Source organism: Sphaerodactylus townsendi, linkage group LG03, assembly GCF_021028975.2.
Source record: "Sphaerodactylus townsendi isolate TG3544 linkage group LG03, MPM_Stown_v2.3, whole genome shotgun sequence".
NCBI lineage: Eukaryota > Metazoa > Chordata > Lepidosauria > Squamata > Sphaerodactylidae > Sphaerodactylus > Sphaerodactylus townsendi.
Genome location: NC_059427.1, coordinates 139,651,984 through 139,712,931, shown reverse-complemented (window position 1 = coordinate 139,712,931; position 60,948 = coordinate 139,651,984). Strand labels below are relative to the sequence as shown.

General features: G+C 45.1%; 1 protein-coding gene across 4 annotated transcripts; it reads right to left on the bottom strand.

Annotated features, from left to right (window-relative positions):
* Positions 1 to 4,472: 4,472 nt before the first annotated feature.
* Positions 4,473 to 30,690, bottom strand: ANKRD33 (ankyrin repeat domain 33). Of its 4 annotated transcripts, none has more exons than XM_048487419.1 (5): positions 30,525 to 30,690; positions 18,355 to 18,823; positions 14,745 to 14,874; positions 10,747 to 10,887; positions 4,473 to 6,645 (listed from the first exon to the last, which is right to left on the bottom strand). In XM_048487419.1, the coding sequence occupies exons 2-5, from the start codon at positions 18,706 to 18,708 to the stop codon at positions 5,879 to 5,881; spliced, it is 1,392 nt and encodes a 463-aa protein (XP_048343376.1). In that variant the 5' UTR covers positions 18,709 to 18,823; positions 30,525 to 30,690; the 3' UTR covers positions 4,473 to 5,878. The 4 variants fall into 4 exon arrangements, with proteins under 4 accessions (XP_048343376.1, XP_048343375.1, XP_048343377.1 ...); XM_048487418.1 differs by lacking the exon at positions 30,525 to 30,690 and adding an exon at positions 20,914 to 21,245; XM_048487420.1 differs by lacking the exon at positions 30,525 to 30,690 and adding an exon at positions 20,987 to 21,245.
* Between the last annotated feature and the right edge of the window lie 30,258 nt (positions 30,691 to 60,948).

The following is a 60,948-nucleotide window of genomic DNA, read 5'->3' as shown; positions in this document are numbered from 1 at the left end:
TTACTTTCCCTCCCTTTGTTGCTTCAGGCATTCTTCTTTCTTTCTGGTTTCCTTTTACTATTGAAGCCAGGAAGGGAGAAAATAGGAAGGAAAGATGTGGTACGTGGTCCAATTTAGTGCTCTGTTCTCCTGTGGTTCTTTTAGGTGAAAGATGCCCTCCTTCTTGCTTTATGTGGGAACCATGCAGCCATGTGAAAAGGCTGCCATTAGTAGGTCTTTGTTTGGCCCTGCCTCACTTATTAAGCAAAAGTTTCTAGCATCCTCTCAATCAATAATTCCCATACTCAGCTTCTCCCTTCTTTCCTTCACCAGACACTGAAGGCAAACTAGGACAGTGTGTACAGAGCCGATATTTCCTGCATCCATGTGTTGCACGCCCCCATTCAATATGCAAGCTGTGCTGGGGAAGTTAAGCAAGGAAGAAAACAGCGCAGAAATGGAGTTTCACTAAAAGCAGTCTGACTTCCAACAGTTCCTTTTTACTTCATGGCCCTACAGGTACACTGCAGAGTAATAGTTTCACTTCGGGATGGAGTAGTAGGGTAGAAAGGGAATCTCCCTGACCCATCATGAGGAATTTCTGATGTCCAACTGCTAGCTGCCTCCATCTAGCACAGTGGTAGCAAACTTATGGTACTCCAGATGCTCATGGACTACAATTCCCATCAGCCCCTGCCAGCATGGCCAATTGGTTCGCCACCACGGATCTAGCATAATCACATAGTTTCTGTAGGTAGTTAGTTTTTAGGATTTTTTTTCAGACATAGCCACAGTGTTTTATTCATTCTGGACCACCCCCATCCCCTGAGAAACTTCCTTACACTTCCAAACTCTTTCAAACAGTCCCTCATAAAGAAATCTAGAATTATTGCCACTGAATTATATGTTCGAACTCCAATATTACCCCCAAATTGTGCAAATGGTGTGTGGTTGATTATGTCATAGATGACTTCTTCTGCATTGTCACATTGTAGCCAAATCTGATGGGCTGCATTATCATATTACCTACATGATTCCTTCTTGGCCAGATTTGTCTTAGGAAGAAACACTTTGTTTTGTTTTTAAAATGGTGCCACCTGGTGTTTGGGAAAGTTTGTGGGGCCAGGCGGGTCTCTTGCCCAGCAAGGCTTCTGATTGGCCATTAGAGATTTGAGTGGCTGTACTGATGTTTAAAAACATTGCTTTGGCAGCAGCTGCCGAAATAGCACAAGGACCTGTGTTGTGTGACTGTACAGTAGCAGTTGGCAACTGGTTCTGCCTCCTGTGGTAGCCAATTTAGTGACTCTGTCCACAATTCTGCATTCGAACTCCAAACATGTCTGCACTGCTCTCAGACAGTCAAGGTGATATACAGGGTTCCTCCTCTTCCTGAAGCCTCATAACAACCAGATGAGGAAGGTAGAGTGATGAAAATGATGAAGAGAATGATGAAAATTTGAACCTGGGTTTCACTATTACTAGTTTAATACCCTAATTACTATTCAACACATCTACTAGCCTCTTGTATTGGCAGAATTGCCTCTACAATAAGGAGGAATACAAATTCGATGCCTATATACATGTGACTTTACTTTGTGCTACAAAACAATGGGATGTTGTGGGCCTAGCATTATGTGGGTACACAGCACTAGCATTATAGACTTTGTAGGGATATAAAAAAGGTCTTTGGAGATTCATACAATTGTGTCATTTGTTCCCATTAGAACTATTGTGGGTTTTTCATACCATCATTAACAGTTGCTTGGAGATACTTTAGAAATTCTGGATTTTTTAAAAAAACTGCATCTTGGCATATACAATAACGTTGGGAATTTGTGTTTTATAACATATTGTGTAACTATCATCACAGAAAATTCTTGTTGAGCTGTGTTTTGGAGATGGGAAGGAGGAGACAACAGAACCCGAGAAACAGGAACCAATTAGTACTTGATAAATGTTCCTTGTGAAAGTAATATTGGAATCTAAATCTCTATAGAATTGTTTTTAAATGAATGCTATTTTTATGGTAAAGGCATTCCTGCAAAAAGAAGATCATGGGAGTAATCCTAAGTAGCTCTACTTAGATAGCAAGTTCCATTTTGTTCATTGGGCTTACTCTCGGGAAAGTAGATTGAACTGCTTAAGCCACATGGGTGCCACTTCTCTTTTCTGTGTGGTCACTCTTTTTGCAGAGCAAATGTCTTTACTCTCAGAAGAAAAATAGTTGGATTGTTCTAATGTCTTCTTGGAAACCCTTTGCTAACAGATCTTTTGAAACAAAGACAACAGGCATTTGTCGGCCCCACGATTGTGTTTATTAATACATGCATGTAAATTTTTTGCCAGGCATATAGTTGAAGACAGCGACAGTGAAACAGATCAGCTGGCCTCCCTACCCTTCCCCCTTCCCTCGCCTCTTCCTTCCTTCCCTTGTTCCTTTCTCCCCTTCTACTTGGTTCTTATATTCCACCTGACACTACTTTCTGGGGAACCTGGGAGGGGTTTTTTGGTGTGTTGCTGCTGTTCTCCAATTCCATTATAGACCATCCTCACCATCCAGAATTCCTCTCTTTATTATATGCAGACAGGATGCCATCTTATTAGGTTAAACTGGACATGATGGATTTCAATTTAATGTTTTAATTTGATATTGATATTGAAATCATATTCTAAATTATTGTTGGGGGCTGCCCTGAGCCCAGCCTGGCCAGAGGAGGGTGGAGTATTAATGGAATAAAATAAAATAAAAGAGCAGCCCACTTCCAGTTTTATCTAAACAGTGTTTTCTAAAAACACAATTAAGACTGGGTATTTAGGTGGGATTGGGGATGAAGGCAATCATTTGACCCCTTCCTCCTCTGTTTGCTCTGGTCCTTTTCTCGTCTTGTTACCTCGACCAGGGGCCTTCCCTTGATGTTTCTGCCTTTCCTCTCTGTCTACAGTTTTCTGCTTTTGTGCGCATCACCAGAGATACTGGCCTCTTCCACGTGAGGTTGGGGGTGGGTGAGAAAAGGCATCCCCGGCCACTGAAGCACTCCCCCTTCCCCTATGTTGTGTGGGTACAGAAGTGCTGACATGACAAACATTTGCGGGGGGGGGGGGGTTCCTTCCTTTCCAGCTGAGCCACAGTGTAAACACTGTAGCTGAGCCAAGAAAAAAAAACCCCGTAAAGGGTTAAAAAAAAACCCTGCAGGGAAACCAAGTACACATGGATACTCACAGCTGCTTGGTGCTTTCCCCAATCGGTTGGGTTTAATGAGGTTTTTTTTTAATGTGGGGAATAGAGGAGCTACACAAGTTATATTGAGCTTGGCGTCATGAGGATGCTCCCGAAAACAATAGAGGCTTCCTGCAGTCCAAATGGTAGCAGGATCCCCATGTGGAAGCAGCCCCCGAAACATCCTTTAACTGTGCTATATCTGAAGCCAAATTGGGGGGAAGAAGTGTGTGTTTTTCAACGTCAATATTGCATGTGAATATCTGCCTGTCCTCCAGAAAGCTCCGGGAAACACATATGAAATGATTCCACTTTATTCTCACAATAGTCAGAGAAACAGCAACCGAATCAACACATCCATTGGAATGAAATGGTAGAACGTTGAAGTGGCTGGTTGAACTGTTCCATGTCATGCTTCTAGTGGAGAGTTGCATGATCAAATGTGAAAAAAAATTCTCTGGAAGTTAATTTTAAAAAATCTTACAGCAGGGAGAGGGCTAGGCAGAAACTATTAAGCCTGATCTACTCGGTTTCTAATTGCAGGGAGTGGGATCTTTATAGAGGAGTATATAGTAGCTTCTATCTGTAGTATGATGTGGTACAGTCCATTCCACCTGTATGTGAGTAAGTAAGGAAAAGATGAAGTTTTCCTTGGCTGCATCCATATATCTTGGTGGTGTAGTGGTTAAGAGCAGCTGCACTGTAATCTGGAGAACTGGATCTGATTCCCTGCTCTATCACTTGAGCTGTGGAAGCTTATCTGGTGAACCAGGTTAGCTTGTGCACTCCAACACATGCCAGCTGGGCGCAGTGGCGGAGCTACAAAGGGGATGCGCCATGCACACGCCTGGGGGCAGAAAATCGCCCCCAGGCCCCTCCCCCCTGACCCCCCCTCGCGGCACCCCCCATCCCCTTCCCACACTTACCTTAGTTCCTTTCCTTTTCCTAGAACTTTTTCAGGCTGAAAAAAGGCCTTTTCACAGTACAGGCTAAAAACGGCCTGAGGAACTACAGTTCCCAGGAGACCTTGGGGCTCACAAGGTCTCCTGGGAAGTATAGTTCCCATCAGGCCGTTTTTAAGCCTGAACTGTGAATAGGCCTTTTTTTTCAGCCTGAGAAAGTTCTAGGAAAAGGAAAGGAAGTAAGGTAAGTGTGGGAAGGGGGCGCGCCATGGGGGGGGGGGAATATAGACTGCGCACTGGGCGCAGTTTGGCCCATCTATGCTGGGTGACCTTGGGCTAGTCACAGTTCTTTGGAGCTCTCTCAGTCCCACCCACCTCATAGGGTGTTTGTTGTGCAGGGGGAAGGGAAAGGAGCCCACTTACAGGAGAGAAAGGGGGGGGGATATAAATCCAAACTCTTCTTCTTCATTGTGGAAAGTTATACTTTCCTCTTTTTTACCACCAAGTCACAGCTGACCTATGGTGACCCTTTAGGGTTTTCAAGGCAGGAGACTTTCAGAGGTGATTTGCAATTGCCTACCTCCACATCATGGCCCTGATATTCCTTGAAGTCTCTCATTCCAAATACTAGCCAGGGTCAGGGCTGAGACTGATAGTATGTGACTGGTCCGAGGTCACCCAGCAAACTTCCATGGTGCAAACGGAGATTTGAACGTAGGTTTCCCAGGTCCTACTCCAACACTGGCTCTCTTTCCTTACGCTCTAGGAATCCTTTGTCACTGAACTGGCTGACCCACAAAGAATAATTCAGTGGTGAATGATGACTATAGCATAATGACAACTCACCATCCAGTGCTCTGCACTGAACAATAGTGGTGCACAAACTAAAAGAACATACTGTATGGTGTTTGGGGCCTGGTAATCTTGTTTTGTTGGTTTTAAGAAACATTTGAACACATCCACATACCAAGACCCACAAAGTCGAAGTAGCCTGAGCTGAAATCTGTGCAGAACCATCTGCATGCATAATAGGTGTATATCCAGGCTTGTGTGAGGTGCCTTCACCAAATTGCTCAACTTGTGGCATCACTGTGAGGTTCTCCTGCAACATGTTGTACAGTCTTTTTTGAGGTGAATTTGACTACTTACTTGGGCCTAAAAGCACCAAACCACAAGTAGGGGAAGTTCACATGTAGATGTACCCTTGTAGCCGATAAGGGTGCTTTCTAATAAGAAGTCTTCCCTTTCAGTCAAGAATTGGTTAATAACTTTTCCCTGAGCTAGCAAAACAAACAAACAAAAATGGTACGAGACAGAGAGAATATTATTGTATATGCAGGAGTGGCAAAGGGGTCTTCTTAGAATTCTGTGTGAACTAGATATGCTTTGAGGTGCAATGAAGGAGAGTTGGACCTGCCTAAAAGTGTGAAGATGAACGTGACCTTCAAAGAGGTCATACTGTCTCATGATATGAGGTCAGCATCTTTCCCTGTTTTTGTGATAGGTTTGTAGGCTTGCCAGCCTCCAGGTGAGGCCTGGAGATCTCCGGGACTTACAACTCCACACTACAGAGATCTGGAGAAAATGGCTGGGTAATGGATTTGATAGGATTTTACTCCGCTGAGGTCCCTCTGCTCCACAAACCGACCCTCCCCGGGCTCAACCTCCAAATCTCCAGGCACAGTTGGCATCCCTGCAAGACGAACATTCTGTGACGATGAATACTGGATCATATTTTTGTCCCGTCTCTGTGCTTGCTTGGCGAAGGCAGCCCACACTTTTAAGATTTTCCCTTCCTTCTCTTCTTCTTCTTGCTCTTCTTCTTGGGCTTCCCCGCTGCCTCTTCAGTTTTCTTCTTCTCTTCCCGCACTTCCTGGTATCGCCACCGGGGCAACTTCAGCGTGTTCTGACAGGAGGAGGACTTTGGCAGCTTCTCTGCATTTTGGGCAGGCGACTTGGTAAGTTTGATTTTTGGGATGCCGCCAGGATACACACTGTTGCTATGCAAGCGCAAAGGAAGGGAGAGGAATTTCATGATGGTACTGCGGGGTCTGTACGGCACCAACACCCAGGTTGGCTCTGTGAGTTGGCCATTGCAAGAGGATTCGCCAACCATGGATTTGGCATCAGGGTCTGGCGTGTACTCGTTGAGGATCTCTGGCACTGAGAGTCTATGCTTGCCCACTTCTGGCGGACTGTCGGGACAGACCGTTTGGCAAGCAGTGGCGACAAAGGGACTGGCCAAGCAGGTGGTCGTGCGCACCATGTGATCCAGAACACCATCTGGCTCAGGATCATGTGGAAACGTGAAAGTGAACATGGCACGGATTTTCTCCGACAGGCACTGGGTTCTGGATTTAGCCAGTTCTTGTGCCACCAGCTCAGACAGTGCAGGCCATTCAGGTGAGTACTTGTTACTGAATTGCTCGGCACAGGGGCGCTGCAGGAGGGCTCGGAACCGCAATGTGGTTTCAAAACGCCCAGTCAAGGTTGCCCATTCCTGTGCTGTTTTCTTTTTCAGTGGGTCCACAGCTGTCAGGTCAGCACCTAGGAGTAAACAACAAGTTAGATATCCCGTTTTGTCCCTTTCACTTTGATGGTGCCATGCTTTTAAAATGGCAGCCATGGAACCACACGGGCTGCCCATACCACAAACACTGACATGCTGGCGTCAGAACAAGGAAAGGGACAGAAGGAGTTGCTGACACTGAAGTCTATCAGGTTTATATACACAAGGCATTGCTGTCAGGACACCTTGAAGCGTGAGTCGTTTATGCAAAGCACAGGATTACGGAAGAAGGATCAGGCGGCTCTTCAGAGGACATGTGTTTGATGAGCAATGAGATCATCGAACGGCAGTACATCTAGGATTGTCATTACATTTCCACAGAATCTCCTGCTCAGAATCCATCCCAAGGTAGCTTGTATGGCAGAGTACGTGTGCCAACTAATAGAACCCAATCAGTGCTGAGCCTTTACATGTGCAAGATGCAACGTATTCCCATCCACTTTGTTGCAAGGCAGGCAGTCGAAAACTCCCCATCATGAGAGAGTCTGCATATGAACCATGAACTGTGTAGAAACGCCTGAGCATGGGCTTTTGGACTGCCCTCTCTATGAGACAACTAGACTAAATCTTTTGCAACAGGTTCTGGTAAAGAAAAAAAGTCTATCGGACCAACAAAAAAATTATACCTGTTAAATAATGAGCTTGATAATATAGCCGAGACAACAGCCAACTTCCTGTGTCTCGCTACTGAGATGCGTCCGTCCACAAAAGTAGAGTAAGACTTTTTGTAGGACCCAGAGGTGTAGCTGGGCCAAACTGCGCCCGGTGCGCAGAGTATTTTTTTCCGCCCCCCCCATGCCCCCCTCGCGGCGCCCCTCCCGCGGCACACACGCCCCACCCCCCTTTTCACACTTACCTATGTTCCTTTTCTATTTCTAGTACTTTATGAGGCTGAAAAAAGCAGCCTCTTCACAGTTCAGGAAAAAAATTGCCTGATGAACTATACTTCCCAGGAGACCTTGTGAGCCCCAAGGTCTCCTGGGAACTGTAGTTCCTCAGGCAGTTTTTAGCCTGAACTGTAAATACACCGCTTTTTTCAGCCTCAAAAAGTATTTAAAAAAGAAAAGGAATGTAGGTAAGTGTGGGAAGGGGGATGGGGGGTGGGTGTGTGCCACGGGGGGATGCTGTGGGGGGCGCAGGGAAAAGGGGCCGGGAGTGATTTTCCGCCTCCCAGGCGTGCGCCTGGTGCACGACACACACCCCGCCCCCTTGGCGCTCCACCACTGGTAGGACCACCACTGATTCTCAAGATCTATCATGTCGTGTAAGGGGTCTTTTATGCTGATATGCCAGTATAGCTTGATTGGACTTGAGAATCTCCTGCTCATTCCTCCCCTTGTCCCGTTGTCTACCCTCTCTCTGGCTGTAGCACCAGTCATTGTAACACGTGGAGTGGAAGGGGTGTACAGCTGGACTGGAGGAACAATATGACGGAACAGTGCAGCTGCCTTACCTTCTGTTGCATTAGTGAACTTAAACGAACAACAGATGGGGCCTTTATGCATGCAGCTCTGGGTTGGGAAATCTCCAGAGATTTGGAGGTGGAGCCTGGGGAAGGCGGGACTGGGGAGGGGCCTTAGCAGGGCATTATGTCACACAGTCTGCCCTCCAAAGCAGCTATTTTTTCCCCAAGGGAATGGATCTTTGTCATCTGGAGATCAGCGGTAATTCTGAGAGATGATCTCCAGGCCCCAAAAAGAGATTAACAACTCTAAGCTCACAGGTTGATGTGAGAATAAAATGGAGATGAGAATACTGTGAACCACTTTGGGTCCCCACTGGAGAGAGAAGCCTGGTACAAGTGAAGTCAATAAATAATGACACCCAATTAGGTAGAACGAGGTACTCTTGTTGCTTCATAACTGTCAGCAGGTGGCAGTGGCAACACAAAAGGATGGAGAGATTAATTCAACTGAGTATGGGAGACTGATTTCTCCCATTGGGAGCGGGATACTGGTGTACGGGGCCAGGATTGTCTCTGGATAAAGGGGCTTAATGGAGGTTTGTAAAGCCCATTGGGTTGAACTATACAATGGGCTCTAGAAAACTGTGAGAACATCATAGAACCAACATTCCAGAAGACCCAGTATGGTTGAGGCGGAGATACTTGTGTCAGATTGGAGAATTCCTGCAGATTTGGGGACTGTGCCTGGGGAAGGGAGTTCTGCAGGAATGTGACATCATAGAGGCTGCAGGGAAGCTGATCTCTGAATCCCAGAGATTCTATAAGGTTGCCAACCTCCAGGTAGGGACTGGAAATCTCAACTGTTCTCCAGGCAGCTCCCCTGGAAAAAATGGCAGGGTATACCCTGCTGAGGGCCTCCCCCAAATCCCTAGGGATTTCCTATCCTGCAGGTGCATGTATTTTGGGCGGGGAGTGTGTGGTCCCACCCCTCCCACAGCCGGAACCATCTCCCTCATTTGATTGTCCCTGCAGTTTTGAATGAGGAAATGGCCCTGACTCTCACTCACACCAGGACAGCGCCCTCCACTGTGCTTGCCAACATTGTCATCCTCATCATTGTCACTTCCGCTGGTTTCCTCACAAGTGCTACCTGAAGCAAGCAACACTCTGAGGAGACAGCCTGAGGAGAAGCCATTCTGCAAGGGCTCCACGCTCCCTCATCCTCCTGGGACAGTGGTAAACACAGCGGTACCGCTGCACTGCCCACCTCTTGGCTGTTGCCGCAGGGCCCAGAAACAGGAGGCGGTTGGCACAGTGATGGTTCTGGCATCTTGGCAGGTGGGAGGCCTTGTGGTGAGTGTGGTAGGGTGGGTGATGCAGCAGCCACCAGTGGTGCCACCTTGTCAAGGGACCTGAGTGTCTCAGAGCAAGCAGAGTGCCTTTCCATGTTTCCCCAGTCCTGAGGTTTGGGTGGGGAGATGAGTCTTGTTTCCTCAAAGGGAGCTGCAAAAGAATCTGGGCCAGGGCAAAAATGTCACTCCCTCCCTCCCTCCCTCCGGGCACTAGTGCACAAAAAGCCTGTATATCTGTTTATAGTGGGGCCTATCCTTAAAACAGAAATGAAACAGTTATCCAGATGCTTCTTCCCTTCCTCTAGATCCAGGGATGGCAATGAATTCTCAAGAGCCCTCAGAAAACAGGGTGTCCTTGGGTGTCCCCTGACCCATTGCGGGTCTCTTTCTACCCCCCTCCCCCATACTGCTGGAGTGGGCAAAGCGCCAAGGCTAAAACTAGCAGAAAAAGTCACCATACTTCTCTCTTCACCAGCCATTTCACCAGGAAATGGGAGATTGTTGCTAGAAAGTGGGAGATTTTGCCAAAGTTGTCTTCGTCATTGCAGAATCCTTAAAAGCCCACACTCATTCCCCACTGAGATGGCGGCCAGAAAACAGAACAAGAGGATCCTTGTGTGCCCTTTTAAATCCTGCTGGCTCTTCAAAATTGTTGCAATTTGCTCCCTCTAGGGCTATTTTCTCTGGGAAACAAGGGGTGGTGGTCCTGTGTCAATCTCCCATCTCCTTGAGGGACAAACACACTCTATGTCAGGGGTCTGCAACCTGCGGCATGGCCATGCTGGCAGGGGCTGATGGGACTTGTAGTCTATGAACATCTGGAGAGCTGCAGGTTGCAGACCCCCTGCTCTATGAGATGCTTACAAGAGCATGAGAAAGCCACACTTTCATTGGGAAGGTTGTCTAGAAAGAAGGACCAAGTCTGACTGTCTCAGATTTAGATGTAGAGCCAAATTTCCCCAAACAGTCTTCCTCTAGTGCAAGGAGTTTTTCTCCAACTTAAGGGGCTCTTCTGTCAGAGGGAGGTTCCTTCAGCTGGAGGAAGTCTTCACATTTTGCTCAGTGGAGTGATAGGATGAGTTTCAAATCCATCCCTGTGTTTCTTCCACCGCCACCTGGCATCCCTCCAGTCAAGACGCTGGAGACTGCCCCAGTGACTCTGGTCAGCAATGGATCTCTTAATAGCCCTGGGTCTTGGCAGGTACCAAGTTGTGCTAATCAGTGACCTGGGCCCACTTATACCCATATTAATATCTGTTTCATGGACAGCAGCAGTAGCTCAAATATAAAAATCTCGAACTGGCAGATAAGGAATAACCTACCAGCCAGGAGCAAGGCTGAGACACAGTCATTCTTCCCTTGCATTGCAGCCTTCATGAGCGCCGTCAGACCCCGGTGATCCCGCATTTCAATCTCTAGAGCAGGGTAGTAGTTCAGAAGATAGGTAACAATAGCGGAGAATCCTGCATGGCGTTAGGAAGAAAACAACATCAGGAATTCACATGTTCTCCAGAAATAAAACTCAGCATGTACTAAAGTTCACTGTTAAAGTATCATAAGGAACAAATAACTGTTGTCGAAGGCTTTCACTGCCGGAATCGACTGGCTGCTGTCGGTTTTCCAGGCTATGAGACCATAGTCTGGTAGTTTTTGCTCCTAACGTTTTGCCCACATCTGTGGCTGGCATCTCCAGAGACATGTCACAGCACCATCACATGACTCTGAAGATGCCAGCCATAGATGCAGATGAAAGGTTACGAGCAAAAATTACAAGGCCATGGCCACACAGCCTGGAAAATCCAAAAAGCAAATTAGTCTGTTGTTTTGATCTGAATTTTGTTCTGTGCAGACTTTCTTTCCTTTGCTCACATTGAATTGTATTGCCAGTCTGTCAGAACCACCAGCTTCAAGTGTAGGCATTTAGAGCAATCCTTTTGTCCTGCATGGGGACAGAAAGGCTCAATGGACTGAATATCCACCCCACAACTGTTTGCATTATAAATCTCCAGACCTGTTAAAACAAATACTTTGTTTACAACCGTAGTATCTTGCTCCCTACAATAAGACACCGGAATACTTCCCTGTTTAGAATCCAGCGTTCTCAAGGTTTTTAATTGCACATATTTCCCATATTAGCTCCCCTTCCTTCACAGAATTCTGTGCTAATAAACACACTTCAATTCTTTGAATCTTTGACTGAAAGTTTATTTGTAAGTATATTTGTAATATGGGCTAAAGGGAATTGTATTCCATTATAATTTAAGTCTGAGTGCAGACAGATATCATACGTAAAAGAGCAAATGCTTCAGCTGAGGTATGAACCTGGCTTTCTCTGAGTCCTGCAAGTTGAATAATTGATGTACATACCATCTAATCAAAAGCTGATTCAGCTGTCTGTCTTGCCTCTCTCTCTCCAAGTGTCAGGCAAGTTGTTCACTTTTTATTTTTTAATCTTGGTGAAAAAAAGCTATGTTTGAGCTGAGTACATCAAGTACACTTGTGCACTGTTCCAGTGGTCTAAAAATGTTATCTGCTTTCACTTCTTCATTTCTTCAGTGCAGGTGAATTTATCTGATTTCAGTTCATTTTAGTAGTTATGTACTCTCTAGGGGTTTCAGAGGTTACACTGTGAGGCAGACACATAGATAGCCACTGTGAGGACTTTGAAACTTGGAGTTACCTGCTAAGAACTCAACTGTTAGTTGCATAGGGCCCTGATTCCGATCAGGGCTATAGAGTGTGGGGAGAAGGCAGAGGCGTAGCTCCAAGGGGATGGGGGACGGGGGTGCACGACACACCGGGGGTGCGCCCCTGCGGGGCAGGATGGGGTGGAGGACACACCAGTGCACTGGGCACTTTCCCCCCTTGCTACACCTCTGGGAGAAGGGTCAAATATTCTCCTCATTTCCTGGCCTCAAATTTACCTTAGAGAGCTGCTGTTTGCAAGTTGGCAAAACATCTGTGTAGCCATCAGGACCTGTAACTAAGTTTCCACAACAGTTCCTTGGAGTCGTTCCAGGGCAGGAAAACAGGAAGGGGATGGCGATGTATACTTCTTCTCCCAGTGCATGGACGTCCTGATTTGAATCAGACCTGTTCAATTCCAACCAAGTTCCTTGCTTGGTTAAATTCCAAGTAAGGAACCCCTAGTACAGTGGTGGCGAACCTTTGGCACTCCAGATGTTATGGACTACAATTCCCATTTGGCCAATTCCCAATTGGCCATGCTGGCAGGGGCTGATGGGAATTGTAGTCCATAACATCTGGAGTGCCAAAGGTTCGCCACCACGGCTAGAACATGTCTGTTGAAATTATAAATGGAGGGTGTATTGACTTTGTAACATGTATCAGAGTTGTCCGCTGTCCAAAACAGCCATTTTCTCCAGAGAAACTGATATGTCTTGTCTTGAAATCAGATGCAATACTGGGGGAAGGGGGGATGTGTCTCGAGGTCCTACCTGGAGGTTAGCAACCCTACAGTCTACATAACTTGCTTTTGCACAAATAGGTTCTTTCATAAGATGAATAATTGTAAAACAAAAGAAAAGAGATAAAATACTGACATTTTGGATGCCCAAATTCAGATGTGCATGTTGCATGCTCAAAGTATTAATCACCTAATGTTTTGTTGAGATTATACACCCTCCCACATGGAGTGGCGGCCTTGCCTACTTTACTTTTGTCCTGCCCCTTTTGCTGACCAGAATATGAGATGAAAAAACCCCTGCACAAAACATCTATATTTCTGTGTGAATGAATTTGTTATTGTCTTAACACCAGGGCTGTGAAGCCCTGACATAATGGCTGGAAACAGAGCCTGTAGTGTGTTACTTCTCTCTTCCTGTCACTCACTCCATCACATTCTTTTCTGCACACATTCTTGTGGCTAGAGGATCACAGCTGAAGGAGTAGAAAGGGAAGAAAAGGCTAGAAGTCATAAACCGCCTTGCCCTTCTGCTTTCTTTCCCCTGCATTCAGATAGATTTTATACATTACTCAGAGACTCTGTTTTGGCCCTCAGCAAGCAGCTCCATGAGGCAAACAGCATACTGGGAAATTCATTAAGGGAGGATAGCACGGTGGTATTTTGATCTTCCTCACAAATACTGCTCTTTCAGCTCCTGTCTTGAGAAAGGAGGCACGTGGGGAGCAGAGTCAGGGCTTTCTCAGGGGTCGAACCTTGTCTGTGGAACATAATTTCCCCTGAGGCTCATTGGGTGCCTACCTTACTACCTTTTTGGTGCCAGGCCAATACATTGCTCTACTCAAGCTCTTAGTTAAGAGAACTCATTTTTACAGTATGCTTCTAGCCTAAATATTTTGTGCAACTTGTGTTAATCTGGGGTTTTAATAGTTTATTAATTGTTACAACTACTATAGTATTTTTTTATTCCTATGTTTTACTTTGTAAGCTGACTGGAGCAGTTTCTATGGAGAGGTGGTATACAAATAATGCAAATAAATATTTTAAAAAGCCTATAGGGGCTTCATTGCATATGGTTTTCCTTCCAGCTACAGTCAGTCAGAACTGTCTGACAAATGCAGCTGTACAGTACAAGTGTTAGTAAACATATCTGCTGCATTCACACCGGGTTTTTTAAGGTGTACACTTAAAACATTTTGGGTATACATTTAAAATTGCAATGTATGCGGTTATTCTCCTAAATAATTCAGTATGTCAATATTCTGATACTGTTTAATGAAAGGCATTTCCTTTGCATTTCATAGAAACCAAATCCGAAATCTCAGTTTCTTCTGAAAGATATATACTCGACTTACATGTGTGTGTGCATATGTACACAAAGATGCACACGTTCATACTGGCATGCAAAATGTGCCATCGCACATGGCATAATTCAGTGGTCCTTCTACCTCGGTAATTGCTAATAATGGCTGGATAGCAGCTGGCAGCCAAACCAAAATACCAGCCTACCACATGTTAAAAATGGAATTGTTGCAGGGGCAGATTACTGAAGTTATTTTGAACTTTGACCTTTGCAACATAAACTTAACCCCCCCCCCTTCCTTCTTAACCAATTCAAAACAATGTCAATTCATATATCAAGATTATTATTTTTTTGGCAATAGACAATCTGCACTGGCATACTGCTATGTGTAGCTGATACCTCTCTTATGCAGCCATTTCTGTATATTTAGCTGAATATTGCTCAGGGTAATATTGTACGCTATTGAATCCCACAGGTTACTTGCATGCATCACAAAACTACATCCTTTTCGTTTCTGCCACAACTCCCTCCAATTCTGCCATGTTCCTGTATGCTGCTGTGAGCCCCTGCAGTGAAAGCAGCATTTCTCCTACCTGCCTGAGAAGCTATCATGAGTGCCGTGTTTCCATCGTTATCCTGATGATTGACATTTACGTAGGGGCATTTACTGAGACCGGTGACGATGTCTATGAAGCCTTTGTAACATGCCACCATTAGGCCATTCTGTGGAGAAAAGGGGAACCAGCATTAAAATTCAGCTAGTTGAAAATCTGATCCTCCAGAAATAGACTTTCTCATTCCATCCACCCTCCTTTGGATTTTCTTATCCTATCGTCTTAGGAATGTTGGTGAGGTGTATACTGGAGCTAACACCGCTAGACTGTGGACACAGTTCTATGCTTCCTTGGCAGCTAAGTCTAAAACAATGCGATGAATGCTAGAAACAAGACTAAAGCAGCAACATCAACTGACATTCCCATTATAGCATCTCCGCTTCCAACTATCAACCACAATATTGTACGCTGATGCTGGTCCCTATCAGCCTTGAATAGGAAGCATCAATCAATGCACAACAATAGTAGGAAAACCATGATGTCACAGAACCCAATTCACATACCCTTCTACACACAATGGGCTCCACTTCCCTGCCCACAACCCCCTTAGAAGGAAATTTGCAGGTAAGACTCATAGTACACAGGCTGACCAAAAGAAGGATCTATATTCTAGTGAGCTGCTAGTGCTTCTATGCAGCTAGTGTTCATAACATAGCACAGCACTTCTCTGTTCAAGAGAAACAAGCATTTTAACCGGGAGACACAAGGGAGTACAGAAGCTGAAACTGCAAGACTCCTGGCTCATTGGGAAAGAGCAGTGTACTGGGAGAAAGGAGATGGGGAATAAATCTGCCCCGGTGAGATAAAACATGGCCTAAAAAACTTGCCTTTTGGCTGTCCTGCTGGTAAAAATAATTATGGGAGGGCACAAGGAGGGATCCAGAATTTCTGCTATATCAAAGGTATCCAACTCTGGCGTTTCAGATGTTCATGGGCAACAATTCCCATTAGCCCCTGCTGGCATGGCCGAGCAGGGTCTGATGGTGATTGTAGTCCATGAACACCTGAAATGCAGGAGTTGGACACCCATGCACTATACAGATCAACACAGACACCAGAGCAAAAAGTGAGCCACGACAGGGCCTTGGTAGTATCTCAGTAACATATTTCTTTCCCTCCTTTTGTTGCCTTGTGTGGAGCCCAGGAGCAACACTCCTGTAGCCCAGTATCACAGGGCATTTATGTGGAAATTTAGCACAAGCACAGTGTACAGAAGACATCAAGTTGAGTGCTTGGCTTTGAGCTTGTGGAAAAAACAGATGTGTCGGAACCACATACACACTTTAGGTTAACCAGAGCAAGATTGGATAGAGAATGGACCAATAGCCTGAACTTTCTGCTGATCTGACTCATTCCTTTCCTAGAACGCTTTAATTTTGTGCAGCCTCTTCATGCCATCAACCCATGCCTTTTTCCCTGCAATTCTGACTCCTTGGAAATTTCTGCTAGCTATTTGACCTCCCCTTCTCCCTTCTACTGTGCACATATCTCTCCTTGGTTAATCTTAAGAGCAGAAAACAGGTGGCGTGGGGAGTTACATGAACATTTGAACACATGAATACTGAGTCAGACATTGGTTTGTAATGGTCCATATCACTGATTCTGATAGGCAGTGGATGTTCAGCATCTCAGATAGAGGTCTTTCACATCACCTGTTACCTGGTCCTTTTTAGCTGGAGATGCAGGGCATTGAAGCTGGGTCTATCTCAGGGATGGTATGGTGTACTGAAGCTATAAGAACAAACCTTGGAGGGTTTTCTATCCTTCCTTCAAGAGCGCTGTGAGGTGGTAATCCAAACAATTGAAAAAGGGCAGTGTTTTTTCAACAAGGCAAAAATAAAGAGTAAAACCAGTGCTTCAACTCAGCTTTAGGCTCAGCACCAAGTACTGCTCGCCACTTCCCTGCTTTGAATGATTCCTCCCTCTTCTTTGTACAGATTGGGTGGCAAATCATGCTTTAAGACTGAGATCTGCAGCCAGTGCTGCAAATTCTACCTAAATGTTAGGAAGCACTTCCTGTGGCTAAGGCTCCTTCCGCACACGCAGAATAATGCACTTTCAATCCACTTTCAAAATTGTTTGCAAATGTTTTTTGCTATTCCACACAGTAAAATCCAGCTGCAAAGTACACTGAGGGTGGGTTGAAAGTGCATTATTCTGCATGTGTGGAGGGGGCCTAAGCCAGTGGTTGCGAACCTATGGCACTCCAGATGTTCATGGAGAACTCCCTCACCCAATTGGCCATGCTGACAGGGGCTGATGGGAATTGTAGTCCATGAACATCTGGAGTGCCATAGGTTCGCCACCACAGGCCTAAGCAGTGGTGGGATTCAAAAAATTTAACAACTGGTTTTAAAGCACCAGTTTAACAACTGGTTCTACCGAAGTGGTGCGAACCTGCTGAATCCCACCACTGGGCCTAAGGGCTGTTTGACAGTGGAATTCACTGCCTAGGAGGGTGGTAGAATCTCCTGTGTTGGAGATTTTAAACAGAGGTTGGTTGGCCATCTGTCAGGAGTGCTTTGATTGTGTATGGCAGGGGGTTGGACTTGATGGCCCTTGTGGTCTCTTCCAGCTCTATGATTCCGCTTGGCCCCTTATACGATTTTGCATTTTCTTAGGAGGGTCTGATATAATCCTTTTTAGAAAAACTGCAAACTGTCTCTGGATATATTATCAAGGGCTTTCATGGCTGGAATCAACTGGCTGTTGTGAATTTTCCAGGCTACATGGCACGGTCTGGTAGTTTCTGCTCCTAACATTTTGCCCACATCTGTGGCAGGCATCTTCAGAGGTATATCACAGCAAGATGTATTTATAATGTGACATACCTCTGAAGTTGCCAGCATAGATGTGGGCGAAACATTTGGAGCAAAAACTACCAGACCATGGCCACGTAGTTCAGAAAACCCACAACAACTAGCTGTCTCTGGACTTTACAGTATATTCAGTGTGCGTAGAAGCTGGCCATGATGTGCCAAAGTATCTCTCCATCATGCAGTCAGATCAATATTTAGCACCTGATGAGATGCTAAATATTTCAACAACCTTAACAGGTGGAGGAAAATTTATTTAGCTACATAATAAGGCACCTGGAGCACCATTACACAGTGTACCTATGTGTGTGTAAAGTACTGTCAAGTACTTTAATGGCAACCATTGCAAGGGACTTTCAGAAACAACTGAGAAGCAGAGGTGGTTTGCCACTGCATTCCTCTGCAGAGCCTTCCTTGGTGGACTTCCTTCCAAATGACAACCTTGCTTACTTCCGAGATCTGATGAGACTGGGCTATGCGTGCCATTTTCCCTCCTGCATACGGTACTTACTGAAGGCAAACTGAGCTCACTGTCTGGCTGGGATGATTTATGGTCATGAATATCACCCATGACTCTCCATTAGGGACTGCAATGTAAGGGATAGTCTCTTGAACCATGTACTATTGATCTGTAGCTCTGTCTCCCTAAGTGGGGTTGCATCCTATTTAGGGACATCTCTCTTTTCTAGTTTGTATACGTCCTGCTTGAGCCATGCCTTCTGTTTCAACCGTTAGCTGTAAGGTGGTGTGCTGAAGATTGAGTGTCCAATTACCCGTCCATTGATGTCCAGTTCCATGACTTCTTCCCGAGTTACCCTGCTGTCCAGTTTCTCCTGAAGAAGCTTGGCATCGTTCTTGACACAGCAGGAGTAGAGTGTGAGCTCTGAGTCTGCACCCAGGTCAGTTGGAGCTGGCTCATACAAAGGGTAGACAGAGTCTTCAGACATGATGCTCCTAAGATCTTCATCCTCACTCTGACTTTCGCTCTCGCTTTTACTCTCACTCTCACTCCCAGTTTCTTCATCTTGTTCTTCCTCTTCTTCCTCATAATATAATTCAGGATCTGACTCGTCTAGGGTGGGTGATGTGTTCGTGCTTCGTTCTCCTCCACTGCTGGCATCGGTCATCCAGCCCACTCACAGCAAAAGCAGCCTGTTGTCTTCACTGCCCGTGGGGCTCATTTCAAACGCAATGACCTTTCCCCTATGCTCTGCAGCCCTCTTCAGTTACACGCTGGGGGATCTGCAATGCAAAGAAGATTATTGGCCAATGCCACCCGCAGTTAATCATTGTCAATGCCAACACCCCCCGCCCCAACCTTCCCTCCACAATATGATTTTCTTCTGAACATTTAATGGGTGTGTAGGAAATTACTTAAACCCTTCATTGTTCTGAGCCCAAGTGATTTGTTGGGCGTGGTTTTCTAAGGTATCCATCTGCAGCCTGTGGAATGATATCTTCAGGTGCGTCATGAGCCATCATTTTGTTTTGTTTTGTTTTGATGGAAGACCTGCTGCTAAAATATGAAGAGAGCAAAGATGTTACATCTGCTGCTTTTCTTTGCAAACATGCTGAAAGGAACAGCAGGATAGTGAGCTATGATCATCCAGTGAAGGGGAAGATTTAGCGTAGGCAGGGATTCTCTTTGTCCTGTTGTATGATTCTGATGTAACATGATTCTGATTCCACGTTACTCCTTATCACATGCTTGCAACTTTCATGGTCTGGAAAAGCTGCTTAGAACAATGGTTTTTTAAATAGAATTCTGTGGGAACTCGGGGGTCTTTAATGAGAAGATGGATAATGGCTGATAATTTGTTCTGAAGTTTATTTTAAAACTTTTAAATCCTGTCTCATCTCCTTAAAAGGTGCTTAGGAAGAACATTTTTCTTCTGCTACCAATATTGCCTTCTCAGGCACTGCCAAGGGAAATCCAAGAAATATTTTAAGGATTGCATTTTCAGTTCACACAGTGAAGGTCTACAGTTTGTGTGGATAGAGTGAGCACTGTAGAAGAGGTACACACTGAAGAGTTTTGTGGCAGACATGTAGAGGTTCTTCAGCAAACAAGTTGACACAGGGAAAGTCTCTTCCCTGAGTTTCTCAGTTGACCACATCTTAGGCTTAATTGTAATATCAGTCTGCATTGGTAGTCACCTGACACCTTTTAACCACATCAGAGGGGAGAAAATACAATTGGAAGGGTCATGTTTGGAGCTGCATATGGCTAAACTCTGCTACACAATACAGATAAGTTGTCATACAAATAGCTTACTATGTGAAGCAGAACCTATTTTGTTCAGTTTTAAATACCCATCCATGCAGGTGGCAAAGCATATCAGGCGATCTCCTAGTCCGGGGACCCCAACCTTCTTGAGCCTGCAGGCACACTTGCAATTTTGATATGGCAGCCAAAACATGGCTGCAGCAGGAGGCAGAGCTAGACACATATTGATTTGCCAAGGCTTAAATTTCAGTAACTCAGCGCACATCCTTTTGCTGTGGTGGCAGCTGCCGCCGAATCAACATCTTTCAAAAAATCTGCCCAATCCATTATATCTCCAATTGTCAATCAGAAGCCTTGCTGGGTCTCTCTTTCCCCTCTCCCTTTTCTCCGCTTTGTATTATTTAAATTAAGGAGATGGGACTGTACCAGCCAGATACGCGATATGGATAGTTTTAGAAGTTTTTTAAAATTCTAGATCATTAGATTTTAAAGGTTTTATTATTATTGAGACTATGCCGCTGTATGGACTGTTAGATGCTCTGAGCTCGCTTGGCGGGATATAAATTGAATAAATAAATGAATAAATAAAATAAATATTTGGGTGGGAGATTTCTGAGGAATACCAGGGTCTTGACACAGAGGAAGGCAATGGCAAACCACCTCCAACTTGCCTTGGAAACCCTACAGGGTCACCATAAGTAAGATGTGACTTGACACCCCAAGAAAAAGTCACTATTGGGGAGAAAAGGGGTATATAATATTTAAATAAATGTATGAATAAATAACTAAATCTAAACTTTGAGTGACTTTTCCCCTAACCCCAAATTTGGCCTAAAAATATTAAACGCTTGTCCATAATTTTGATTACAACTTTATAAACAAATGATACTCCTATTACATTCTAAAACTGCCTTATTTCACGATTTATTTAAAACACAATTTTTTCAATTGTTTACATCCTTTACATTAGTTTACATTGTGTGATGCCAGATTGAGTTTCTCTAAAATTTCAAGGTAGCATTGCTTATGGAAGTCATCCCAAAACAAGCCAAATTCTCAGAACATTAATAGCAGAGAGAAATGAATGGACAATTTAAAAACTTACCTGGTTATCATGGGAATTTTCAATTGTTTGTTGCCTTTAAGTTCAGGATTGGATAGCTAGTCTCAGAACTTACCAGAATGTGCAAGGCTAGTTCAGTAACTTAACGTTAAAAACGAATGGTGATAAGTAGAGAATATGTTCCTTGTTGCAGTCCAATAATATTCTTTGCCTTGTAAAATAATCCTTGGGGTTACTGTTCTTAACCCATCCTTGTGCCTTAGTCAAGACTCCCCCCAAATAAATATCTCAAATTCAAATATTTGTGCTCTTCTGCCGGTTCCTTTTGAATTTTATTATAGCATGCACTGAGATGCTGAGGCATCTGGAAACCACCTGACAGTCTCCCAATACCCCAGCAGGAAAGAAATATTGACCTTGGGCCTGAAATGGGGATTTAGCCTCCACAGTGATGACAGCTTGCACGTTGCCATAAGCTTAGCTAGCAAAGACATCTTAATTTGCAGTGTTGCTTAAAGAGGCTCTGACCTCTGAGTAGGATTTGGAGTCTTTAAGTTAGGTGTTAATTTTAGCTACTCTTATTTATTTGCATATGGGATTTCCAAGCAGAATGAGAGGAAGGCACCAATTGGAACCCAGAAGAACAAAGTGCTGTTATGTTCTTTGAGCCACTACACTTGGTGTCTTGCAAAGTATAGGTGTGCAGGTAGAAAAACCACCATATAATCAAGCGGTAAAATTGCAGAACTGCAAAATACTCAAGAGAGTATCAGCAAAGGATCACATGCCACGTAATATGACTCCAAGCCTGGCTTGCAGGTAGATAACAATAGCAGATTCTTTAAGATTTTGTACTTAAGCTTCCATACTTCATAGCTATGTTATTGCTTCATATATAGGCTGCTACATTACCACTAGAGGTTGTCAGCCTAATCCCATCTACGTTTACACGCAAGATAAGATTGGAAGAGGAACCCTGCTGGATCAGATCAGTGGTCCATCTAGTCTGGCATCCAATCTCACAGAGTGGTCAGTTACTCTGGAGGGCCAACAACAGAGCCTAGTGGCCAACGTCTTCCCCCAATGTTGCTTGTTGGCACTGATATTCAGAAGTTTACTGCCTCCAAATGTGGATGTTCACTGTAGGCACCATGGCGAGTAGCCACTGATAAACTGATCCTCCATGGATCTGTTTAGACCTCTTTTACCATTGTCTAATCATTAATTGTATTTCCTTTTGTCTGTCTTGAACTTACTTGCCCGTCAACTTCATGGGGTGCCTTTAAATTCTAGTATTTTGGGAGAGGAAGAAAAAGTTCTCTCTGTCCACTTTGTCTAGCCTGTGCATCATTTTATAAATCTCTATCGTGTTCCCTCTTAGTTATCTCTTTTCTAAACTGGGAGGTACTACTTATTTTAGTGGGACACCTAACTATAGTATTGTCAAAGCAGAGGCGTAGGTCCAAGGGGACTGGGGGGGTGCACGATGCACCAGGTGCATGCCCCTGTGGGGATGTGGCAAGGATGTTCCAGGGGTGTGGCGGGGGTGTTCTGGGCCGGAGGACACACCAGTGCACTGGGCACTTTTCCTCCTTGCTACATTTCTGTGTCAAAGGCTTTCATGGCCAGAATCAGCTGGCTGTTAGGGGTTTTTTGGGGTTGTGTGGTTGTGGTTGGTAGTTTTCCCTCCTAACATCGCACCTGCATCTATGGCTGGCATCTTCAGAGGCATGTTACAGTAAGATGTCTCTGAAGATGCCAGCCATAGATGCGGGTGAAACTCCCAACTATTGTTTCTTTGAGTGCAATCCATGTCTCTCAGCACACAGGGCATGTGCATTTCTGATATCATAGAATCATGTCCAACAAGATATTTAGGGCTAGCAATAAACCCTGTTGTGTGAGAAAATGCAACTGGATCTAGAAAACTGTTGTTTGCAAAGCTGGATCCTGGCTTTGCAAAGCGGGGGTGGGGGCTGACAGCAGGGCACCAGTGGCACCTGCCCCCAGTTTGCAAAGGTGGGTCTGGCTTTGCAAAGGGGAGAGGAAGCTAGCACCATGCCTGTGAAGCAAGGGAGACTTCTCCATAGGCACCCTATCTTTTTCCTTCCGTTCTCCCCCTTTTTCTCTGCCTCCCGCCGCCCTTTCTCTTAATCTTCTCTTTCTGCCCTGCTACCCCAGCTCTCTCTTCCTGCCCCTACCTCATTTTCTCTTTTGTCTACTCATTCCAGCTTTCTCTCTCCCGACCCCAACTCTCCCTTATCTATCTTTCTGCCACCCTATCCTAGTTTTCTGTTTTTCTTTCTGCCTCTCCTTGGCTGCCAGTTGCTCTTCAGATCTTTGCCCACGGCCTTCTGGGAACTGAGGACTTTGTTGGTAAAGCAAAGAATTGTGGGAGTTGTAGTCCAGTTGATCCTTTATAGCTTGGGAAAGGGCACCCCCTGGATTACATCTCCCAGAGTCCCTCACTTTTTTTGGTTCATCTTCGGGAACACACTGCTCAATTGTATATACAGATATGAGAACAGTGCAGCCATTCATGAGAGTGTAACTGTACAGTGTGTGCCATGTGTCAACACAGAGGTAGGTCAATGGTAGGGGAAGAGGAGAGGGAACAATTAGTGAATTAGAACACCCTGACAGGTAAAGCAAAACATTGACTATTTCTGTAACACATGTGCTCCAACTATCCCTACTGTGTTCCTATTTTATTTTTTTGAGAGGCTGGGGATGCTGTTAATAAATTTTGTTAGCGTGCCACAGGTGCACTGGAGTTCTTCAGAATCTAGCCCCTCCCCTGAGTCTTGAAATGTTTAGCCCATTAATGAGGATAAAATATCTTTATTTGAGAGTTCATGCATGTAAATCCATCCATGTGGGCACAAAGTGCCAGTATACACCTTTCCTTCTATGGGGGCACATTCAGATATATCCAAGCTGAATTTAAACCAAAATTAGTTGCTTTGGGTCAGTTTGCAGTAGGGTTGCCAGCTCCCCCTGGCCGCTAGTGAGGAATGGGGGTGGGGCATGGTTGCCAGATCCAGATTGGGAAACTCCTGAAGATTTCAAGATGGATCTTGGGAAAGACAGGGATCTCAGTGGATACAATGCCACAAAGTCTACCCTCCAAAGCATCCATTTCCCCCAGGAGAACTGATCTCTGTTACCTGGAGATGTGTTTTAATTCTGGGGGGTCTACCACCTGGAGGTAGATTTGCCAGGTCCCCACTGACCACCAGGGGGTGGTAGGATTGAAAAATCGCAGTTGAAAAGCTCCTGGAGAACTAGAGATGGAGCCTGGAAGGCAGGAACCTCAGTGGAGTACAATGCTATAGAGTCTACCCTCCTAAGTGTCCATTTTAACCGGTAGTCTGGTGGCAGGCTGTGTTTCCAGGGGATCCACAGGTTTCATCTGAAGGCTGGTGTCTCTGCTACCAAACTAGGTCTACTTTCAGCAACCCCCCCCCCCTGCCTATTTTCAACAGGAGGTAAGCCTGGTTTCCATAATCTAGAGACCAGGACAGTAATGTCCCTTTAAAGCTCGCAGCAGTAGCCAGTTTGGCTGGGACAGACCCTCCCATCTTTTCTGCCGCTTCCTTCGCTGTTCCTCCTGCTTGAAGGGGGGCAGTCTGCAGCTCGGCTGGCTACTGCTTTAGCCATTCCAAATAATGGAAAAGTTTTTTAAAAAAGTATAAACTCCTTTTAAACTTTACAGGACTATTCTTTTCAATTGGCGGTAGGCCTGATGGCCAGCATGTAGAGCCCAGATCTACCAACCATTATTCAGAGTGTCGCCAGCTGTTTGGCAGGGCATGTGCTATTTCAACCATTATTTTCTATTTGGTTTGACCTGACCTCAGAGTTCGGAGATCAGAACTTCTCATGGAAAACGATGGCCCTTTAACATTTAAAGGGTATATGCACTGACAAACTGAGACAGGCTTTCTCTCTTCCCCCCTCTCCCCATCCCCATTCCTGCTGCCAAAAAATGGTCCATAAATTCTGAAATCTGAAACATTTACCCAAAATGGAACCCCAAACCAGTAAGAATGCTCCTGAAGATTAGGGATAATGAAAAGAATGCCTACTCCAAAATCCTGAGGTGAAATCAACATGAAACACTGTCAAGTTTACATTTCCATTACTGTCCAACCTATGGTGGGGAACAGATCAAAACTTTTAAAAAGCTAACAACTAAAAACAGCCATCGTAAACCTGTTAGGTCATTCTGAAATTCAGGCACTAGTGCATAAAAGGTCCCATCTCTGGTCATCATGGTTTTTTCCTCTGATTATACTCTGGAGGAACTGTAGCTATTCTGTAAAAACTGCAACCAGGTTTGTTTGAGTTACAAATAAATGGTAGGGTTATGCTTTCTACTAAACATTGTTGATTTTTTTTAAAAAAAACCCTGTTTACTTGCATGTCCTGCTTCAGAGGACAGTGATCGCCAGATGATTGCAAAGATTAATAAGGTATAGGAGATGGAATACAAAATTGAGAACACAAATACCCCAATGTCTTTTAAAATGTGTTGAGGCAGGATGAATCTGTGAAAAGGTTTTGTTTCAGATAAGACTAAAGAATAAGAAGCTAAGCCAAATACTCCATAGAAAAGGTAGTTTGAGCAGTGGTGGGATCCAAACAATTTAACAACCGGTTCCAATGGTAGGAGTCAAATAATTTAACAACTGATTGTTTACAAGCACCATTTTAACAGCCAGTTCTGCCGAAGTGGTGCGAACCTGCTTCATCCCACCCCTGGGTTTGTGGGAAGAAGTTGGCGGCACATTGTAGCTTCTGAAAATAAATTCCAGGCATATGGGACAACCAGGGAATTGTTTGAGAGGCACAAGTCATCAGAGTGATGGAAATGGAGTCACAAAGATTACAGGCAAGGATCTATTAGCATGTAGGAGCAGAAAGTAAGGAATTAAACCTATGGAGAGGTTTAGGTACAGAATTTTCAAGCATTTTGAGTTTATGATGTGATGGAAAGTGCTGTCAAGTTGCAGCTAATTTATGATGACCCTGTTGGTTTTCAAGGCATGGGTGATTTGCCATTGCCTGCCTCTGTGTAGTGATCCTGGAATTCTTTGGTGGTCTCCCATCCAAATACTAACCAGGACTGACTCTGCTTAGCTTCTGAAGGCTGACAAGATGGGGCTAGCCTGGGCCATCCAAGTTTAGCCTGCCATGAGTTTATTATAGAAAAAAACAACAACCAAAAATAATCCTTGAGGTTTCTTAAAGACTATTTGTGGCATAAGCCTTTTGGACTGGACCACTTTATACCAAATACACAAAGTGTGTCCTTAGCTGGCATATCAGTCATTATATCTAATTCTGTACTGGGCTGTCAAATCCACACTGGGACCAGGGACAGACGGGAGGGATTATTCTTCCCAGTTTGCAGAAAATATTGTAATGGTTATATAACCAATCCTACCAGTGGTCGGTTTTATTTCTGAGTGTTTGGGTTAGTACTGTACTGGTTCTGGTTGTTATTTTGTGTAATTTGACTGTTTAACGGTAGTAACTGTTTTTCAGATCTGTGTTGGAGACCACTTAGAAATTTTTGTTAAAGTTTGCTGCTTAAAAAGAAAGTTGCAGTATGAAATGTTAAAAATGGGGGTGAACCACCAACAAAATCATACAAGCAACAGCTGCTTCTGTAGGGAAAGTATGCCACTAGTCCCTTCCGCACATGCAGAATAATGCACTTTCAACCCACTTTCAATGCACTTTGCAGCTGGATTTTACTGTGCGGAATAGCAAAATCCACTTGCAAACAATGGTTGAAGTGGATTGAAAGTGCATTATTCTGCATGTGTGGAAGAGGCCACTGAGATCTCACAGGACTAGATTGTAAGAGCTTAGTGATCATTTTATGAGTTGGTAGAGGCCTCCCAATGAACATTGCCAAGGATTCCAAGCCTCAGATTGTGTCATTGTGGGGACATGGAGGAGGGAGAGATGGAAGGAAGGGAAGGTAATGTTAGAGGGGGTGGAGTAAAAATGAGATGAGGGAAAAGGGAAAAATGAAGACACAGGAGGGTAACAAAATGGGTGGAAAGAAGAGAGAGGCACGGTTACATGATATAATTAGCCTGATCTCGTCAGATCTTGGAAGCTAAGCAGGGTCAGACTTGGACAGGAGGCCACCAAGAGTGACCCGGCAGAGGAAGGCAATGACAAACCATCCCTGCCTTGAAAGCCCCCTGCTAGGGCTACACATATAAACAAACACTTTTTTTTAAACAATCCAAAGCTTAAAACCAAGCTCAAGCTGCAAAGAAACATGACCAGGAAGAAGAAGAAGAGTTGGATTTATATCCACCCTTTCTCTCCTATGGGAGACTCAAAGAGGCTTACAAACTCCTTTCCCTTCCCCCCTCACAACAAACACCCTGTGAGGTAGGTGGGGCTGAGAGAGCTCCAAAGAACTGTGACTAGGCCAATGTCACCCAGCTGGAGGGTGTTGGAGCGTTCAGGTTAATCTGAATTCCCCAGATAAGCCTCCACAGCTCAGGTGGAAGAACGGGGAATCAAACCCAGTACCTCCAGATTAGAGTATACCTACTCTTAACCACTACGCCACTGCTGCTCCTGTTTTCTTCTGTTTCTTTAAAGGTCTCATGGCCCTTGTTTCAGTTTCCTGAGCCATCCAGCAGGTGATTGGATATCAAGACATCTAGCGTACCCATAAATTTAGAAAATTTATATCCCTCCTTTGTGCCTTTGTAAGGGCCATGAAGGGGGCTAACAAATTAAAATAGACTTAATTCAATCATATAAAAAAAACATTAAAATGAACAAAAATAAGACAAACGTGCCATCAGATTGCAACTGACTCATGATGGGGTATCCAACTATGGGGTATTCAAATCTAAAGATGAGCAGAGGTGGTCTACCACTGCTTTCCTCCATGTAGCAGCCCTGGTTTTCCTTGGTGGTCTTCCATCCAAGTACTGACCGTGGCCAACTCTTCTTTGCTCCCAAGCCCTGATAACTTTGGGCCAAACTGAGATATTCAGGCTACTAAAACCAACCAAAAATCATTAAAACAATGAACATCAGATCTGAAGTATATACAAAAAGATAAAAATAACAATTAAAGCATTGGGACGGAAGGTGGGATCACTGAGAGAATTCCAAACAAAACAAAAATAGTATTCACCTTATGGGAAAGATAGCAACAGGAGGGAACAGATGATTTCCTTGAGTAGAAAATTCTAGAGTTTGGTGCCATGACCAATAAGGCCTTCTCCCAGGTTGCTACCAACCTAATGTCAGAAGGCAGGGACATCTGAAGCAGGGCCTCAAAAACATGACCAGAGTGGTTCAGTAGGTTCAATAATGTAGCAGGCATTCCTTCAGGTACGTTAATCCGAAACTATACAGGTCTTTAAAGATTAGCACCAGCACCTTGGATTATGTCCAGAAACAGATTGGAAGCCAGTGTGGATGAGCCAAAATTGGAGTGATATGGTCCCAGGGGCGTAACAAGGCAAACTGTAGCCCTGGGCAAAACCTGGGTTGGATGCCCCCCGCCCCCATGGGTGGCCACTCCACCACAACCAATTTTTTTTTGCACCAGGACATTGGTGCCTTCAGGGGGTGCATTTTTAGACATAGAACCAAAATTTCAGCGTATCATCAGGAGACTGTCCTTATGCTACCCCCCAAGTTTGGGGAGGTTTGGGTTCAAGGAGTTCAAAGTTATGGACTCCCAAAGGGGGTGCCCCATCCCCCATTGTTTCCAATGGGAGCTAATAGGAGATGGGGGCTACAGTTTTAAGGGTCCATAACTTTGGCCCCCCTGAACCAAACTGCACCAAACCGGGGGGGGTATCATAAGGGCAGTCTCCTGATGAGACCCTGAAAGTTGTGAGACTATAGAAATGTGTCCCCCAGCCTGCAACCCCCATTGACAGCAATACAGAAAACTCAATGCAGAACAAAGATTCTTGGGCAAATTTCTGGGATGTTCCTGCAGGGGGCGCATGTTTGGATGTATCAGCACCAAAATTTCAGGGTATCATGTGGAAACTGTCCTGATGGGATCCCCCAGGTTTGGTGCCGTTTGGTTTAGGGGGTCCAAAGTTATGGACCTTCAAATGGGGGTGCCCCATCCCCCATTCTTTGTTAAGGAGATGGGGGCTACCCTTTTGAGGCAGTGCAACCCATCCAGAACTTTCTGCTCACCAGTAGCACTTCCATTTTGTCAGGATTAAACTTCAGTTTATTAGCTTGCATCCTCTCCAAAACTGCTGTAGGAACTAGTTAAGGGTTTCTACAGCCTCTCTGGGATTAGCCAAAAGTGCAAGGTAGAGCTGAGTGCCATCTACATATTGGTGATGGCCCAGCCAAAATCTCCTTCTGACCTGGTTTCATGTAGATATTGAAGAGCATAAGGGACAAAATGGAACCTTGTGGGACTCTGCAGGCCAAAGAGCAAGGGGGCAGAACAGCAGCCCCCCAGCATCACACTCTGAAACCTACCCCCAAGGTAGGACTGGAACCACCGCAAAACTGTGCCTCCCAATCGCTGCCCAAAAAAACATTCCAGAAGGATACAATGAACAATAATACAGAAAGTCACTGAGAAGTCCAAGAGTCATTTTCTCATTTCAGAGAATCAGGACATTAACAGGAGCACCAACCATATCAAGAGGAAAATCCACTAGAGTCGTCAGAAAGACCTTTAGATCCTCTGGCTCTGGGGGTGGATCATTTTAATAGATTTCCCCATTCCTGTAGAGTGTTGGTATCTTGGTAAAGGTAGACCTAAGCAAATAGTGATCAATCCATGACAAAGGAACCATCATCAGTTCTTCCTACCTCAGATCAGATTCTTCTCACCCAGAACTTAATATCAGATCAAGAATCTTACCTTCACAATGTGTAGGATCAGTTATTACCTGAAATAGGCCCATGTCTTGTCATTGAGGCCCTGGGATCCTGAACCACTCCTGACAAAAGATCCTCAGCCTGAATGGTGAAGTCTCTTAAAACACCCAGCCAAGGAATCCTCATCACCACCCCCAAGACTAGCTCTGTCAGATCATTCAGATAGATGGTTGGATAATGGGATGGGTGGAACACTAATGGAACCCCAGTCCTGTATCTCAATCCTAACATTAAGTACACAGTCCCAAAACCTGTAACAATCATGCTAGGGGAAATCCATACAGAGTACAGGAAGACAACCTCCCTGCCCATCAAACCTATGTTGAAGTATAATTGAGTATCCTAGAGGACGCAACTGGGAGAGGCTAACCCTTTCCCCTCCAATTTTGGAAGGCTCCTTTTTTCCCCTGCGACTGCCCTGGCATTTAGCAGCAAGATTTTATAACTTGGTGGGCGGTTGATATGGTGGTTATCAACATTGCTTCAGTTGGAAGGAGGGCCAGAAGGAGCAACAGCACGCAAATGTCCATTATCCCTTCCCCTTACCATTATCCCTTGCTGCTCTCCCACCACCATATCTCTCTTTATCCCACCCACAATGAGTAGTGACACCATCTCCCCACCACCACCATTCTGTCCCCCCAAGCAAATCTCTCCCACCAGCAGGCAAAAGAACCAACAAACAGCAAAGTACAGACACACCCGCAGCGAATAATCACTGCAGCGAAATCCGGACTCACCTTGGGAAACATGAGACAGACACAAATCCAGAACCACCTGCAACCTGGATCAGAGGAGAAGCATCACATCTTGTTGACTGGCATCTGTAACTGGCCAAGCCAATGCCCTTCCCAGAACTGGGGATGAATTGCAAAGGCAGAATGACTCCTGCCCTTGTGCCCGGTCATCCATGTGCTCCCACCAGTGGACAATTAGCTACTCTTATCCTCCCCCATTAGTACAAGGAAAAGGACTGGAGCAGCTTTATGGCTTAGAGGGGTTAACTCAGGGAGTCGTGCACTATAATCCACTCTGTTTGGGCTCAGCAGGTTCTAAGTGGGTTATGTCACATCTGAGACCTTTCCTAAGGCTGGGTGTGTATAGTCCTTTTCTCTTCTTGTATAAACAGGTGTGTTCCTTTAATAAAGTTCTTATAGTTAGCCCTCTCTGCATTACCCATATTTATCAAGAGATTCAATGCTGTTTTGCAGGTTTATTATTCATTTACAGCCTGCCTTTCTGTCTGAGACTCAAGATGCATTGTGTGTGTGTGTGTGTGTGTGTGTGTGTGTGTGTGTGTGTGTGTGTGTGTTAAGTGCCACCAAGTCACTTCTGACTCATGGCGACCCTATGAATCGATATTCCACCTCCATTTAAAACAATCCAGTAAGAACAAGAGAAAACATACACCCAACACAGGGAAAAACTAGGGCACAAAATTATAGAACGATGTGTGGAAAACAGTATAATTCCTACCAATAATGAACCAGTGCTGAACTGCACAATTGGCAAACAATGCAATAAACAGTACAATATATAGAAGAAGAAGAGGGGGAGGAAGAAGGGTTTGGATTCATACCCCACCTTTCTCTCCTGTAAGGTGGCTTACAAGCTCCTTTCCCTTCCTCTCCCCACAACAGACACCTTGTGAGGTAGGTGGGGCTGAGAGAGTTCCGAAGAACTGTGACTAGCCCAAGGTCACCCAGCAGGAATGTAGGAGTGCGGAAATACGCTTGGTTCACCAGATAAGCCTCCGCCACTCAGGTGGAGGAGTGGGGAATCAAATGCGGTTCTCTAGATTAGAATCTACCTGCTCTTAACCACTACACTATGCTGGAACAAAACTGACTAATAAAGCGGCTTTATTGCCTATTATAAATATGTCCTCCAGAGCTGATCCAAAACATCTTTGAGTTAGAAAGCTGCGTAATGTAAACATAAGGACTAGATCAGAGAATCCCGATGCCCTAAGTCTGAATATAACATACTGACATATTGCTTCATGTGGCAAAGAGCAGCTGTATTTTGCAACTCCATATTTCTTTTTTTCCAACAGTGCCCCCTTCTGGTCTAGATTTTACTGACAACCTTTTCCCACAGCCATAACTCTCTTCTCTCCAGATCCAGCTGGTACTCCTAAACATAAAATACAACCCCTTCTCGTGAAACACTCGAGTCCCATTATGGCATCCAGTTTGGAAATCACAGGACTGGGGAAACAAGGGAACACAATGGTACAACACCATGGGCCTTTCCACATAGACACTTTAAAATGTTTTGAGGCAGGAAATGAAACGTTTCCTCTGAGGAGTTCTGCATTGTTCCCTCCCCCCCAATGTTTGGAGCCTCAAAACTTTTGTAATGAATCCCTTTTAAAAATGATTGTCTAGCTGAAACATATTTGAAAATGATATTTTGTTTTGGAATCAATCAAGGGCAATCTTCGTGGTTCTGTGTCCCTGGAAAAAAATCATAATGGGGCAGGAAAACCTTGGCCATCTTTTGCCAGCCCCCTGCCAGGGTCAAGCAAAGGGTGGTCATTTCCCCGTGTAAAGTGGGTGGAAGATGCCACTGTGGCTGGGAGTCAGCTGCCCAAGCCCCAGTGTGGGTGGGCAAGAATGGCATCTGGAGACTGCTCTTCTCCTTTCCCCCCATTTTAAGGGGGGGGGCATGGATGATCAGAGCCAGTGATGGGATTCAGCAGGTTCGCACCACTTCGACAGAACCAGTTGTTAAAATTGTGCTTGTATACAACCAGTTGTTAAATTATTTGAATCCCACCACTAGAACCGGTTGTTAAATCCTTTGAATCCCACCCCTGATCAGAGCCCTTCTCAATTCCAGTCTAGAACAGCTGGCCTGCCTATTGTCTAAGCCCACCACAGAATCAAACCATTCCAATACTATGCCTTTAATGTGAATTTATCACTTTTTCAAAGGTTCTGTCTATGTGTATCCTGAAGCTGTATTTCCTCCTAAAACCCACTTATTTCAGAGTGGACGGGATGGAGAAGGAGAAGGAGAAGGAGAAGGAGAAGGAGAAGGAGAAGGAGAAGGAGAAGGAGAAGGAGAAGGAGAAGAAGAAGAAGAAGAAGAAGAAGAAGAAGAAGAAGAAGAAGAAGAAGAAGAAGAAGAAGAAGAAGAAGAAGAAGAAGAAGAAGAAGGGGGGGTTGAGAGAGTTCCGAAGAACTGTGACTCACCCACAGGAATGTAGGGAGTGTGGAAACACATCTGGTAGAGGAGTGGGGAATCAAACTCAGTTCTCCAGATTAGAATCCACCTGTTCTTAACCACTACACGCTGGAAGATGCAGCTCACAGCACCCACATCTGGTACCATTTCCCCCCATGCCCACTTTTTCCCCATCTCTGGTGGGTAGACCTTTTGCCAGTTTTTAAAATTATTTGTTGCAGATATATCTCAGTAGCGTTAAATATTATAGTGCTATATTTGCTGCTTTAAAGAAAAACGGCAAAAAGGCTGCTGGGGGCGAGAGTGGCAAGCACCAGGGGAAAAGCATAGGGAATGGCTCCTTGTGGAATGTGTGTTAGCAGCACCAGTGGGAGGACAGCAGAGATGCCCCATGTGGAAGTACCCAAGGGAATCCTTGAAAGGAACCATATCAAAAGAAACATCACTGGGATTGCACATGCTAGTGGGTTGTATCCAGACATTTGGGCACTTTCACAAACGCCGAATAATGCAGTTTTAACCCACTTTCAATGAAGGGGTGGGGCAATTTCCATTAATTCCCCCCTCCTGCTGTAGACCCCTGATTTGCCTCCCCTGCTGTTCTGGAGGGTCTCCTGTCCCTCTTGAGCAGCATTTTGGGAAATCAGTGGGAGAAGAGAGGCAGGAAGGTTCTGTTCCACTGACAGATGTATCTTGTGTGCATGGGTGAATTCATCTGGTTCTAACCCAATCCATGCAATCACACAGTATTAACTATATCAAGGGTGTCCAACTCTGGCGCTTCAGATGTTCATGCACTACAATTCCCATCAGCCCCTACTGGCATAGCCAAGGCCATATCAAAATGAAGCAAGAATATGTTGTTTATAGCCAAGGCCATGCCAGCAGGGACTGATGGGAATTGTAGTCCACAAACATCTGAAGTGCCAGAGTTGGACACCCCTGAACTATATAGTACTCAGCAATGTGAGGCAATGTGATCCTCCAGTCTTTCAAACCATCTCTCACTAGTGATAGCAATGCTAATAAAAGGATTGTGGTGTCACTGTGAATTAAGCCGACATAGGTTTGTACACAGCTATTTGCTGACATATTTATTTAGCCTTTCATCCTGTTCATCCTGAATAGTTAAGCATCCTTTGAAATGTGAAGCAGAATAAAAATGTTACTCAAGCAGCTTTAGAGAGCTGGTGACCCACAGTGGCCAGTGGGCTACTATGCACTTTATGCATATTTATTTATTTATTTATTTATTTATTTATTTAAATTCATATCCTGCCCTATCCCCTAATACAACCTTTTCCACACCTTTTTGCTCTGCCCTTTCTCCAAGGTGGCATACATCACTGGTAACTCCTCCATGTTGTCCTCACAACAACCCTTGGGCTGGAGCGAAAAATGCTCTGTCCCTTTAATAGAAGTGTAATGAGATGTTAATTACCAAACGATATTTTTTTCCATGCCATGAAAAGCTCCAGCAGCCCATTTAGCCTCTACTAAAGGGACATTTTTCTCCATTGCCATCCATGTGCTGCCACCCAGCACATTCCATGGCAGATTAGGGATTCAAACACAGGTTTTCCAGATCCTCCAATGCACAGGTGTCAAATTCGCGGCCCTCCAGATGTTATGATGCTGGCAGGGGATGATGGTGATAAGAACTATGAGTCCCACTTAACATCTGGAGGGCCTTGAAGGTTTGACAACTAGTATTACTGAGGCTAATGGATTTAGGAAAGGTCCAAGCATTACATTCTAGATACCTGCAAGTGTTGCTGTTTTTCAGATTCAGCCCTCACCATGCACAACAGGGGGACTATGGGATGGTTGTTTATCAATGATAAAAAGGCATGAGGAGGTGCTTTGAACGTATACTACTTAAATATTCAATTGCATAAAATATCAGAACAAAAACATCACAGTGCAGAGCAGAGTTATGCATTGTATCTGTAAGGAGCTTCAATCTGGATAAGTACTCAATCTATAGGAAACCAGGCAGATAGATGACACATAAACGGACTTCCTAGCTTTCTTAGATTTTCTAGTGCGGCAGATCTATAATCCCTCCCCTTTCATCATTTTTGTTCTTCAGGAATTAACAAGAGTCCCAGAGAAGCCACAAGGTGGAGTAGGTTGACTACAAATCTCCTCAAGATGGCTTCATCCTCTTACATCGTACAAAGCAGCTGTTTCTCATGGTAAGCTTAGAAGGGCCCCATGCCAGTTGATACTTCTTTCTTCTGGCATCATGTCTTCTGGCTTAGCGATTCAATGCAAATTGGTTGCAAAGGAAACAGGCCCTTGGGGTTAATGGAAAATATTTCTCCCAGCACCGTGGTGGACTCCCATCACCCCAACACGTGGGTGGATTTTTCTCTCTTATCCTTTACTCTGAAGCAGCCCTATAATTAGTTACTTCTATGCAAAAGGCAGTTTACCAGTTCTGTGTTTTCTCTGAGGAAACTTGTACACCCTAACCTGTACACTTTTAGTAAGTGGTGGGATTCAGCAGGTTCGCACCACTTGGGCAGAACCGGTTGTCAAAATGGTGCTTGTAAACAACCAGTTGCTAAATTATTTGAATCCCACCATAGGAACCGGTTGTTAAATTATTTGAATCCCACCACTGCTTTTAGTCCTCTGTTGGTGAAAATTCAAAGCAGTCCCTTGTCAGATGCGTGTGTAAAGTGCTGTCCAGTTGCAGCTGACTTCTAGTGACCCCTAGTGGGGTTTTCAAGGCAAGTGATTAAGCAGGGGTGGTTTGCTGTTGCCTTGCCCAGCAGAGTCTTCCTTGGAGGTCTCCCACACAAGTACCAGCTTAGTTTCCAGCATCTGACAAGGTGCTCTCACTGCTCAGACCCTTTTTATTATGTTTGGTTTTTAAATTCCTGCTGCTCTTATTTGTCTTTGAGGGGTTCTGTTCTCTTCCCAACTGAACCAAGTGGCCACTTGAGGATACCACAGTGGGGAGACAGCAATGTCACTGCTGGGACTGGGCTTGTCTGCTTCCTGAACCCATGTGTCCAGGTCTAAGACTGTGGCTAGCAGCACCCTGGGGCTCAGCTTCCTTCCACTTGGGAAGAGGTGCCTCTTGGACTCACACTGTCGCTGGCCACGTCCAAGCTGGGCCCTTAGGCACTGGCAGTGCTACTGGAGCTTAGCTTGACTGGTGCCAGATCCCTACCCCTGTGGATTCCCACTCCTGCTAGCTGGGTCCAAGACAAACCCCAGTGGCACCAGAGCATCACTAGGGTTCTGCTTTCTCCACAGGAGGAAGCAATGAGGGTCAGCGTGGAGCAGCAAAATACCAAGAACCAGCCTTAGGGTGGTGATATATTCTTCCTGTTTTACTGCGTTACTAGCCTATTGTGAATCACCTTAATTTTAGTTTATGGAAATATGGAACATAGAGATTTTGAATACATAAATACTGTGTAGTCTCAGGGTGAATTTGAAGCAGTAGTTGGGCTTGCTGGCCTTACTAAGACTCTAAGTAAGTTGGTATTTGGCTTTTCACCTGCAATCTTCAATTAAAAAACGTCATCACTGAAAAGAAAATGTCACATCATTGAACACTTTAGTGACTGTCCGTCTACCTGACCTGATCTTTGGTATTTGTTTTGGGGGTCCCCGTCCGAGTTGCAATAAGAGCAGACGCCTCATCGTGACAGAGTACTTCCGTTACTGTTCTGATGTCATGGCGCAACAAAGCATTGAATTGTGCTGAGTTCATAATATATCAGTCTGGGAGTAAACATAAACAGACTGAGATCAATCTGAAGATTCGTGAGTGAATTTATTTAACGAGTTCACCTTTATTGCATGTTTTGCCTTCCTTCACTCAGCATTCATCCTCAGTTGCCTCCTCATACTCTGATGTGATTGGATCCTCCTCCTCCCCGTCATCCCAAGAATCTTCGTTGGACTGGTCATTCAAAATCATAGTGAAAAACATGTTCTGCCTAGTAGGGGAAGTACTGCAGTGAACTCTCTTGGGAAAGAGACTTTGTCCCATGTTCCAGCAAATGATATAATACACAGAAACCAGCCAGACGACCAGTCCTGTGAGGAAACTAGCAAGGATTATTTGGATGGCTGGTCCAATGCAGTCCTGTAGGCTCAGATTGTACCAAGGCAATCGGAAGGACATGAAGGATGTTCTCAAATCCCAGCTTGATTCTTTTGGAAGTGCCTTCTGGATGAGGCCGTGGTGCCTCTTCTGACTGTGTGCCTCATTTTGAATGAGCAGAGCTGACTTGACTGCCTCTACTGTGTGGTTTTCTTCCACATTCCATTTGGGTTCCAAGCTCCTGTTCCTGTTGAGGCTCTTCTTCAACTCCCTGGAGACATCAGGGCGGCCAATTTGCCGAAGAGCTTGGGCTAGCCGATCCCAATTGACAGCACCTCTTTCCATCTCCAGCCAGTAGTTTAAGGCTTCTTTGCACTGGGCCACACTGGAGATTTCTTGCCATTGGCCTGAAGGGAAGAGATCCTTCTCCTCAAGTGGTTCCTCGGCATCCTTTTGGGAGACGGCAATCCGAATGTAGAGCTCATGACATTCCTGTGGGTTCAGGAGCTCAGAGATACAGTCTAAAATGGTGGCATCTGGACCAGTAACTGCCATATATATGTATGAAGCATGTGTGGCCAGTAAGAGGATAGTGACTCCCATTAGCACCATCATGGTGGAAAAACTGGGGTTGTAGCCCTGGATCAAGATCAGCTCTGATCTCCTGCATTTAGCCGTCTGGCTGCTGGCCTAGTCATGCTGCCTGGCTCTCTGGGTTAACTTTGTTCCTTGCATGCTTCCGTCGCCTCCCTTCTGGTCTCCTATGAGGTCAGTGAGACATCATCACGTGAGCTCACAACTCCTGCTTAAAGGTTACTGGAGCTTCTGCTAAATGACCATTTAAAGTGGTGTTGGCTGAGCTTTTGTGTCTTCCATGGGCTATGGACGAGCAAATCTTTTCCATTTAATTTCTTTTTATGTTTTGTTCACTTTTGTCAATGGCTTTAGTTGTCTGCTGCATAGACTCAATTTGTGGAATCATCTGCATGGTGTGCACAGGTACAGTTAATGTGTGTAATTTGTACCTGCTATATGTTACCTGTGTGTATCATGCAAAATGCTGATTTGGTACAAACATAAAGCAGCGCAAGGTTTGGCTTGTGCAAGGGTGGAGGAATGCTGAAACGGGGACTTTTGGAGAGAAACGGGCAGGATGAGAAATTCAGAATCATCCCTTGTGGGAACCTGCAAGGACATATAGACTGCTCTCAGCTGTATTGGCACCCACTCCTATTTACCCAGAATGATGTAGTGCATGGTCCTATTAGGAACAGCAGAGTGGTTTAAGAGGAGAGTGACTCCTTAACTTCTCCCCTGCCTTAGCCCACTTCATATAGAAGAAGAAGAGTTCAGATTTATACCCCACCTTTCTCTCCTGCAAGGAGTCTCAAGGTGGCCTACAAACTCCTTTCCCTTCCTCTCCCCACAACAGACACCTTGTGAGGTAGGTAGGGCTGAGAGAGTTCTGAAGAACTGTGACTAGCCCAAGGTCACCCAGCAGGAATGTAGGAGTGTGGAAACACATCTGGTTCATCAGATAAGCCTCTGCCGCTCAGGTGGAGGAGTGGGGAATCAAACCCGGTTCTCCAAATTAGAATCCACCTGCTCTTAACCACTACGCCATGCTGGACATGGGGTACAGTTACATCACAGTGCATCCAACCACGCAATCCCTCCAATGGAATGGCATTTCTTTTGCAGAAAATGGAGTGGTGATTTCTGCCCATTCCTGTCTCCCACTACAGACTCCTACTGTGCACCAGATGGTGTTCCTGAAATAATTTGCTGACCTCTAAGAGCAAATTTTGAGGGTGCTAAAGGAGCTGCAGTAGGGTGGGGACGCAGGAAAGTCCAGTTCTATAAACTTCACAGGTGGTTTGTTTATACCCTGGCAAAAACATCTATTGTAAGTGGCTGTCTGTTTATAGGTATGTTCTTATATGACTATTCTGCATCCAGATGTTATTCTGGAGGCTGAACTCATTTGTTCCTCTCACAAATTGTCAGGTTTTCTAATGAAGTCAGCACTCCTATCAGTATGGAGTATGGAGTTTGGAGTACGTATTTGGAGTACTTGGGTGGTATGTAGTTACTGATAGGTGGTATGTAGAGGACTATACAGCTTGAAAGGCCTTCTCAGGAGCTAGATTAGAGGTGGCTCTTTCCTGAATACATGAGAGAGAACAACAATGAAATGTATATGCAGTGGTGTCTCATTGTTTCTGCTCGTGACCAGTGACACCACTTTTTAAAAAAACCACAATAAATCTTGTTGGGCGCCAGAGGTCAGTTGCTTTAGGAGGCATAGCCACCCCAAGGACTGCCAGTTGGCCACCTGTGGAGTGGAGGTATGCAAACTCCTATTGCAGTTGTCCTAGTGAAGACTTCAGCGCTGTTTGAAAGCCTGCAAACATATATGCCACAAAATCTTACCACTTTGTGTCCCCACATTGTGTGGCTTTCTTTGTCACCAAAGGCGCTCTTTCACATTTCTTTGTACTGGTGCACTGTGCCTGCTGACAGGTTCCACAGCATGGCAAGATGGGAGTCGGCCAACGTTGGGAATAAAAAAGACCCTGGATCCTCCTTGTCCTGAAACACCTGCTGGCGACGCACTTGCAAGATGAAGCCATTCTTGGGGAAGAGCATGGGATGCATGCACTAAATCATAGCCAAGCTTCTTCAGGAATTAAAGGCCTGATCTTTCACCTTCTGATCAGAGTGTGGTGGAAACAGCAAACAAGTTTGGTGGTCTTATTCAAGGTCAGCCACCCTTTACTGCTTGGTCATCACCATCACAAAAAAGGGCACTATAATTCAGGCAGGAAGGGAAGTTCAGGGATTGATTTAGGTCCCTGGAGGTGTCTCCTCTAACCTCATCCTTCTGAGTACCAGGTCAGGGCTAGGTTATGGGCAAAGTGCAGCAGGCTAGATAGGGGTCCTAAATTTACCTTCCTGCAGCTGGTGTATGAACACCATTGCTCCCATGGCTTGTCTCTGGATGTATTACGAACCCTACTCCAAGCAGGATTGATTCTGGATGTTTAGTGGCTATCCACTGGCAAGGAATTTTCTTATCTTTGGCATGATTTTTGTAAGCACATCTTGATTGATTAAAACACTTTCCCTGGCTTTTGGCACAATAATAACGTCAACATAAAAGAATGCTTAATAAACATGAATCGTAATCCACATAAAAATGCTAATAAAGCCAGTTCAACTAAAGAATCATGGTGGGATTTCAACAGAAACCAACAATGGATTTACATAGGGAAAATACAGTCAAATTGACTTGACTTTGTTTTAGACTTATACCCTGCCCCTCCCCTGGGTCACAAGGTTCAAGATGACCCTCAACAGTTCAATGAACAATCATTCAACAACAATAAAAAATACAAAATCAAGTACAAGGTAGAAAAATAATATCCTAACGGACATCAAAATAAAACATCATCAATTGTCACCAGGCAACCTATCAGCACTGCTGATGTGGTGGAAAATTGGCCTCCACCATCCTGAGCAGAATGCCTGGCAGAACTGGCTATTTGTATGCATGCATGCATGCATGCATGCATGCATGTATGTATGTATGTATGTATGTATGTATGTATGTATGTATGTATGTATGTATGTATGTATGTATGTATGTATGTATGTATTCATTCATTCATTCATTCATTCATTCATTCATTCATTCATTCATTCATTCATTCATTCATTCATTCATTCATTCATTCATTCATTCATTCATTCATTTTGTCTGTTCTTTTGTCCTCTGCTAGCCCTTGGCCCAACACATGAGATGCCCTACTCTCTCATCCCCCAGTTCCTCGCAGCCTGTGTAGTTGCCCTCTTCTCCAGGGAGGAAAGGTGGGGTAAAAAATAAATAGGTTCCTATTCTTTGCATTTTGTGCAGCAGTGTGACATATTCTACAAGTAGATGCATGAAAGTGAGCATTTTTTGAAAGATTTAACAGACAATCTTATTGTGGAATCATTAATTTAATTAAAAGATCCAAAAGATCACTGGGACGTTGATACAGATTCCAATAATTTTTTTCTTGATTCAGATATGGATCAGACTTCCACAAAAATAAATGCACAGGCACCATGTACAATTTATTCATTTCAGAAGGTTTCTCCTTCTGGGAGGATCTTTCAGTTTCTTAACAGTTAATAGTCCATAATCTACTGGATTACAGACCCTACCTATAGGAATCCCAGAGTAACAACTTCTACCGGGTAAACATTTGATAACCAGACTGTCTACCTCAGCACCACTGTTGCAGCCTCAGTTGTTGAAAAGAGACTGAAATGGAGATAAGAGATCCAGATACATTATTATGGCAAAGGTGTGAAACCTGTGCTTCCTTCCTGTGTGGGAGACCCATCGGTTACAATGGAGCATGGAAACAAAAGCGAGAGAACAACATGTGATCCCAAGATTATATTTGGTGTGGACTGATGACATAGCTGACTGAAGACGAACTGGAAGGGAGATCCACAGAACACTAACAATTTGGAACAATTTACATGTGAAACTGGAAAAACAGATTCACCTACATCGAATATGGAAACTCAAGACAGAATAAAGGAGCATATGAACATAAGAACTAGCCTGCTGGATCAGACCAGAGTCCATCTAGTCCAGCACTCTGCTACTCACAGTGGCCCACCAGGTGCCTTTGGGAGCTCACATGCAGGATGTGAAAGCAATGGCCTTCTGCTGCTGCTGCTCCTGAGCACCTGGTCTGTTAAGGCATTTGCAATCTCAGATCAAAGAGGATCAAGATTGATAGCCATAAATCGACTTCTCCTCCATAAATCTGTCCAAGCCCCTTTTAAAGCTATCCAGGTTAGGGGCCATCACCACCTCTGTGGCAGCTTATTCCAAACACCAATCACACGTTGCGTGAAGAAGTGTTTCCTTTTATTAGTCCTAATTCTTCCCCCCAGCATTTTCAATGAATGCCCCCTGGTTCTAGTATTGTGAGAAAGAGAGAAAAATTTCTCCCTGTCAACATTTTCTACCCCATGCATAATTTTATAGACTTCAATCATATCCCCCCTCAGACGTCTCTTCTCCAAACTAAAGAGTCCCAAATGCTGCAGCCTCTCCTCATAAGGAAGGTGCTCCAGTCCCTCAATCATCCTCGTTGCCCTTCTCTGCACTTTTTCTATCTCTTTGATATCCTTTTTGTGGTGGTGACCAGAATTGAACACAGTACTCCACATTGAGACTATACCAAGAGAGATTTTTTAAAAACCTCTATTAGATGCAGAATGTGACATATTCTAAAGACGGGTGAGTGTGCAAATCATAGGATCCAAAATGTGCCATGAGTAGGAAAGCAATTCCAGGGAACACAGATAGAACTAAAATGCAGGTCAGCAGTTATCTGTTACAGCAAGAATTATACAGAGTCATGTAATGTTTGTTCCACATTTTTGTACCACTGACCATTGTTACTGTGACAATCCCTTGTCAGTTTCCTCCTGCAAAAATCAACTTTTTTTGTCAATTTCACTTGCTCATAAAGGTGACATCGCTCATTCAAAATGAAAGTGACAAAGCTGATACAATCAATCTGGCTTGTTTCTGTGCCTTTTCTTTACATAACTAAGAGAGGGTTTTTTTAAAAAAAATCCTTTTGAAAACAGAAGGGGAGGGGGAGGAGAAAATGGCCGAAGGGGATATTGGGTGACTACGCGGGGGGCTGTCAAGACCTGAATAGTTCTTGCTATGTCTCCTAGGCTGGATATGACACCCTGGAGCCCTATGATGTGTTACTGTCTTTCAGTTCTCACACATCCCTTCTCCGCTTTCACTTTGGCCAATCTCTTGTTTTTCTTTGCTAGAGAGCTTCAAAGGAATGGGTGCCCAGAGAAGAAATAACCTGAAGGACACGGACTCAGAGAGCTTTGCAATGCTTATGGAATGCTGGGAATGGGTGGGGAGTGGACCAGCCTGGTATGATGGGGAGGGAATTGGAGGTTGCGTATTCTGAGGCTTTACTTGCCCAAAACCAGTGTTGCCAAAACCATATAATTGTGCTTCATTTCTGAATGTTGTCAATCAATACAAATTTCATCGATACCGGAGTCTTATTATTGGATAGACCTGGGACCCAACAGGGGCAGGGATAAAGGCCAGGTGTTTGGTAGGACAGAGAAAAAAAGACCATTTCAACTTGATTGTACACTCAAGGTTAGGTGGCTTGGAAATAGATCAAAGAAAACACTGTGGTAAAACTGTTCAATAAAACAACAGAGAGGAGATGCTTCCTGAACCAAATGGAAGAAAAAACAAGAAAGGGGAAAGTGGACCAATCAGTGATGAGGCCTCCATATTGCTCTGACAATCCTGAAAACATGCTTAACTGTTGTTATTTTGGCCATGTTGTTTTACACTCTACCACCAGCCATGAAGGAGCTAGAAAAGAGTAGTACGCGTATGGAAGTGTCACTGGCAACTAAGATCAAGTCAATTCTTGCCATAGTATTCCGTCACTATGTATGTCACACACATACACAGAGTTCCTGTATTACAGAGTTATGTAGGCAAATCATGAGAAGAGACCCACAGCCTTGACTTGAGGTTTTGAGGTGGGGGCAGATGGAGGTCTAGCATCCATCCAGTCTTCATAACCCACAGGCATCACAATGTTACCCTGCACTGCCACCCCTAATGCCACCTGCTCAGTGCTACCAGGGGTGGTACTTGCAGGGCCAGCACAAGGGAAGGCTGCTAAATTGGAGCTACCATTCATAGTGATGGGAAAGAGACCCGCTTTTTCAGAGAACTCACTGCATTTCTCCTTTACTGCGCAATCTCAGAGCTGAGAGCAGGGGAGCAGCAATGGCGTAGTGGTTAAGAGCAGGTTTGATTCCCCGCTCTGCCGCCTGAGCTGTGGAGGCTTATCTGGGGAATTCAGATTAGCCTGTGCACTCCCACACATGCCAGCTGGGTGACCTTGGGCTAGTCACAGTTCTTCTGAGCTCTCTCAGTCCCAACTACCTCACAGGGTGTTTGTTGTGAGGGGGGAAGGGCAAGGAGATTATAAGCCCCTTTGGGTCTCCAACAGGAGAGAAGAGGGGGATATAAATCCAAACTCTTCTTCTTCTTGACTGAATGCCCCAGTGCTGTGAATGACACTAGATGCAGAGGAGTCAAAGAGCCAGCAGTGCATTGTCCATGCCTGGTATTACCAAAACATCAGCTCAGCAGGACATATCAAGCCTGAATGCCAGTACCAATGGTTATCGTTTTGGAAGACACTGGCTTTTGGAAGGCTGCTGCCTTTGTGTACCAATGAACTTCCAGTCCAGAAGTCAGCAATCCTGATATGTTTCCTTGAAAGTCAGGAGCTGGAAGGGGAGCCTATAAGGCAGAAAGGCAAGGCAGTGCCTGGAAACTGCCCCCCTCTGACATCTCCAAACACACATAAACACACACATGCTCTTGTGGGATCTGCTCCACTCATGAATAATAAAACAAAAGTGGCTTATTCTGGCCTCCCTCTGCTATGAATCAAAGCCCCATTGCTTAGCTGCTTCGGGAGGAGGGAAGGCATGAAGCAGAGAGAGAGCAACCCAGGGGCTGCAGGCATTTAGCGTGACTAACAGATTTACGAGGGGGAGGGGAGCCCAGCGCTGGCCTGGTATTGCCTTTTTAATGAGCTCTCCGGCCCATACAGTAGCCTCTTTGTAGCAGACAATGTTGTGAACATAAATTTTTGGAGGGATGGGGGGTGGGTTCTAAAAGATTGCCAGGCTGATCTCTGAGCCCACATTGTCCATCCTGGCACCCCAGAATGGCTGGCGGGAGGGTGGGAGCAAGGCCCAGACCTTGGCCCCCATCAATATTCCCCCTTTTCTTCAGGGAAGTTGTGAGATGCTGTGTCAGGTTGCCCCACCCATCCTAGGTCTCCTAGCCGAGCGTGCTCTTCCCTGCCAGGTGTTGCTGGGCCTGATTTGTAGCCTCAGATGGAGAAGACTTGGGAGAATAAGGCGATGCTGTCCAAGGGGCGTTTTCTAGTCACAGATCATGGTAGTGGGTGGGCGGGCTGAAGAGATACAATAGGGAGAGGCAGTCCAAGGGCAGAGGGGGATTAAAGGTTATGCAGCTGATTCTCGCTAGAGATAGACTACAAGGCTAATCAAATCAGGGAATATTTTATGTCCGCGTTCACAATCATCCATGGATGACAAGAATAAAAATAGGAACAGGCCGATCTAGTCCAGTTCACTGTTTTCAGCAATTGGCAGGGAGGTATCTCTGGGGAACCCACCAGAATCATGTGAAAGAAGTAGACCTTGCTAGGTTGTTTGTTTGGTTGTTTTGGTCTTCTTACATAGGTGTCAAACTCGCGGCCCTCCAGATGTTATGGACTACTGGCAGGGGGTGATGGGAACTGTAGTCCATAACATCTGGAGGGCCGCAAGTTTGACACCTGTGCAACCCAGAATTGAGTCCACAATCTTGCCGTGGAAGCTCACTGGGTGATCTTGGGCCAGTCACTCTCTCAGTTTAACCTATCTCATGGAGTTGTTGTGAGGATAAAAAAAACAAAAGGGGGGATCATATTGTAAGCCACTATGAGTACCCAGTGGAGAGAAAAGTAGGGTGGAATTATCAAAATAAATATTACATTGGAACATGGAGGTTCTGTTTAGCTAGATTGGCTGATGATTATTGATATAGCTATCTTATGTACAGGAAACCATCCTTTTAAAGCATTCTTAAGTCAGTTCCCTTGTCACATGATCTTGCAACAGTGAATTTCACAAGGTGATATGAAGTGTGTAAAGAAGTGCTTTCATGTCAGAAAAGTGTAAAGAAATGCTTTCATGTCCCGACTCTGCTGCTATTTTGTTTCATTGAGAGTCTTCAAGTTCTAGTAATAGGAGGGAGTAAGAAGATATTCTATGTACTTTGCTTTTTCCACACCATTCAAAATTTCGCTGCTGTCCAGTAGAAGACTGCATGGTTGTGCGTTCAAACACTTGAACACTCTGCCATTCAGATATGATTTAGATCTGCATGCAGTGTAGTCATTTAGATTATTTAGGCTTCTTCAGAAGAGAATGCCCACTCTGTCCAAGCCAGGGGTCTGCAACCTTTAACACCCAAAGAGCCATTTGGACCCATTTTCCACAGAAAAGAAAACACTTGGAGCCGCAAATACTTTTTGACATTTAAAATGAAGATAACACTGTATATATAGTTTTTTTTACCTTTACGCTTTGTATAAACAATTATAGTGTGTTGCTTATGAAATCCATGAAGTGCTACAGAGGAAATCATATTTTGTTTATGTAAAGAACACATTTTGAACGCTCAAAAAAATAATAACAGACCTCCATGTCTGCTGTGGAGGGTGGATTCGACAGCCATATTCCTCACTGAGCATGACCCCCACCCTGGTCCCAAAAGTCACAGCTTCTGAGAATCTACCCTCAAATGTCCTGGGATTTGCCCACCGGGAGTTGGCAACCCATGACAACCATGGCTGAGGATGATCCTGGCCTTCTTACCTTCCATGATCTACAAGCTTACCCTCCACTCTGAAGTAAACCTTCCAAGATCCACATGCAAGGTTTTCCCCATGCACTCCTGCCCTCCTTGGCATTGCAGAAGCAAACAATTCCCACCCGCCCCCGCCTCCCCATCAAACAGCCCTGACGAGTGCAACCTTGCACGGTTGCAGGTAATAACTCCTTTAAAATCTGACAGTCTTTCTCACCTGGACTCAGCCAGGCTGCCAACCGCCAGGAAAGCTCCAGGAGCTCAGTGGGGTTGCTGGGGGGTCTGTAACCCAAGGTGGTGCTGCGGGGGTCCCCCATGTGGTCCCGCCCCCAAGAAGGACCCGGGGAATGGGGAAATGAGGCCACCCAAAGCAGGGTCGACCCCTGATTCCCCCATTCAAGGGGGCTGGACTGAGGTTAGGATTGGGCTGTAAATCTGCGCTTCTGCAACTCCCTCTCATTTCCCGCCCTTCGCTGCTCACCTGTTCAAGAGGATCCACCAGCGGTGCTCAGCCCCCGCCCCCCGCCGTCATCACCAGCATCAGCCAACCAGGCAGTTGGGACAGGGAAGCCAGAAGTGGCTTGGGATATCCGTCTCAGACTGTGCCTCTCTAGGAATGGGGACTCTTTCCCATTAACCCTTAAGGCAACTCTCCAAAGGAGGCTGAGAGAACCCAAGCCACATGGAGCCACAGTGCAAGGACAAAAGAGCCGCATGCGGCTCCAGAGCCACAGATTGCAGACCCCTGGTCCAAGCTGTCTGAAGTTATCTGGCTATTTTTTTGCACACAAAAACAATTGCTTGAGCACGCTGTTGTTTCAGCAGTCACTTTGCTTCAACTTATTCCTGAAACCTAAATGTTTAGTAATGCTGATGTCTGTTTTTAGCTTTCCATCCCAATTCAGCTCTTTTTTTTACCAATGCTTTTGCATGTTAACTCATGCAGCAGAGTGCACATTTTAGAACCTTTTGAAGTAAGAGTGAGAAAATTGCAGCAACGGTAACTTGCCAGCAAACCCACTCCCCCCAAAAGTAACCTACATCTTATATGAGCAAAGCTCTTAATGACATTTTGGAGGACATTTATTCATAGGGTTGCTATAAATGAGACGAACTTGATGATGCTTAACATACACATACTGCCTATAGCTACTGTCATGTCTCAAGAAACAGGAGTCGGAGGAACAAAACATAGTACTTTATTCCATAGCTGCTACTCACACATAGCTTAAAATCACTCTGCAGCTGTGCTCAATATAACACACTTACTAATTACCAATTACAGTGCAACAGCTGCAGACTCTTAAAACCATACAATACATTACACCCCTTCCCCCTAACTCCTGTAATATGGTGGGATTCCTCTTTGTTTCTTGATCGTCTCAGCAGCTCGCTCCTGGCTCTCCTGAGTCTGTGTTTGTTCCTGGTTCTGCAAAACAATTGGACCCTTTGTTTCCTTATCCTGCATCTCCGTCTAAGCCATGCGCCCCAGGTTCCTCGGGGACAATTGGACTATTTACTGTACTTCCTCATCCTGCAGCTCCATCTGCTATAACGCCCTAGATTCTTGCCTCAAGGACCTGGGGTTCCTGATCTACTGTTAGGACGCTCTCTTCCTTACTTGGTGCTTTATGTCCTGCCCGGATCACCTGCCCTTCTTCAGTTTCCACCCTATAAGACAAGGGCCCTGTTGGCTGCCCCTCACAACTGCTGGGACCCAACACGGACCCTCCTCCATGTAATTTGGGACATACGTGTAATAAGCCTATCAAATGTCCGAGGTGCTTTCCAACACTTGGTCCTAGCACCCCGTAGGGCGATCATCAACTGAATCGGGATGCGTGGGTCCAGCAACGTCGTAAGTTTCCGATTCATTAGCAACTCAGCGGGACTCCTCCCGGTGGCTGTGCACGGTGTTATGTGCTGTGTTAACAAAAAATTAAGCCAACCGGCGGTGCCAATCCCCCTCTACTATTCGCTACGCGAAATGCATCGCTTTGTTATGCAGCACCATCCTTTCTGCCTGTATACGCCCATTAGGTAGCCGGATGAAAAGGGGCCGAGGTAACCTGGCGAGAATAACACCGGTAGCCAGGAATGCTCCTAAACTCCTTAGATGGCAGCTGTCCCATTATCCGATACCACGCATTATCGGGGAGGCCATGGGTTGCAAATAACTTACGCAGTGCCCTGATTACTGTTTGTGATGTCATTGGCATTACTGGCGCTACTTCTGGCCATTTGGAATATGAGTCCGCTGCGATGAGAAACACCTGGCCCTGGAAAGGCCCTGCAAAATCAATATGTACCCTTGACCACGGTCTTTTTGTGAACTCCCATTGTGGGGCCTGAGGTGGGGCAGGTCGGCGTTATCTGACACTCCCTGCACCTGGCCACCCATTCTTCTGTTGCAGCTATCCATCTTTGGCCACCACCACATAACTTCACGGGCCAATGCCTTCATTCTCCACTATTCCAGGGTGCCCTACATTGCAAGGCCTCCAGCACCCTAATCCTTAAAGCTGCTGGGATCACTACTCTATTTCCCGTGGCGCTTGCCAGACGGATATCTCGTGCTGCACTCATTCCAAATGGTCTAAATTTTTCCTCTAACTTACCCAATGGCCAACCCTTCGCCCAATTCAAGACTGGGGCAAGCACTGGGTCCTTAGCTGACCTCTCTGCTATTTCTGCCGCTTTTCGGGAGACAGATAATGATTCCAACATCAAAACCTCCAAAAAGTGGGGAGTGATCTTCCTCCTCCCTTTGTGCTGTAAAGCGACTCAACGCATCCTACATGCCCAATTTTTTTTCTTTCCCGACTGGTGCTGCAAGACATAATCATATGCATTCAGAAACATTGCCCACCGCGGCATTCTAGGGGACAATATCTGTGTCTGGCGCTCTGGGGAAAATAATCCCAACGGCGGCTTATGGTCTGTAACAATCACAAATGGTCGCCGCCTGCACGTAATCATGAAACTTCTTAACCCCAGCCACTGGCTAATGCCTCCTTATCTATTTGCGCATAGTGCGGCTCCGTTGCAGACAACGTCCTACGAATATCACATAATTGGAGCTACCCGCATATCCTCCAATTGATGAAATCAACACTGCTCCAACTCCATGCGGGGAGGCATCGCCGCGTCAAAATCAATGGCTTCCTCTCATCAAAATGAACCAATACACTTTCATAGTGACAACAATCTTTTGACATCTGGGAATGCCTTCTCATGCTGACTTGTCCACTGCCACACTGCCCGGCTTATCTAATGCATGATTGCGAGTGGCTCTGCACCACTAATGGCCTTAATAGCTTTAAGAATGAATGGTGAAAATTTAGCAATCCCAAAAATGCCTGTAGCTCTCTTGCTTTGACTGTGGTGCTGGGGCATCCTGGATGGCCCTCGCAACTGCTGATGTCGAATTGGATTCCCCTTGCATCTACCATGTATCCCAAAAACTCTACTTGCGCTACTCCAAACACACATTTTTCACGCTTGACCGCGCCAACCCTACATCTGAGAAGCACTGCAGTACTTTCCGTTACCCGTGTCATCAGTTCCTCCTCAGTTGCACCCACTATCAAGACATCATCAAAATCACGATTTATGACTCCCGGTAAGTTTCTTAATATTTCTTCCATCAAACTCTGGAATATCCCAGAGGCTACACTCATGGTAGCCGCTTTACTCTGAATGCCCCCCTGTGAGTCACTATAGTCTGGAGCTTCTGCGGTGGCATCATCCACTTCCAGCTGTTGGTATGCCTGCGCTAGATGTAATTTAAAACCTTTCCCCCTGCCAATGTTGCTGACAACTGACTGACAACTGGCACTGGAGTGCGGATGTTTCTGCAATGCCTTGTTAATTGTGCACTTATAAATCAGCACAGATAAGCACATCCCCATTGGCCTTCGGGGGGGGGTCTGGTGGAGTTTCCCACTTTGCATTTACCACTGGCTCCAATATTCCCTGTTCCAATAACCGATCTAGTTCTGCATCCACTTTGGAAGCAAAGCAAATGGAGTCTGGCGTGATTTTTACTGGGCGGTATTGGGGGTACTGAAGGATCAAGATACAATGATATAGATGGACCCTTATACCTTTGAGTCCCTCAGCAAACACGCTCTTAAATTCTTCCACTAGCACCTCCCATGTTAACTTGCTAACCTCATGAATTCCAGTAATTGCAATTCCCAACCTCTAAACCAGTCCAACCCCAAGAGGCTCGTCCGCCTTCCCTTCCGCTATTAACAATTTCAAACGTCCATCAAACATATGATATTTTACATGGACATTACACATGCCAACCACAGGTACCCTATGTCCTTGATAATCCGGTAAGTGGTAAGAATCCGCAAGATTGAATGTCCAAATCACCCTGTGGGTAAAATGTTTTATAAGTGTCCCCATGAAGCGATGGAGAATGCTGACCCAGAATCCGCTTCCATCACACAAGGGACATCCTGGATCTTCACAGTCACCCGACAACTTACGCGTGAATCTTTCCGGGTTGCACGTGGTTAATTACATCAGCTGCGTAAACACCATCACGCTGCTCGTAATGTGGGGGTTGGCCAGTCAAGCCAGCTACATGGGGACGGCAAGGTGCATCCACAGAGTGTGTAGCAGATGGGCGGGGTACATGTCTTCTTGGTCCCTGATGCCGCTTTTCTCTGCACACTCTCCCAATACTTTAACGTTTACAACAGAAACGTTTATTGCCTCTTTAAATTTACACCTTTCTCTCTCATGGGGCCCACCACAACTCATACGTTTCTCTGTTAACATCCTCCCCCTCTGTTGTGGTGGTCTTCCCCATCTTCATTGCACCATGCTAAGTCTCTGAATTTCACCATTACCCGGGTCTACGAGTCCCACTGCCAGCTGTTTGCAATCTCTGTAGACTCCTGACATGCACCTCCCGAATTAGAGGGGCTGCAGCAAGTTCAAAATTCAAGGCTTCTTGGTATGCCGTTTGAAAAGTCAAGTCTGTCTTTGCCAGCAGCAACTTTTGCAATGAATTGCCTCTCTCCAGGCCACAGACCAGACGATCCCTTAACATTTCTTCCAAATTGGAGAAATTACATTGTTGTGCCAACCGCCGTAAGACTGCAACATAATCTGCAATGCTTTCAGTCCCCTCCTGATCACGTTTATAAAAAAACGCTCCGTCTAGCTATTTCTGACGGTTGGGGAATGAAATGGTTCGCTAATGCAGTCAGTATTTCGTTACAAGCGGTGTTGCTGATAAGTCTCTTGGCATATCAATGCTGAGGCGAGGTCAAACCTTATACCACAGAGGCTCAAAAACACGGCTCTTTTCCTTTCTGGGTCTCATTTATGCCGGTAGAAGATGGAATTCCAATCCCGGGCCTCATAACTCTGCCACTTCAAAGGAAACTCCAAATTAAACTGTTCCAGCTGCCCTTGAAAGGCCATAATTTACTCACAGTCCTTGCTTCACAAAACTTGCTAGACTCGTCATAAGTTTATCCTCGTTGCGTAATTGTCATGTCTCCAAGAAACGGGAGTCGGACAAACGCATGGTACTTTTATTCCATGGCTGCTACTCACACATGGCTTAAAATCGCTCTGCTGGCTATTGCTCCATATGCCAGCACTTACTAATTACCAATTACAGTGCAACAGCTGCAGACTCTTAAAACCATACAATACATTACAGCTACATTATAATTAGGAGAATTAGAAGGACATCAAATAAATATGACTAAAGAAACAGGGGAAAAAAGGAAATACAGGTGTAGGAAGATGAACAGCATGATCATCCAAAGCTTACCTGCCCCAGCTAGGATTGCCCAGCTCACCCTGGCCAGTGAGAGGAAATGTGGGAATACGATGGCCCTCCTTTGATAGATTAACGGCTGCCAGATATCTTCGCCTACTGATTGAGGCTCGGTGGCGTAGGGCACTTTCTCTTGCTGGGTGTAATGTTCTACCTTCCTCCTCCAACAAAGACGCCATCTTGGGATTCCATATAAAGATAGGAAATGCCCATGTGACCAGGACTGTGTGGAATCTGTATCTCACATGTTGTTATATTGTCCCTTCCATGTTCAAGATAGGGAAAAGTATATAACAGGGAAGGGACAACTGATAAACTGAAGGTTATATTTCTTTTAAACAGTCATTGCTATGGGGTGCTGGAAGCTGTGGCCAAATTTTTGAACGGTGTAATCTCAAGTCGTTCTAACTTGCGTTAATTTGAATGCTGTGATGTTATGTTTTTGTTTACTTATATGCCATTAAAGGTATTTGACTTGACTTGACCAAGATGGCAGATCCAGATTGGGCAACTCTTGGAGATTTAGGGCTGGAGCCTGGGAGGACAGGGGGGTCGGTGGGGTACAGTGCCATAGAGCCCACCCTCCGAAGCATCTGTTTTTTCCAGAGCAGCTGACTGCTGTAGTCTGAAGATGAGCTGTAATTCTAGGGCAGTGGTGGCGAACCTTTGGCACTCCAGATGTTATGGACTGCAATTCCCATCAGCCCCTGCCAGCCTGGCCAATTGGCCATGCTGGCAGGGGCTGATGGGAGTTGTAGTCCATAACATCTGGAGTGCCAAAGGTCCGCCACCACGGTTCTAGGGCATCTCCAGGTTTCATCTGATGGCTGACATTCCTTGTCGAATCTAGCCCATTCTCTGAATGGCCACACTACTATACTCCATACACCCAACACATTTCTGTTAAAGTAGTGTCACATTCTGTAGCTGAGAACAAATACACTGGGCTTCAGAGTTCCCTTTGCTTCCTGCTCTATACTTCCTGCTCTATTTTTTCCTGGGTGTATTTGAGAAAGTGGATGTGCTATTGACTTTCCTCATCTGTCCATCAACTTACTCGAGACTCAGGACAGGCCAATTTGAGTTCCTGTTTCTGGAAGCTCATAACTGTATCCTGCTAAGAGGAGGAAAGGCTGACAATTGCTAGGGAGGGCTGCAGACAAGTATTGTATCACATTTTCTTAATTAATCAGTTCATCAATCAGTTTAAAAAATATGATCAAGTGCAGCTGGGAGTTAGTCGCAAGACATACCTGCCTTACCCAAGACCCCTTCCACACATGCAGAATAATGCAATTTGAATCCACTTTCAATGCACTTTGAAGCTGTGCGGAATAGCAAAATCCACTTTCAAACAGTTGTGAAAGTGGACTGAATATGTATTATTCTGCATGTGCGGAAGGGGTCAAAGTCTCTCTTCTCTTCTGAATGGGAGTTGGGCCAGCAAGAATCGCTCTCTGATGGCCCCGTAGCAGCTTTTGACAGCTTTGATTCATATTGTTATGATATTGCAATTAAATAAAAAACTGCCTTCAGTCACTGACCCTGGATGGCCAGACCTTCAGTGACAAAAATCCTACTGAGGGGCCAAACATGCATGCTGCTTATCAGGGATCCTTGCAAATACAATATACAAGCATTCCCTCCACCCATACTTCACCTGTTATAATAATAGCCTTTCCAATCTTATTCAAGTAAGTATTAAGGCCTTAAGCGGCCTGGGACCTTCATACCTTCGGGACCGTCCTACCCCATATGTCCCTGCATGGCTTCTACGCTCATCAGAGGCCAACTTGCTGGTGGTCCCTAGCCCCTCGATAATGCGGCTGGCTTCTACCCAGGCCAGGGCCTTTACAGCCCTGGCCCCTGCCTGGTGGAACCCCTTACCACCAGCTATCGAGATTCCTCGCCCGGAGATCTTGGAGAGGATTCGCATAGGAGCCTGTAAAGACTGTGGTATTCCACCCGGCTTTTGGGGAGCCAGAAGGCGGCTGATGTGCGCCCCTTTCCCCCCTTTACACTCTGGGCCCTTAATAGTTATGGGGGCTCTCCGCTCCCTTGTTCTGTTTCTTCCCGGGGGGGGGGGGGGGCTATGAAGTTTTATGCTGGTTGCCAATGTAATTTTGTTAATTTGCTGTTTTAATGGGGTTTTAATATAACTGTTGTTTTATTGTGTTGTTCACCGCCCAGAGCCCTTTGGGGGAGGGGCGGTATACAAAATCAATTATAAATAAAATAAAATAAATATTAGGGGAATATTTTTATCTCTTTCTACTCTTTAAAAATGATTAAGACTGTGATTGTCCCATGAAACAGTTGCTCTCTTGCCTGGTCCAAAAGTAAAGCCTTTTTCTTAACCTGTAGAATCAGTTAACTTTTATTATGTTTCCATGCCTCTCAAACCCTTTTTGACTTTTGAGGGTAAAAGATTCCAGAGCATAGTGTTTAAGTGGGATGAAATCAAATGATTTGGGAATGCTCTTGTTCTTCCTGCAGAACTGGGTGGTTGACGGAAAGTCTCACGAGATTGAGAGAAAACCAGAGGGACGCAGTCATGGAGTGGGGGGAGAAAGAAGAAACAATGGAGTACAAACATCTGTCACACTCCAACGATCACCTTCCAGCAACAACGGGGCCACCAAGCTGAGAAGCTGCATTGCTGGAGGATTTGGGGAGGCAAGAGACAATAATCCCCTTTGTCCCATCCTGCAAGGTAGCGTCATGCCAACTTAGCTCTCTCCTGCTTCCCTTTTATAAATCATGACTAGCAATTTCACCCCAAGATACATTTCGCCATAACCTTAAATACAGATGTGTGCCATTTCCATGAACATCTTCGACTGTCCACCAGTGATGCTGCACTGGAGAGGTATATTTACCATTATAATAATTTCTCAATTCCCACACACTTTTAAGATAGTATCGGAGCTGTAACGAATCACTAAAAAACTGAGCTTTCAGCCATTTGGAAAGATATTAGAACGCCAACCCCAAGATTTTAAATTTTAAGAGACCTTTCATAAATCACGAAAACGGCTCCACTTGCAGCAGATTTAAGCTGTTCTTAAATGTGGAAAGTACATTTTCCTGAGCATCTGGCAGAACAGTTTTAAGTGGCCCTGTTCAGTTAGGAGACATTGCTAGAAACTAAAATCATCAAAAACTAACCCACTCAGGATAAAACAATGAGCGCTTCTACATCTGAAAATTCAAAGTTTTCATTTCAAGAGATGTAAGTTGCAATCCTGTTCTTGGGGGTTAACACCTTGGGACAGCGGGGGTCTCTTCTGAGTATAGTTCTTTTTAAAATCTAATTAAGCACACTATGCTATCCATTGGTTAAGAAGTCGAGTAGAATTATAGGAATAATATTGTTAAATAATGTGAATAACATGGTTGTGTGCTAACCTCTCTGCCCATACTGCTCTCCCCTCAGCATTCAAAATCTTGCACCAAGAGAAATGAATTCGGTGATTGGCATAACTTGTGTAAATTAAGAAATATATAGAGAGATGTTTATTTTGCATAATTTATTCTACTTCTGCTAGTCCTGTGGTATAGCAAAGACCTAGTCGAGTATAGAAGACGCAGGACTAAGCGTTACAAACATTATTCAGCCTTCCCTCTTCTCCAGGGCTTTTGAGATGTCAGCCTTTTCAAAACTACCCTTCCAGTCATAGGATTGCTGTGGTGTTTCCATGTGGTGGTAGAAAATGCCATGAAGTGGCAGCCAATTTATGGCAACCCCATAAAGTTTTCAAGGTGAGAGATGCTCAGAGTGGTTTGCCTGACTCTGAGTTGCAACCCTAAACTTCCTTGGTGGTCTCTCATCCAAATACTAACTAGGACCAACCCTGTTTAGCTTCTGAGATCTGATGAGGTCGGGTAAACCTGGGCTATCCAGGTCAGGATGACAAGGTGGATCCAGCCAGATTTTTCATATAATCTTGCCTGAATCCCCCCTTACCTAATTTTCCTGACCCATATGACTTTTGTCCATGCAGGTCCCATGATAATTTTTCACAAGCAAAAAATAAAACCCATTGGATCCAACCCTCTTGAAAAATGAAAGCTGAAATTCTCAGGATTCTGTATTCCTTATCTAATTCCAAGTCCCCTGCTTGCATTGTGGAATTATGGAATCACTGCAGTGCATAACTGTTATCTGACAGGAAAAGTAGTGTCTTAATGTATTAAAAATTGTGAAGCTCACTAATGAATCCTCCTTGATCTGAGATTGCAAATGCCTTCACAGACCAGGTGATCAGGAGCAACAGCCGCAGAAGGCCATTGCGTTCACATCCTACATGTGAGCTCCCAAAGGCACCTGGTGGGCCACTGCGAGTAGCAGAGAGCTGGACTAGATGGACTTTGGTCTGATCCAGCTGGCTTGTTCTTATGTTCTTATGTTCTTATAATGAACACCATAGAAGTGTCTATAGGAGTAATAAATGCCCACAGAGATTATTTCTTCTAATTTTTTTTCTAATAAGGAATCATCTGTCTTCTTGCTCATTCTTATACAAAATCCCATCATCGCTATTGCCAACCTATTTCTCCTGTCTAGCCTTCAGTTACAATTTTGTAAAGTAATTCCGCAAAAATACATGCAGAAAATCCAGTTTCTGTTTCACATTATCCCTCCCATCCTCTCTGGAAATTCCAATTTATATGTACAGACATTTCGCTCCTGCCTCTTCTTCTCATGGATCTTAAAAGGTTATAAATCTTTTTAATAGAAAACTACTCCCATTTAGTCTCCCTGTGATATTGAGGATACTTACTGTGTGAAGACAGAGTTCCATTGTTTTTTTAATTTTTGTTTCTTCATCCACATTTTTCCATCTCCCTAGGCAAGATATTAAACAGAAATGCCACAGAATCAAAATCTGAGTAATGAAAACTCCAGTTGAAGATTCCCCAATAATTCCTTCATTCAAGAATCCCCAGTCATGTTTAGCCCGTATACTTTTGTGGGATTCTGCATAATCCTTCCCCCCAGCTGCAGAGGCATATCTAGGGAAAATGTAGTCCGGTGCAAAATTTGAGTTTTCCGGGGCCTCCCACATATGGGCGGCTGCCCTTCCCCACCATGAGCAAACATGCACAGGTCTTGAAGTCAGTGTATGGACCCAGGGGGAAGGAGGAGAGGTGTGTGTGTGTGTGTGGGGGGGGTGATTTTCTGGCCCCCAATGTGACTAAATGGCTGAACCGAAGACATTTGGCCCCACATGTCCCCCTGGGCGGTATGCCCCTGGCCAGCTGAAATGTAACCAATGTGCCATGTATGGTGGCCCAGTAGGGGCTTGAAATCTTCTGCTTTTGATCTCTGCTCAGAACTAAGAGTTCAGATTCTGATTGCCTGGTGCACTAAGTTCAGTTTGTATAGGTCCAATTGTAATTTCATATTTCCCAGATGAAAATAAAGGCATACTTGAGCATAACATTACCCACCTACAGCTGGGGTCTGGAGATCTGCTGAAATGTCCACTGATATCCAGTTGGCAGAAAATGGCAGCTTCAGAGGGTAGCCTATACAGCATCACATTCCTGCTGAGCAACCCAATTAGCACCCTCTCCAGCAGGGCCGTAGCCAGGTTCTAAAGTTAGGGGGAATTACCATATAAAAATAGCCGCCATGACACATACCAAGTAGTGGCACAGGCCAGAGCCTGGGCAGGAAGAGCCTGGCTCTGGGGGCGGGGCTTGGGCTGGAAGCAAGGGTTTGTTTTTTTTTAAAAAGGCACCACCTTGCAAAAATGGGCTCAAAAGGAGTGGTTGCTCCCTTTGCACCCCCATTAGCTATACCGCGCCTCCCCAGGCTCTGTTCCCAAATCTCCAGGAGTTCCTACACATCTGAACTTTTGCCAAACATCTGTACTTCCACAAAAAGAGATTGCCCTCCTACCCACACCTCACCCAGTCACCATTTCATACATTGTTAAGCTCTATATGGTTAAGCCATTGTTAAGCCTTTGAAAATAGTCTGGAAACTTCAGTTGGTTCAAAGTGTAGCAGCCAGTACAGCTTAGTACAGTTATGGAGGCCTTTATAACAGAACTGTTCCTCCAGGCTTATGTTTGAGGACAACAGTGGGCCTTTCCACACTTACCTTAAGCCCTGCACTACTCTCCTCAAGTAGCGCGGGGTCCCCCGGCACTCCCCCCGACAGGGGTGGCGAGAGTGCAGCCGCCCCGATGCTGCCGCTGTCGCGCCCCCTCAGCACGTGGCATCCCTGGTGCTCTTGTAAACGGCGCCTTTTGATGACCCCACACAGAGTGCAGGGTTGTGGGGACGCCCGGGCGCACGCCAGGGATGCCGCGCACTGAGAGCAGCGCGCGGCATAGGGGGGATCGTGGAGAGTGGGGAAATGCCCAGTATCTGACTAGCTGGCTTCCCTTTCCCCTCACCTGGTGTGAATGTTGATTATTGGGGACGATAATTTAAGTTTTTGATTATGTTTTATTCCCCTTAGTGGAGGTTAACGGTGCCAGAAGTTGGATGGAAATGTTTTATTCATTGATCTTATTGTTTTAATTGGTTGTTGTAAGCTGCCCTGAGCCTGTATGGGGTAGGACACCCTACGAGTTAATTGTAATAAAATGAAGTAAAATGAATAAAATACTACTTATTGTTGATTTTAAATTATTGTTTTATACTGAGTTCACTGAGACGTTGATATTTGATGTACATCGCCCTGAGCCTTCGGGGGAGGGTGGTCTAAAAATGTAATAAATAATAAATAAATACTGGTCTGTTGTGCACTTGTGACATACTCCATGCTTTAGAAGTAATCCATTTGCTTTCATTTCCTGCACAGCATTTCTCTTCTGTTGTGCACTGTCCTGACTCCCCATCATTTTTCTATATTTTGCTGCAGGGCAGGATTTACGCATCTGAGGAGAATTCACTCTTTCCTGCCCCTGGTTTGCGCCCACCCCTGTGAGGGGCAGCATAGGGGAGCTCTTCTTTTTTAGAAAATTAGCATGGAAAGGTCCATCACAGATCCCAGCTGGTGGGATTTCTGCAGTTTCCTGTACATGCATAGGCTCTCTTCAACCCCCCCCCCCCCCCCGTCCCCCAGATATCTTTTTAGTGCTTCAATCTGTCTGGTTTAAATGCCATCTCACCTCAAATTGGAGCACTGAAAGTATTAAACATTATTTTTTTCCTGCATCTGTACTATCAATAGACTGATAGGATGATAAACTGATAGGATGATAGATCCATAAATTACCTGTGATTAAAACCCAGGTGGCGGCGGCGAGAAAACATGCGACGGCAAATGTCATTGACATGCAATCACAGTACATGTTCTGTGAATTAACCTCTATCTACTGGGGCTGTCTGCTCTGTATGGAGTGAGCTCCTGTTTGTCTGTGCAGGTGGGGTGGGGTATGGTTCTAATCATAACTCAGATTTGCCATACATGGGACTTCCCAACTGGTATTGGAATATGGCACAGGTAGCTGGCAGCAGCCAACACATGCTTAGGTCTATGGATAGTCACTTGGGAAGTAGGAAAAAATAATGAAATGAGGGACATGTATATGGACGACTACGCCAAACCCGAATGGGGAAGAGGTGGACCGTTGCCCCCCACAGCCAACCTTGTACATTTCACATTTGCCCGGTAGTCTATCAGTAGTAGCTTGCAGCAGTAGCAAAAACAACAACAAGAGAATCCATGCCAATCCCCCACAAACCGGTATCAGCAGCAAAGTAGAGGTTGCAGGGCAAAGATGATGGGGAGGAAGCCAGGCAACAAAATGGGAGGAGAGGAATGGCTCCTTTTTAGGATGGAAAAAGGGAGGGAGGGAAGCCCAAAGAAGGCTTGATGCAACGGGTTCTACTTTGCTTTCCCTGTGAAGGGGTGGGTGGGTTTGGGTTTCCCGAATGTGGAGATTCTCCTTCAAGAAGCACCATGGTTTGAAACAGTTGCATAACTGAAAATCTAATCCAAAAGGGAAATTCCATTTGAGGCAGTTCAGTGCACGGTTGACCAGTAAGGGATGGGATACAGTGAATGTATCTCTTTGGTGTTGAAATACTTGCACTGGCGGCCCATTTCTTTCGGAGCACAACTCAAGAGTACTGGTTCTTCCCTTTACAGCTTAAGTGGCTTATGGTCAGGGTATTTGAAAGCCTTTCTGCTCCCATACTGTCCAGCCTGTTATAATGGGATCCTCAGCAAAGATCAATCTCATCAGCCTTGCTTTGTGTGCCCCTGCCTTCAGAGGTGAGCAGAGTTTGCAGCCCTTGCCTGAACAAATGCTGGAAGATTTTGGAGGTGGTGAATGAGAAATATGATATTTTGCAGGAATGTGATGTCATTTCCAGGTGAAGCTCTAGGAATCCCCCCTATCTTGATGGTCTTTATCATAGAGACTGGGAAAATTTCCAGAGCAGCCTGGAGGATTGATATCACTTTCAAGTGGAGGACTGATGAACTTGATGTCACTCCTAGAGGACATTTTATGAATCCTCCCAATCTCTATGGTCTTTGCTATAAGATTGGGGGAAATTCTAGAGCCTCACCAAAGAGACTAGTTCTCATGGAGGAAA

Bases quoted from the DNA above. Each gene is read 5' to 3' on its own strand.
- ANKRD33 (XM_048487419.1), bottom strand. From the start codon at position 18,708: ATGACCGATGCCAGCAGTGGAGGAGAACGAAGCACGAACACATCACCC. The intron at 10,888-14,744 runs GTAGGAGAAATG...AACGCCATGCAG, and splicing joins CATGATAGCTTCTCAGGCAG to GATTCTCCGCTATTGTTACC. The intron at 6,646-10,746 runs GTAGGTTATTCC...GTTTACTCCTAG, and splicing joins CTCAGCCTTGCTCCTGGCTG to GTGCTGACCTGACAGCTGTG.